A 72,089-nucleotide genomic window follows, 5' to 3' on the forward strand; every position below is an offset into this window, starting at 1 on the left:
GCAGTCCTAACTCTAACCTCATAATGCTAAGCGCCAAACGTGGCATCTGCTAGTCCATTGTTGTGAGTCCTTGGTATTACTCGTCTGGGGTTCGAACCCGCGACCTCCCGCATCCGAGGCGATCGTTCTAATCGCTTAACGATCGGTAAATGTGGTTAAAATTTAATGACCACTATTTGCTGCATGGATCGAACTTGAAGTTTATTCCTGTGCAGTATATACTTGACTTTAACTCTAATTATATGCACTGTTTACTGGAAGCGGATATAACGCGTCTTTTCATTCGTCACTTGAAGAATTTTCCAAAGAATTGGTCCTTGTTGATCTAGTAAACAAAAATCACGGCTTTACTATTATGTGACTTCAAAACTAAGTCCCTGATGTAAGAAAATAATAAATAAAAAGATGCTTTTATTCTTAGAAACTGATGCATTAATCAAAGTGCAGTTTTCAAGATGACCGATTGGTCTAAGGCCCTCGACTATTTAGGTCACTCATACATCTCACCTCTGTCGGTGTGATTTCGAGTCTCTGCTTGACCAACGTTGGTATGTGGAAAAGCTTTATTGTCAGTAGCTTCTCATGGGTCATTGTTCTTCCAGGGGTCTTCAAGGGTTCTTCCTCTAATAACATATACTGTCCACATGTATAGCCTAGCACGTGCACGAAAGTGGACAAGATCCCATTTAAAAAAAAGGAACAGGTTTTACCAGAGACAATTTAAACTTAGTCGCAACTGTAGAAGAATACATCGTATTAGGATCTATTTGGTTGGTTGATCATTGCAAGTATTTATGTCACCCTGACTGACAAGTACACCTACTTATATATATATATATATATATATATATATATATATATATATATATATATATATATATATATATATATATATATATATATATATATATATATATATATATATATATATATATATATATATATATATATATATAATATATATATATCTCAAATGCCCGTGCAACGCTGTCAATGCACCATGAGAGCGTGTAACAGCTGTAGTGGGAATTATTTTTACACATAAGACTCATAATCTGTAGAAATTGAATCCAGCATATAACACTAATTGAGTAACATCATTTTTGGAGATGTGTGCTAGTCGTGAATGAATATGGGTTCGTGTGTGCAGGCAAGGCGATGGGTGCCGTTTACCCGCGGATCTGGGTTCGAATATCAGTAGAGAACGAATTAAAAATTTGCTAACCTGTATGATATTATTATTTGTATTAAAATATTAATTCTGCCTACTATCATCAAGCATTCTTCTAAAGAATCCAGAGATGGCACTTCCCAGTCTGTCTGGTGTATATTTATCATTATCTATAATTAGTCCTATATACATTGATTTCTTTCATAGAAGTCCGGAGTGACGGTATAGATAACACGAGAATTAATTACTAGGTCGTCACGCGAGTGTCTGCTACACACGAGTGCATATAAGTAGTGAAGTGGGATACCCTAGCGACAATGGGAATTAGCATTACAGACCCCCCCCCCCCCGGGACAATCTGGCGACAAGGGAAATTAACATGGAGAAAAATCGTGGGACTGTTTAGCGACAAGGGAAATTAACATGGAGAAAAATCGTGGGACTGTTTAGCGACAAGGGAAATTGAACATGGGATTTTTTTTTTTTTGAAAAAAAAATAAAAAAATAAAAAAAGGGTAGGCAATCGAAAGTCATTCTCTTTTCGAGAAATGTGGGTGGCCCTGAAAAGGGCCTTTGGGTTTATGTTAATATTAATACTAACATGGATGGCATCTCTCACATCTTCTTCTTCTTCTTAAACTCCTTCTAACTGCAGGTCCATACACAAGTACCCTCTTGAGACATCATTGTCTTTCTATGTAAACTCTTCTCATCCATAGACTAGTATCTGTCCTATCAACAACAGTCCACTTGGACCGGACATACATGAGCATGTCCGTCCTAAACATCATTGAAGACACAAGGGTGGATGATTCAACTGTGGTCCACATCTTGAAGCGACGAGAACAGGTGAATCAATGCAGTGAACTGCGCTTATTTATAGGTAGAGGAAGGATTGAAACGGATTGAGTTCATTCACCAATCCGAACACGCGTTACAAAATTCAGTCAGCCCTCATCCAATCCGAAGAGAGCAGTTTGTGACGTCACGTGGTCTATATAGATTCGCTAGCGCCTGTGTGCAGTCAATCTATGCGACAGTGATTCAAGATGACGGAAACTCAGAAAACGATCCATTGGGATGCACCAGCAGGGGAGACCGCCCAAGGGAACCCGGACATACTTTCAGAAGAGGTAAATTGGGATTCTGTGGATTTTCTTACCTCGCAAGAATTTGTTCCGGAACCTTCGTTACCTTCTTCATTACCGCAAGTGGAGAATTTTAGACAGAGACAGAAAGAAGAATTGGAGAAATTTATACAACGACAAAAGGAAGCGGAACAAGCTTTTCTCCTACAGCAACAGCAGCAAGAAGAAGAGGTAAGAAAAAAAACACAACAACAACAAGAAGTAGCAGCAAAGAAACAAGAGGGTGAAAATCAAACGGTCACGGTACTGTTGGACATTTTAGCGGAGTTAAGAAGTCTGAAACAAATGTATCAGACTTCTTTATTACGACCGAAAAGAGTACGACCTTCCTGAGCTAAACACGTCAACCCTGTGACTAAGCCTACCGTACCACCCTTAGTGATTTCAACCCAATCATCATCATCATCAACATTACGCAGTCCAGAAGTAGGCCTTGGCCGTGGCAAAGGCTTAAGACAGTTAAAGTTGATTGCTTAAACTCACCCCTACACCAAAAAAAGGCCCTTTTCAGGGCCACCCACATTTCTCGAAAAGAGATACAATTTCATTTGCCAATAACTCAAAAAAAAACAACAAAAAAAAACATTTTACCCCTATAGTACGTGTCTTTGTATGAGTGCGTGAGTGTACGTTCTTATTTTAAAATCAAAACTCAAAGACACTTACCTTATATAATTAATTTATTCTTTTATGCATTGTTACAATCCAATTCACAATTCACAACATAACACTTTAAAAAGTTCATTGACTTCTTCTGTCTCCTTGTTTACTCTCTGTTTTTTAAATTTCTTCACCGTCTTTTCCTCTTCTTCCTCCTCACTTTCTTCCCTTCTTCTTTTCTTCTCCTGTTTCTTTTTCTTTGCCTCTTGTAAATAGAATTGTCTTCTTTCTTCCTATTCTTCCTCTGAAGAATCCTCTCTTCCTCTGAAGAATCCCTCTCTTCTTCTGAAGAATCCCTCTTTTCTTCTGACTCCTCTTGTTTCTTTTTTGGGCAATCTGGAGACCAATGTCCTTTTTCTTTACAATAATAACAGGTATCTTTACTTTTGTCTTTTCTAGCCCCTTTTTTTCTTTTTTGACGGTCTGGACACTCTGAAGACCAATGCCCTTTCTTCTGACAGATATAGCAAGCATCTTGACTTTTATCTCGAAAGGAAGGAGAGTAGTCCGTCGGCTGGTCTGAAGAGAATTTTCTAATGACCCCTCGCAAAGCTCTGATGAAACGTTCGATTTGGCTAGTCTCTTCCATCGTTGTGCTCGGTTAGAGAGTGAAATGAATAGTGAAAGGACAAGACACACACCCTTTTATATACGCTGGTCTGCCATGACTATAAATTAGTCTATGGTGTTTAAACTTGAGTCATTTGACGTTTTTTACTCAAGATGAAACGATCCTATTCATTCGAGAAGAAAGAAGAAGAAAGTAAGAGGCAGAAACGTAATCTATCGCCTCGTACCAGGGCTGAAGTCTTGGCACAAATTCATGCCAGTGATTTTGAAGAGGACATGAGTGAACCAGAATCCGAACCCTCTAAACCAAGTTCGCCACCCTTAGTCAACCCTGAAAAATACTATTCCATTCGTGAGACGGAAAAGCGCTCCTCTAGAAAATTTAGAACCACGGCTTACAAATACACAGTGAAGTTTAAAGATTTCAAGGCTGAAGTACCGTTAGAGAAAGCAGAAGTGTTCATCACTGGGGTGTGGGATTCTTTGCTCACCGCACTCAAGCGACAATGTCAACCCAAAGAAGACGATCGCTTGAGACTTTCCATACAACACGACGGTTTGAAATCCCCTGTTTGGATCGAGTTTAGCACCCCTGCAGAATTGACCGCTTCCAAAGTCATGGACAAGATTCAACACGTGCAACAATCTAATGACCAGTTTGACATCACCGATGGAAAAGCCACACTGGACATGACCCACGTCTCTCCTCCTCAAGGGACTGGACGCAAAAAGATGTTATTGGTAGACGACCTTCGCAACACCAAAACAAGTCTCGTCCGAATTAACAACCCTCAAGACCAGATGTGTTTAGCCCGTGCCATCGTGGTGGGACGAACCTATGCCAACAAGAACGACACGGTAGAATGGAAAAGAACCTGGAAAACTATTCAACGATCCGACCGAGCCAAACAACGAAATGAAGCAGAACTCCTGTTACAACAAGCCGGACTGTCCAAAGACACACCCTGTGGCATTCCTGAGATGCAAAAATTGCAAGATGCTCTAGCTCCACGATACACTTTGAAAGTGTACCCTCAAGAAATGCGCGGGCCTCTGTTGTTTCGAGGGAAAGACTTTAAGGACGGAAAATACATTCATGTCTATTATCACGATGACCATTTCGATACCATTACCAGTATCACTGGATTCCTAGGATACGGTTATTATTGTGAGAAATGTGATTATGGTTATAACAATCGAGAGCAACACAAGCATTGTGGATCGAAATGCCCAGGATGTTTGGCCTCTCCACCCTGTCTGAGCGAAGAACCAGTGCCTTGTTCAACTTGTCTGCGCACGTTTGTCAGCCCTGCCTGTTACCAGCAACATTTGAAAACACAAGGTTCACAGAAGAAATGTGCTTGTCAACTCCTGAGATTGTGCCCTACGTGTGGACAAGGCATACTTACCAACAATGCCAAGGCACACATATGTCGAGGAAAGAAAAAATGTCACATTTGTCACCACATCGTGGACTTGGAACACGAATGTTACGTGCAAAAATACCAACCCCCGCCAGAGAAAGAGGACGGTCACAAGAAGAAAGACAATTTCATCTTTTTCGATTTCGAATGCATACAAGAGACTGGCATTAACTTTCCTAATTTCTGCGTGGCTCATCGAGCGTGCGAGAAGTGCATTCAAGAACCTATTTTCAGTCATTGCCCTCACTGCAGCAAGATTCCCGGAGGGCGTGAAAAAATCTTTCGAGGACCGAACACGTTAGCCGATTTTGCCCAATGGGTTTTAGACCCCATCGACAAGACATGGAGCCAAGAGGACATCGAACGTTACGGAGATTGTCATCGTCATGCCACGGTGATGGCTCACAATTTTTCCGGATACGATGGACAGTTTCTTTTGAGATACTATACGGAACAAGGCACCGAGCGTCCTAAAGTCACTTTGAACGGAGCCAAAATTATTTTCATGCAAGTGGGACAAGTACAGTTTAAAGATTCGATGAGCTATTTGGCCATGCCTTTGAGTCGAATGCCTAAAACGTTTGGAATGACAGAAATGGCTAAAGGGTACTTTCCACACTTTTTCAATACGGAAGCCAATACGCCGTTCTACCCCATTTACCTGAGGCTCACTATTACGACCCCGACAACATGCGTACCGAACAACGAGAAGCTTTCTACGCTTGGTACCAGGCTCACGCCTCGGACCTTTTCGACTTTCAGGAAGAAATGCTAAAGTATTGTCGTTCCGACGTGGACATTTTACGGCGTTGCTGTGGAAAATTTCAAGAACTGTTCATGGAACACGGAGGGGTCGATCCTTTGAAAGAAGCTTGCACCATTGACAAAGCGTGTTCCTTAGTGTACCGGCAACGATTCATGCCTGAAAACACCGTAGCTGTCATCAGTCCTCAAACGACCCACTATGTCAAACGTCAATACTCGGTCAAAGCCCTACGTTGGTTACATTACTTGTGCGACAAGGAAGACAAGTGGATTCAGCATGCTCGCAACGGAGGGGGTGAAAAGACCATCGGAACGTATTCGGTAGATGGCTGGGACTTAGAAAACCCCAAGATCGTGTATGAGTTTAACGGTTGCTTATTTCACGGATGTCCCGTCTGTTACCCTGACCGTGGCACTAAAAATCAGTTTTTACAACGAACCATGGAAGACTTGTACCAGGACACTTGTCAGCGACGCCTAAAGTTAGAACAGCAAGGATACCAAGTGGTGGAAATGTGGGAACACGAGTACGATCACCGTATGAAAACCGATCCCGAGTTTAAACACCTCGTGGAAAGTTACCGGTTCATGGACCCACTGAACCCGAGGGACAGTTTGTACGGAGGAAGGACCAATGCCACCTGTTTGCTGTACCAAGCCGACGAAGAGAAAGGAGAAGAAATCAAATACTTGGACGTGTGTTCGTTGTATCCCTACGTGTGCAAATATTGTCGCTTTCCTACAGGGCACCCACACATGTTCACGGAACACATCGACCTGAAAAACATTCGACAATACGAAGGTCTGATCAAGTTTTGCTGCCCACGGACTTGTACCATCCCGTGTTACCTCACCATTGCCAAGGCAAACTGATGTTTCCTTTGTGCCGTACTTGTGCCGAAACGTGCAACCAAGACCAACCTTGTCAGCACACCCAGGAAGAACGGGCCTTGACGGGAACCTGGGTCAGCGTAGAATTGTTCAAAGCTCTGGACATGGGATACCAACTGTTAGAAGTGTACGAAATTTGCCACTTTCCCAGGACACAACAATACCACAAGGGTGACCCCAGTCAGAAAGGCATTTTCGCCGACTACGTGGATGCCTTTTTGAAACTGAAGCAAGAAGCCAGCGGCTATCCGTCCTGGTGTCACACTCCCGAATACCAAATACAATTCAAAGAGAAATACTATGAACAAGAAGGCATCACTTTAGACCACATCGAGAAAAACGAAGGCAGGCGATCGTTTGCCAAAGTGATGTTAAATTGCTTGTGGGGTAAAATGGCACAACGACCGTGTTTACCCAAGACGGAATATTTGACCGAACCTTCCCGCTACTTCCAGATGATTCACGACAAAACCAAATACATGAAACACGTGGACGTCGTTCGCGAGGATTTGATCTTGGTCAATTACGAAGAAGATCTGGACTTTGTACAAGACGACCCTTTTGGAAATGTCATCATTGCGGCTTACGTGACAGCTCATGCTCGCTTAAAATTGTACGAAGCTTTAGAACTGTTAGGGGAACGCGTCCTGTACTTTGACACGGACAGTTGCATTTACATCCATCACCCGAGTCAACAGCACCCTGACATCGAAGGAGACCGTTTAGGAGCCTGGACAGACGAGCATCCCGACGACAAGATTCTAAGTTTCGTCAGTGGCGGTCCCAAAAATTACGGCTACGAATACCGAGACCCACAAGGAGAAGTGCACACGACGTGCAAAGTGAAAGAACTGACTCTGAATTATCGTACCAGTCGTGTGGTCAACTTTGGGGTATTGAAAGAAGCCTTGCAATCGGGAGAGGATGCAAACTTTAAAGTGACCACCTATCAACCGAACAAGATTGTACGTTTACCCACTCACCACATCGTCAGTCGGCCCTTGGAAAAAGTCTATCAAATCGTGTACCAGAAGCGAGTTCGACTTCCCAATCATTTCACCTTACCGTATGGACACGTTGGTATTGGTCTGTATGTAAAAAGGGGCTATGGTCAACATCGATAGTTCATTGGGACTACCAAGACCGAGCGAACAAGATGAATACTTTCAGAGAAACACAAAACAAGTTGTTTAGAAAGGCAAAATTCAAGTGTGGGGCTTCTGAAGTGGAATGCGATTGTGAGCCTTGCGATGGGTACGATGCTGTACGTTGTGACCTTAGCGATGCCGTAAAGCATCATGGGAACTTTAGTGTCACTACCCCTATCATGGAAGGTGATGCTGTGCGTGTCAAACCTGAGGGATGCGAAAGTGATGCCGCTCGTCCTCTTGGACATTTTACTGGGTTTCGTTTTAAAGGGGAGTGTTCACCTTCACGTCTACCCCCCTACGGATGTCATCCAGCCCTGAGCAAACTCCTGTTCATGTCACCCAACCCTCATCGAAACGAACCTGTGAAAGACGAATATTCGTTTCCTGTGCGTTTGTCGGAATACTGCGACTTTGAAAATCGTCTTCAATCGTTCAAAGGAAAATGGCCTAAGTATCTGGGAGGACCGACCCCCGAAGAATTAGCCAGAGCCGGATTTTTCTACTTGGGCGAAGGAGATAAAGTCAAGTGCTTCAGTTGCGGTGTGTCACTTCACCACTGGGAACCGCAAGATTCGGCCTACGTAGAACATGCTTGATGGTCACCGAATTGTCATTACTTACCCTTAGTGGGACCGAGACATTGAAGTAACTTACCATAATCTGTTCATGGATACTTTACACGAGAACATTCGTGCTTTGCCTGTGGAGTTGAGAGAACGCATTTACCGAGAGCTGGTCAAAATACAAGTGAAACGTAAAGAACGATTGCATCCATTACGTCACCGGTGTTTGAACCACTGGTACCTGAATGCTATACAAGGACTGATTCAGTTGAAAGTGTTCCATTGGACGGACCTTGATCAACGATCCCCTAGTTTTAAAAAGGATTGGTTTGCTCTGGATGAATCTATCTACTACATTGTAAACTTACTGCATCGAATTCCAGAGGAAGAGTTAACGAATTACCAACATCTTGTTCACAATGTCACCTTAGTGAAAGAGGAATCTTCTGAACGAATTGTAATGTGTAAATTAGTAACTAAACGATTTAAATTCGACACTGAAGTAAAACCATGTCTGTGCAAACAATACATTTCTTGAGTCAGACAAAAGAGGATTTAGTATGACCTATTCATGGATACTTTGCTAGAGAACATTCGTGCCTTGCCTGTGGAGTTGAGAGAACGCATTTACCGAGAACTGATCAAAATACAAGTGAAACGCAAACGCAAAGTTATTCAACCGTTTTTAAATTATGCTCTGTTTCAAAGTATAAGAAGACTGATCATGAGTGGATATTACATCAGGCACAAAGGTAAACGAGGCTATTGGCCACCACGCAAGGATTCCAAGAACAGTGTATATACTTATGGATACTTTACAAGAGAACATTTTGGGCTTCCCTGAGGAGTTGAGAGAAAGGATTTACCGAGAGCTAGTGAAAATACAAGTCAAACGTAAAGAACAATTGCATCCGTTACGTCACCAGATCTTTAACCACTGGTACCTGAATTATATAAGAGGACTGATTCGTCAGAAATTCTTTCAGTGGTCAGACCTTGTTGAACACTTTCAGTTTGTGAATGATGAACTAGACGTTCGTAATTTTGGTTACTTCGAGATTCACCTACTGCAACGTATTGAGGAAGAAGAGTTAAAGGATTACCAACATTTGTTACGTGGAATTTGCTTAGCGGAAGACGAAACATCTAGACAAACTCTGACGTTTCGGTTACAGTATGTAACATTTAAATTCCCTATTGGAGAACAAATATGTCTAGTTAGAAATTACCTTTATTGCTTCCGAAACAAAGAGACTATAAAATCAGGCTGCCATGCCACGGATTATGTCACATATCATTGAACAGATTCCGTGGAAGGAACTCAATGAAAATATTCAAACCGTGGATCATTACCATCAATTATTACAAGAACTGTATCCAATCAATTTGGGACGACGCATAGTGTGTGTCTTAGTGACTTGTTTTCTGGGATTTCGTTTACCAGCCGATTCCTTGTGGACTCTTTACGATCAGTACTTACCACCCAAATGGTCTTAAATGGTCACGAAAAACTCCTTTTGCTCAAAGCCTTGCGTTTTCATCTGGATACTTCTCGACCTCTACGGGAAAAAAGATTCGTCAACTTTTAGCTACCCAAGACGTGTATGACGATGTGTGTGTAGCTTGTGACTTACATCCCCTTTGGACAGATGTCCGTGCCTGGAAAGAATGGGATTTTGAGGCTTGGACCAAAGAAGTGGCCCAGTATGCACGAGAGTTGTTTAAGGAAAAAAGTTACTTTTCAACCTGTGTTATTGACGGTGCCAGAAGAACCCGTCACCCAGGACAGGACTGTCGTGGACAGGCCTGAAAGACCCTTTCGGGAGGACACTTGTGTGACCTTACCCCCTACTATAGAACTGGTTAGAACACTACCCAAAACATGTTGTACAGACACTTGTTTTTATTCCACGTTAATGGTTATCATGTGCCTTTTATCCTTGTACTTAAGCCTTTGGCTTTTATGTATTTTTGTCTTTCGTATTCATGTTTGAAACATTCAATAAACGTGTTCTGAAAAAAGTATATAAACTCTTGTCTTGTTTGTTTTCGTGTCACAAGTGACATTTCTCACACTATGGCTACCTCTGCTGTCTCTGCTCCCTCTTCCTCTACTGTCAAAGTCATCGACGAACACTTAGATCGTGCCAGTTGGGAGGCTTTGTATCTTCGCCATCCCTTTAACATGCTCATTGCTGGACCTAGCGGTTCAGGTAAAACCGAATTCGTCAAACGTTTGATCAAACATAAACATCATTTGATCGATCGGCCACCTCAACGGATCGTGTGGTGTTACAAAGAGTGGCAATCGGAGTACAGCCTCTTGCGAGAAAGTCAAGGCGATTCCATCGTGTTTGTGGAAGGCATTCCTAAAGAAGACGACGGCATCGTCTCTGACTCCCGTCAAACCCATTTGGTCATTTTCGACGACATGTTAGGAGAAGACGAAGAAGAAATTAAACTGTGGTTCACGCTCAAAGGGCATCACCGTAATGCCAGTGTCGTTTACATCACCCAAAATTTGTTTCAACAAAGTAAAGCCCATCGCACCATCAGTCTCAATGCGCATTACGTGGTCTTGTTTAAAAGCCCTCGAGATAAATCGCAAGTGCAAGTCTTAGCCAAACAGTTAGGAACGCCTTGGCTGACTCAGGCGTACGACGATGCCACTCGAACGAAACACGCCTATTTACTCGTCGATTTGAAACCTACGACCCCCGAGGATTTGCGATTTCGTACCCACTTGTTTCACCACTGGTGTCAAGACGGAGGGCCTGTCCTGTACAGGTCTCCGTCCTCGACTTAACTTCACTCCACAAAAAAATCTATAAAAACCTCAGACCCTTTTCGTCTGTCTCACACACATTTTGAACATGACGTCCCTTCAGTCGCATCTTCCCGTCAAATTGATTCGTGCCTTGTATGGCATCAGTCGAGAAAAAAATCCACAAATACGAGCTCGTGTCTTAGAAGCTAGTCTCAAAGAAGTCTTACGATGGTTCACGGTGACGGCACGTCAATTACTCCAAGGAATCATTCAGATTCCTCATCAAACCAAACGCTTTTTCGATCGAAACAAAGTCGCTTTTGTCCAACTGGCCGATCCCCGCATCGACACTCAAACCAAAAAACAAATCATTTTGAAACCTGGAGGGAGCGGTACTCTAGGAGGGGTCATCATTCGCTCTCTCTTAAGATGGGATCCTAATGCCCCCAAACTTCTCCCCAAGAAAAAAGACCAACGAAGCCCCAAGAAGAAGAAGAAAAAGACCAGGTCCCCAAGGAGAACTTCTCCAGTGGCGGGACCCTCCTCTTACCAGACACCACCCCGGGAAAAGAAAAGAAGCCCCCAGAAAAAGAAACAGAGAATAAGACCCCAGAAAAAGAAAAGCCCACAGAAGAAAACTACTCGAAAGAGAGGCACTTCGGCCAGGACGCAACCTTACACTCGCAAACCACGACCTGCCACGGCGGTGACTGCGTCTCCGGCAGCCTCACGTTCATCCACTTCTCCGTTAATGACACCAAGAACTGAAGAGTACTTGGAGACGTTGATCACACCAAGAACTTCTCCGTTGATGACCCCAAAAAGAACTTCCCCAGTGGCAGGACCCTCCAATTTAGTGGCAGTGGCTGCTGCTCACAAAGTACCTTCTCCAAAAATCAAAGTCCAAGAAAGATCGGGCATGTTACAAAGTTTACTGGATTTGTCCAAGCAAGAACTGGCTCGATTTAGTCCGTTACGTACCCCTGCACGACGTGTCATGCCTGTCCTCAAACTGATACGACGTAAAGACAATCAGTGGCGACGCGTTCCAGTATAAAAGAGGCCTGTGACCAAGTCGGGGTATCAGTGTTTTGGTGCTCCTGAAGATGTCACCCTCCAGAAAACCCCAAGGAAAGAAAAGGAAAGGACTGCCTCCTCGTTTAGTCAAACATGGGGACATGTTATCTGTCCTGTCCAAAGCTTCTCCACCTCTACGAAAAAAAATCGGCCTCCAAAGAGGTCATCGATACCGTGTGCGAATGTTGTTTGAACGTCTTGAAAGGCACGATCCCTTTGTCCAAACACCAGAAACAATGCTTAGGCAAACATCGTCACGTTCTTCGCCAAATGGTTCAAAAGAAAATTCCCATTCGTCAAAAGAAGAAGATGTTGGTCCAACGTGGAGGCATTTTACCCCTCTTGTTAGGTCCCTTACTGAAAGGAGTCTTGGGAACCATGTTGGGAGGACTGGTGGGAGCAAGATAAAAAGTCCCTCGGAAGTCCCAAGATCTCAGATTCGACCCCTGACAACCCCATGGAAGGACGAAAACTAGCTTTAGTGCCTTACAAACGATGGATGGAATACCATCGGTGGCAAGAACAACGCACCCCGCATTTACCTCCCAATCCCCATTTGAGCGAGATGTCCCAGTTACAACACGAATTGCAGCCCTTGATGGATCGCCAAGATTTGTCCGAAACAGAAAAATCGCAAAAGTACGGTCAACTCTTGCAACGACTGCAACTCTTTCACCAGAAAGCTTTAGACGAAACAGCTCTATCCACTCTGAAAGATTTTAAGACCTTGATGAAAAGTCCAGCACCATCACCAGTACCAGTATCACCACTACCAGTGACCAAGACAGAAAAAGGAGAAGAAGAAGAAGAAGGGTTTCAAACTCCACCAGAAAAAGTACGCAAGTTAACAACACCACCTACCTCCAGAATTGGATGCATTAAAAAGATGATGGCCACCCCTTCTTCATCACAAGAGAAAAAGAAAGTGAAGCAGAAGTGAAGACAGAAGTGTCTCTCATTTGGCCAGCTACAATCGTGGCTACAAATATTTGTTTTGTGTCATCGACGTCTTTTCCAAATTTGCCTGGGTCGTACCCTTGACTTCCAAATCGATCAGCGAGTTAGTGCGAGCCCTGCTACGGGTGTTGAAACAAAGCGGTCGTCACCCGCTTCGATGGCAAACGGACAAAGGTACCGAATTTCTGAACCAAGCTTTCCAAAAAGAATTAAAGAAACGTGACATTCATTTTTTTACCACCGAGAATCCCGAAACCAAAGCCAACATCGCACTTTGAAAGAACGCATGTGGAAATATTTTACGCATCACCACACTCTGAAGTACATCGACATCCTACCACACCTGGTGCAAGCGTACAACCAATCTTACCATCGAAGCATTGGACGTGTCCCGCAAGAATTGACTCACGAGAACGAAGTGTTGGTGTTTGAGCGCCTGTTTGGTACGTCCCTGACGAGGGCTGTCCCCAAGAAAAGTGGAGAGTTGGCCGTAGGAGATTGGGTGCGCATTGGTAAAACCAAACGCACTTTCGACAAAGGTTACTTACCTAACTGGACGACCGAATTGTTTCGCGTCACTGAACGAGTGCATGGTCGTCATCCTGCCGTCTATAAATTGGAAGACATGAACGGAGAAGTGCTTAAAGGAACGTTTTATTTGCCCGAGTTACAACGTGTCACCAAAAAAAGAAGACGACGTGTACGACATCGAAAGCATTCTCGAACGCAGAACCCGTAAAGTGGGCAAACGACGTGTCAAAGAAGTCAAAGTACGTTGGAAAGGATATCCACCCAGTTCAGTTTTGATTCTTGGATCGACGCTTCGCAAGTCATCGACTATAAAAAGAAGTGACCATCATGCCCTTTCACACAGACGCAGCTACGTCCACCACTCCTTCACCCAGTTCTTCTGTGCAAGATTTACAAAAACAACCCTTGTGGGTGTGGTGCGGAGAACGTGTGCCTAAAACGCAAATCGTCTTTTTCTGCCAAATCTTCGTGGTGTATTGTGTCATCGGGGCAGCCATCGCCAATTTGAGTTTGCAACAAGGAGACAAACAATTGTGGACCATTTTATTGAGCAGTTGCATCGGTTACCTGCTTCCCAATCCCTCCCTGAAATTCACCTCGAACGGGAACCACGGGAACCTTGTGTCCAGTGCCAGTGCCAGTCACCACTCCAATAACAACCACAACCAGAACCCCATTTTAGGCGGATACACGCCTCTGACGTCCAGTAACCCGTCGGACAGCCACAGAACTCTGGAATTATGAGTCACCAAAACCAATTTTACTTAACCTTATCCAGTGACAGTTCCATGGAGGTGTTTCCCCACAACACGTTGTGCTGTTACACGGCCAAATTACCCCAGGCCATCCCCTTAGAGCAAGAAGCCCATTGGGAAGTGGCTTTAGTGGAAATCATTCACCCGACCCAAGTCCTCAATGTCCTTCCCAATCAAAATTTTTTTGACGTGGAAGTTCATGACGAGCAAGTGCAAGAGTACTTGGATAAGAATGTTCAAATATGACAAGAAAACCCGTACACAAAATCAAAAGTGGATCTACCACTTGTTCATTCCCCCAGGCTATTATTTTAGTGGTCAACATTTGGTCAGCACCATAGCCAACAGGTTTAATAGCGTGTTTCTTAAAGCTTTGGAGAGTGTCAGAAAAAGTGTCACCATGGAATACCACAAAGCAGCTCGATGAGATTTGACGGGAGTAAAATCCTGTCCATTTTATTTTGTCCTGAATTGTTTGACATGTTGGGCGGAGACATGAACATGAGAATGGTCATGATGAAGAAAAACGAATTACCAATCATTTACGACAACGAGTCTTTTATCAAGTTATTTCGTACTCCGGTAGAACTGAACCAAGGACTGAATTTGATGTTCGTGTATTCCGATGTGGTGGAGTACAACGTGGTGGGACACACCTCTGTGCCGTTACTGCGTGTCATTCCTTTCAAAGTGGATTCTGCCACGAACGCTGACGAGGAAGGTGGAAACACTTATCATGTCCACCGCGAATTTGTACATCCTCACTATTTGCCTGTCAGCAAGTCGTATTTGGACACGGTCAACATTACTATAAAAGGAGATTTGGGACAAAATATTCCATTCACCAAAGGAAAAGTCACGGTGAAACTCCATTTTCGAAAACGGTTCTCTCACGATTCGTAAGTCATGTATCCAGTGTACCGAGGGGTTGCTCGACAGCGAGGACACGGTTTAGGAGATATGTTAAAATCGGCCTTTCGTTCGGTGGCCCCGGTGTTGAAACCGATGGTGACACGCGGATTGCACGCCTTGAAAGATGCGGCACTGATGCAAGGCAAAGAATTTCTCCAAAATGTCATCATCGACAAACAAAACCCTAAAGAAGCCTTCATGAGGGCTGGCAAAAATGTCTTGCTGCAAACGGGCAAAGACATTTTGGGTCGCCGAGAAACACCTATAAATGCCCTGCACGCTACCGAGTCAGGCATTCAGTAAGGACAAGGCAGAAAGAGACGACGAAGAAAACACCCTTTTACCAGACTTCACACGTCTAAAGCGAGAAAGACAAAGAAAAGAAGAACCGTTCGAGACTTAGACGTTTTCGATTATTGAGACACAGAGAAAAAAATGATGCACCGAGAATCTTGCGCTTGTTCCAAGACGGAACTGGACCTGTTTGCCATGCTCCCCACGATGATGACGATGCAAGAATCCCAATGGGTGGAATTTCACCCCGTCTCCTATTTGACGGATTCCGCTCCCATCGAGTTTGAAATCAAAGGACAGCCCGAAGATTACATTGATCTGAATAGCAGTTACTTTTACTTGAAAGTCAAAGTTCTAGATAAGGATAATGGTGCAGTAAAAGACACTGAGAATATAGCTCCCGTCAACAATTTCATGCATTCCTTGTTCAGCTCAGTGGACTTGTACTTGAATAACAAACTGGTCAGCAGCAGCATGGATACTTACCCTTATCGTGCCTACCTGGAAAATCTCTTGACGTACGGAATAGATGCCAAGAACACTCATCTCAATGCTTGTGTGCTATGGGAACCTGACGAAGTGGACAAGTTCGACACATTAAATAAAGACAATGACGGCTTTATTTAAAGACGAAACAAAATCTTAAATAAGAAGAGTTTAGAACTGATGGATCGTTTGCATTTGGACATGTGGTTGCAAGAGAAATATTTGCTGAACGGGGTAAATATCCGCTTGAGACTGAATCGCAGCAGTGCCGCTTTCCATTTGTTGGCTGATGATGATGCTACTAAGACTGGCACTCCTAAAAGCAAAATCGAGGAGGCCAAACTCTACGTACGACGCGTGGAAGTGTTACCCAAAGTGGGAAACGACATCAGTCAGACGTTGAGCAGAACGACCGCCAAGTATCCGATACGTCGCGTGGAAGTGAAAACCTTCACCATTCCCAAGGGACAGCGATCCATGATCGAAGATCATCTGTTTCAAGGACACTTACCCAAACGTTTAATCCTTGGTATGGTCGAGAATTCAGCCTTCAACGGAGCCTTCGCTGAAAATCCTTTCCACTTTCGACACTTTGACGTGTCCAAGATCGAAGTCAGTCGCGATGGCAAGACCTTGTGTTCCCGACCTTTCGAACCTGACTTTGAGAATAAGAATTACTTGAGATCGTACTTGTCCCTGTACGAAGCCACTGGACAATTAGGAACCAACACCAGTCACGGCATTACGTACGAAGATTACGCAGGAGGTTATGCTTTGTGGGCTTTCGATTTCACTCCAGACCAAGGCAGCGACGAGGGACATTTCCACCCTATAAAATCCGGCCAGATTCGTGTGGAACTTCAGTTTACTAATGCTCTACCAGACACGGTGAACGTCATCCTGTATGCAGAATTCGATAATACCATAGAAATCAACAGTTTGAGAGAAGTCATTCTAGACCATTAGAAGCTATGGAAGACTGTTATCCCTCTTTACCTAGTGGAGAAACTTTGGAGATGAAATGTGAGGAGACCATGGAAAAAGAAGAAGTTATCATGATGAAGTCAAGATGGCCAGAACAAGAAGCCCATTTAGTCTCCTGTTTTGCCAAACACTTGGTCGAAAAAATGACGGAATTGATCAAGAAAGATTGCTATGGATGTCAAAACGATCATCCCAGTCAAATTCAACACGATAAATGCCTGATGCTGAGTCAAGAAGAAAAATTGGACGAGTATCTGGACGAGGCTTGGAGTCTCATCTCGGACGAAGTCGTGTTGCATCAGTGGTATAAAGACTTGCGTGAACATTCTTGTCCACCATTAACCACTCAAGAGATCCATCGTATCGAAGCTCTCCTGAATCAAAGTGAGGAGACGAAACGAAGAAACGGTTATTTGTCAGACATTTTCAAGCAAAAAGTCAGGATCGAATTGATGACTTATTATTATATGTGAAGAAGAAAAAAACACACAAAACATGGATACCGGGGAACTTTATTACCTTTTGAACCACAGTTCGTATACGGCTTCTTGGAATCCTGTCGTCTGTGCTAAAGATGAACTCCCTCATCGCAAACCTCAAGACCATCTAGCTTACGTGATCAACACGGACGACAGTCATCTCCCAGGAACCCACTGGGTAGCCGTTTACTTTCCTCAAGAAGGATGTGTGGAATATTTCGATTCGTACGGATTGCCCCCTTTGGAAGACGATATCATTGACTTTATGAGAAGAAATGCTCAGACCACCCGATTCAATAATGTGAAATTACAAGACACAGATTCCTTGGTGTGTGGACAATAGTGTGTGTATTTTCTGCATCATCGCAGCCTGGGCTATTCCTTAGAACATTTAGTGACTCATTTTGATCCTCGTTCTTCTTCTAGAAATGATGTGAAAGTAGATCGATGGTTTTGTGACCATTATGCTTATCTTTTGTCTCAAGCTAGGAAACGTAGTGTCCATCAATGGCCTCATGGCTTCCAACAGTGGAAATCACAATTTCATTCACAACGTTGTCAGCCCTGTTTAAAGTAGAGTGTGAATTGAAAAAAATGTTTGTGATTTGAAAAAAATGTTTGATGTTATAGGGTTGGATTATTGTTAAAAAAAATGTTAGAGTTGTCGGTTAGTGTTAAGTGATTTTTGAATAAAAAAATGTTGTGTTTTGAAAAAAAAATGCCTTTGTCGTTTGTTTGGCTATAAGAATGTTGATTCATGCTATTTAACTTCTTACTATCCCTCTCATGACACTCATTGAACGTTGCGGCTCGAAAACCGAGGAGGGATGTTTTCCTTCACGTCCGCGCTTTGACTTTAAGAACCGGGGAAGTTTCCAGTCTAACCATCCATTGTCGACTCATCCTCCTACGAAGATGTGCTCCAAACTAGCTAAGCTAAGCCTACGTGAATTTGCATAGGGTCAGACACACTCTGATACCGAAAGCTGAAGAGATAGAGAATGTGAGAATGTTAAAAGTCACTGAAGACCTGATAGAAGAGCTCTTCAGAGAAGAAGTGAACAGGGAGAAAGAAGAATGGACAGAGAAGTACAGACTTCAGAGACAGCAGCAACAGCAACAACAACAACAGCAGCAGCAGCAGCAGCAGGAACCTGAACCTGACAGAGGCTTTGTCGATTGTCGTATCGACACCAAAGAGTTCTTCTTCTCTTTCCGAAGAAGCAGACCTATCGTCAGAAAGTCTATCCTCAGAGGACGTCGCATTCTTAGAAACTAAAAGATTGCCATAGCAAACAAAAAAAAACAACAGCCCTTTTCAGGGCTACCCAATACTCTAGAAAAGAAATAACAATCGATTTGCCAATGTGTGTAGGTAGAGTAGTGTGAATATAAACACTAACTCTTTTTTATAGTGTGAGTGTATGTGTTTGTGTATAAGATTGTGAGTTTGTAAGTGCTCACGTACGTTGGTGTGGATAGTAGATTAAGATCATGTCTTTTTTTTTGCTGTTAGAGGTGTGGGGAGAGTAGATTTGGGGGTTTGATTGGATTGCTTTGCGTATGTGGATAGTATATTGAAGTGATTAATGAAAATTTTTTAGAATAGTGATGGGTAGTATAAAAAAGTGAGTGAGTGTTTTTTTTAGGTCCGCGCGTTGTTTTTGGTCATGATCTAGGTAAGATCAATTTTATGTTTTTTAGGGGTAATGTTTTCCTTCACGTCCGCGCTTTCACTATAAATTGAAACTCGTTCGGCAGTCTAGCTACCCTTGTTGATTGATCAACACCACCAGAATGAACACCAGAATTGTGAAACTGCTAGAACTCCAGATGTACCTGGAATATGCCAGGCGCCTGTTGAACGAACTGGCCGCGGAGGCCATTGTCGAAGAGGGAAGGATGAAAGAGGAGGAGGAAAGAAGAAGAAAAGAAGAGGAGGAAAAGGAGAGAAGAAATTTCAGAATCCCAGAGACAGAAAATTGGGATTCTGAAGCCACATATCCCGCCTCTGCTCTCCCAAGAAAAAAGGTGAAAGGAGACTGGGGAAGAAGATGTGTGTGTGTCGCCAGACCAGGAAGGTGCCAGCATTAGATAGGTGCATCTGGAATTAAAAAAAAAACCAACAGCCCTTTTCAGGGCTACCCAATACTCTAGAAAAGAAATAACAATCGATTTGCCAATGTGTGTAGGTAGAGTAGTGTGAATATAAACACTGACTCTTTATTGTGTGAGGGTATGTGTTTGTGTTTGTAAGCGCTCACGTACGTTTGTTTATTGTTTCTTAGCGTATGTGGAGAGTATAGTTCGGGTTTTGTAACGGCTCACGTACGATTGTGTGGATAGTAGATTATGAATTTAGTTTTAATGATTTGCGTGTGTAAATAGTAGATTTGGGGTTTGTTAAATGTTGCTTCACTTATGTGGATAGTATATTATATGACATGAGAAAGTAGGGGGATGTTTTCCTTCACGTCTGCGCGTTGTTTGGTCATGAACTAGGTAATATCAATTTTATGTCTTGGGGGATGTTTTCCATCACGTCCGCGCTTTTCGTATAAGAACCCACAGTATTCGTCGTTTAAACCATTCTACAGAGAAGATGGCTTCAAACCACCTGGATAAAATGCAAACATTACAAGACGTCCTGGACAATTTGGGCATGATGGAACAAATGCTAGTGAGACTAAATGAAGACCACTATTCGTATAGTCCCCATCGAGTAAAGATGGAGAATAATAACTTAAGAAAAGTAAAGGACATGATAAGTGGTGTGATGAAAGAAATAAAGGAGGAGAAGGAGGATGCAGAGGAAAGGATAAGGATAAGAGAATGGAATGAAAAAATTGAAAAAAGAAGAAGAAAATGAGAAGAGGAAGAAAGAAGAGGAGAAGAAGAAAGAAGAGGAGGAGAAAAAAAAGAAAGAAAAGAAGAGAAAGAGTGTAGGAGAGAAAATAAGAAGTTGAGGGAGAAATAGAAAAAAATTAGAAGCAGAAGAAACTCAAAGGCCTTTTTCAGGGCCACTCATAGGTCTCGAAAAGAGAATGACTTTCGATTGCCTACCCTTTTTTTATTTTTTATTTTTTTTTTTTTTTAAAAAATAAAAAAATCCCATGTTCAATTTCCCTTTGTCGCTAAACAGTCCCACGATTTTTCTCCATGTTAATTTCCTTTGTCGCTAAACAGTCTCACGATTTTTCTCCATGTTAATTTCCCTTGTCGCTAAACAGTCCCACGATTTTTCTCCATGTTAATTTCCCTTGTCGCCAGATTGTCCCACGATTTTTCTCCATGTTAATTTTCCATTGTCGCCAGATTGTCCCGGGGGGGGGGGTCTGTAATGCTAATTCCCATTGTCGCTAGGGTATCCCACTTCACTACTCATATAATGCCGATTAAGTAACATCATTTTTTGGTGATGTGAGCTTAGTCGTGAGAAAATATCGGCCAGTGTGTGCAGGCAAGGCGATGGGTGCCGTTTATCCGCGGACCTGGGTTCGAATCTCCGTAGAGTATGAATTAAAAATTGTCTAACCTGTATGATATTATTTGTATTAAAATATTAATTCTGCCTACTATTATCAAGCATTCTTCTATAGAATCCAGGGATAATTTATATTTATAATTCTCTCTCTCTCTCTCTCTCTCTCTCTCTCTCTCTCTCTCTCTCTCTCTCTCTCTCTCTCTCTTATAAATTATAATCCAAAAATATGGATTCAATTTCTACCGATTATGAGTCTTATGTGTAAGTTCAAATCATATATTCAAAGCAAAAAAAAAAAGGGTTGGACTTATAATAAAGAGAGCTTTGTATGCAGATAAAGGGAGAAAAAGTAAAACACGAATAACATTGTGACAAGTGACAGATAAAAAAGTACAGCTGAATACGGATTCATTTAGAAAAAAATAAATCAATAAATCAAATATTGATTAGCTAAATACCACGATGATCATTTGACCATAAAAGTTGGTCTGATTTAATTTGCCCATTATTTTTCAGTTTGTTCTTTTATTTAGATGAAAACATTTTGGAAAGGTGGAAGTATTTTGCATTTTATGAATGGTGTTAATTTCAAATTTCAATCCATGATACTATCAATTTACATGGAATATAACCTTTCTACGAAAGCGGGACTTTTCAATAGCTGATTGCATGCGTTCCATTTTAGTTATGAATTTTACGCGACGATATAGATGGACCAAAGATTACATGGATGGTGGACGATTGCATGGCTTTCATTTTGTTTATATAACTTCTTTGATTGCAAGAAGTTCTGTGTTAGAATAGGGAAATAATATTATTTTACTGTTTTAAACGATGCTTAGCATCAGCTGACGTGTATTCAATAAAACTAAACTCCTTAACCAACAACACAGTTAAGCAAATATGTCCCGATATTACAGGTATCACCATTTTCTTTACATTAATACAATATCAGATTTGCGTTATTTAATATGTAGCAATTGACTGACTACTGTGACTGGCGGCGTATCCAGTTAGATTCCATTCCTTTCCTGGTTTCAGAACTCCAGTTGGGGCTGTGAGCTGGATACGCCGCTTTAGAACATTGATGCCATGCGGTTTTAGCCAAGAAGACTTGGAAAAGACACCCATGAACAAATAAAATTATCTTTTGCAGCCGACACATTTTTTTTTAAATAATTCTTTAAATTTGCCTATAACTACCATAACAATGAAATATCCGGGATATAATTTGCGATTACTTAAATTTACATACAATAATAGATGTATTTATGACTCATCGATTTCTAGGTCAATAAAAATATTTTCCAGCATCAACAAGTTGAAATAAACCAGTTGAAACATAATACATTTAAAGATTGAATTCCCGTAGAAACAGCCATGCAAAGGTTTGCAAACACAACGGTTTTTCTGTTTTCGTTTGTGTTATCCGTGTTTTATATTTGCCTTTGAAAAAGTCGCATTAAGAGGCGAAAGTGCTAAGGCTAGTCAGATACTAGTTTTGCCCTGTTCGTTGTCAGTTCATTGCATTTATCTTAATCAATCTCTGACTTACACAATCCCTTGCTGGATCCAGTGCACTTGAAAGGACTGTTATTCGCCATATCATTTGTATTCTTATATATATATATATATATATATATATATATATATATATATATATATATATATATATATATATATATATATATATATATATATATATGAAAAACCCTGCAAGTGTAGACCTTCGTGATTAGAGCAAATTCTTGTGGTATGGTTTAATGCTTGATGACTAGAAATCAATAGTAACATGGATAATTTATTCGCATAGGTATGTCACAAATATTAATTTTTAGTGATACAAACTCATCGTAATATCGAATAATAAAATGGACTAAAAATTCGGTTTCTAAAGTAATTTTAGTATCAACTTTTTACATTTAAAATCCAGAGGAAATCAATATTAGAGAAAAAAAACCCATAGAGAATGAATCAACGTCTTTAATTATGTCACCAGCATTAAGGACCACAGGATGTGGTCTAGCTATATAGAGTTTTAATTTTTAGTTCATATTCTACTTCTAAAGACTTGTGCCTACCACATAGCATCTGTGCAACCAAATGTTACCCTCGGCTGCAGTTTGGTCAGAATAATGACGCAAAAATGCCCATTATGAATGTGTTTCTTTTTGGAGCACCGTCAGGTAATACAGCCACGATTGCAATCATCAGCTCTAACTAATGTCTTCTGGATTAAGATTTGTCAAGAAAAATGTTTCGATTCTTGATGAAACATTTAAAGCTGACCGTACTGAATTCCATTCTTTTTTCTGCCATGCAGTTTGTACATGGGTTGAATAAAGCCAGAGACCACTTACGATACCCCAGCTTGGAAAGAATTACAATGGGTAGCAACCTAATAATCCGAGTTTCCTCTGCCGTCATCATTTCAATAAAATTTATTGATTATTTTCGACAGATATATCAAGGAAGATATTGTCTAAATGTGGCCAATATCAATAGAAAAATATAGCCTCAGTGTGGCCAATATCAATAGGATGATTTAGCCTCAATATGGTGAATATCAGTAGGAATATATAACCCAAATGTGGGGAACATCAATAGGAAGATATAGCCTCAATGTGGCGAATATCAGTAGGAATATATAACCCAAGTGTGGGGAACATCAATAGGAAGATATAGCCTCAATGTGGCGAATATCAATAGGAAGATCAACGTTCAAGATGTGAGAGACACTTTTACACAAGGAGCCACACTTAACTACGTATCCACCGCATATCGTATATGATAAAAGTTGCATAGCCAGATAAACAAAAGAACAATTGTTTCAGTTGTCCCTGATTCTGCATAAATTGGTCAATTATCTCCCTTATCGTTGAAGCGATGCTTAAAAATACAGAAACATTAGGGCTTCCAGTGACCATATTTCGGAAGATAAAAAAAATTGATATTAATGCAGAGACAAACAAAGAAATGACCGGCAACTTATTCATCGTATGGCAAGAATGACATTCACGAGAATTCAATGGATAGCGACTCATGAAATATATGGCCGAATTTTAGTATTCCGTATCTGTCTCCTGGAAGAAGCAAATTCTATCAAAAGGAAAACAGAAATCACAACGCCGACCGCCAAAATGGCAGCCGATAAACTAATGATCACAGCTAGAAGGTTCCCTTTGATTAGATAATTGTTTTCTGGGGCTTGATTTTTCGAATTCTTGGAATTCACCATAAAATCCACAGTCTCATCTTTGGGTCTAGTCATTCCTGGAGCATTTACAATATCAGCCTTTTTGTCTAAATTCGAAAGGGTAAATAGTTTCTTTTGAAAAGCTTGATCTTCGAGGTTTTCATTTTTTAAGGTCGAAATGTGAATAATCTCAATACGTGATTCTTTACGATACGTTTGATTTGAGAATATGCTCAAATTTGTACTATTTGATACAGCACTGTCTGATAAGTTATATTGGTCCTCAGTTCTGTCGCCCATATCCAGTAAATTAAAAGAACTATTTCTTATTTGGTCATAAGAGAGGGGACTGGTATTGAGAATGTCTTTTCTGTAGTAATTTGGAATCGTTTCCAGAACATGATCATCAAACATATCAGAGTTGAACACTAATTGATAAAAGCGACCAAAGTGCTTGTCCAGCAAGAAAGCTGAGAAAATACGGGTTGAATTGTCTATGAAAAATGTATGGGTTCCAGCCGGCAAATCACTGTACTTGATAACATTATGGACTATCGTGTCGTTGACAGCTGAAATGTTGTAACTAAAATATGTCACATTTCCAGCATTAGATATATTTGGCACCATATTACTACTTGATACTACTGCGACAAAGCAAACATATCCATCACAGATGTCAGTTTGGAACCAACCATTAAAACCAGTAATATTTCTTACACTGGGCAAAAAGAACACATTCGTGTAGAGCTTCCCGTTGTTCGTTTTTATTGTGGAAGAGCACAAAATCTGAACTGGCTTCAAAGAGTTGACGATGCTATCGCTTTTGATGTTGAAACGCAACGTTTCCCAAGGTAATATGAAATTACGAGATAGAGTTGTCCCCGTTGACACATCGACATACCCTGACTCAGCACCTGAAGTGAGAAGAAACCAATGACAGTAGGTGGTTATAAGCAAATCCCAACTTCTAATAAACCAGCCAGTCACTATGATACATATTTAAATTAAAAAGGTGCTATAAATGTATACTTAATCTAAAGTTTGCTGACTCGTATAAAAAATATTTATACTTTAAGCTTATCTTGATATCCGTAAAACAAATTTCAGATGCATTTAAAACAAGAGCTGGAGTTAGTGATAGTACATTAAGAAAAATAAACCTAAATGGAGTCAAATTTCCAAGGACTGTATACATTACGAACTCACCAGTGACATGCAGAGTTAATTCATTATCTTGAGACGGGAGAATAAGCACAAAATGGCGGCCCCAGTGCTTCCTTGACGGCATCATCGTCCAGGTTAGCCATGGGCTTGAATGACAAGCCCTATCTTTTGCTACTTGCTCGTCCGTACTGTCGTGTTCGCTGCTGTAAATTAATCCTATTGGTTTATCACACTCTATTCGAACTCTTGAAGTGTTACTATTATAGCGGAGCAAAACTGGATCAGTGGAGGACAGATGCAAACTGCTTCCGTTCATGCTCCACTGGTAAGTTTGCAGCAGGTCAGAAACATTTTGTTCCGAAAAGAAATTGATTGTGGAATCATTATACAACTTAAAGATGTGAAAATCTTTTCTCTGTGGGCAATCATCTACATCAAAGTCCGGAGGGATGACGTAAGATGTTCCGAACCACTTCATTGGAGGAATCCATAATTGGTTCCCGAACTCCGGTCTTATATACACGTTAAGACGCGACTGGCAGTGTAAGAAAATCCCTGAAAGCGGAAAAAGTTCTTTCAGATCTTAGTGATGTTTCTATGCAGACACGAATAACTTATTAAATAACAACATCTAATAGTCTATATGCACTTCTGTCAATATGTATGTATGTATGTATGTATGTATGTATGTATGTATGACTAGGTTAAAATCTGTAGATATTGTTAAATGATTCATGGACAAATCTTTACAAAATATACGTTCCTAGATGAAATGAACCATGCAAAATTCTATAGGATAACAGTAGGGCTATTTATATTGACATGAATGGCTTTTATTTATTTAATTAAATAAGATAACAGTAAGACCGTTTATATTGACATGAAGGGCTTATATTATGTAATTAAATAAGATAACAATACGACCATTTATACTGACATGAAGGGCTTATATTTAAGTAATTAAATAAGATAACAGTAGGACCGTTTATATTTACATGAAGGGCTTATATTATGTAATTAAATAAGATAACAACATGACCATTTATATTGACATGAAGGGCTTATATTATGTAATTAAATAAGATAACAGTAGGACCGTTTATATTGACATGAAGGGCTTATATTATGTAATTAAATAAGATAACAATATGACCATTTATATTGACATGAAGGGCTTATATTTAAGTAATTAAATAAGATAACAGTAGGACCGTTTATATTTACATGAAGGGCTTATATTATGTAATTAAATAAGATAACAACATGACCATTTATATTGACATGAAGGGCTTATATTATGTAATTAAATAAGATAACAACATGACCGTTTATATTGACATGAAGGGCTTATATTATGTAATTAAATAAGAGAACAATATGACCATTTATACTGACATGAAGGGCTTATATTTAAGTAATTAAATAAGATAACAGTAGGACCGTTTATATTTACATGAAGGGCTTATATTATGTAATTAAATAAGATAACAACATGACCATTTATATTGACATGAAGGGCTTATATTATGTAATTAAATAAGATAACAATATGACCATTTATACTGACATGAAGGGCTTATATTTATGTAATTAAATAAGATAACAATATGACCATTTATATTGACATGAAGGGCTTATATTTAAGTAATTAAATAAGATAACAGTAGGACCATTTCTTAGTATATTTTTCACAGTAAACGTAGCTTAACAAGAACGAAATCACACGAAGAGAGCTTCAAATTATTCGCTGGGAAACGGTCGTAATTTAGTGATTCTTCGAAAACGTAATAATTGTCAAGTACTGCGTCATTAAGTGACACTATTCTCTGATATCTTATTGGTATGTCTAAATGGTATTTAATACAGCTTTGAGTGAGTCATTAAATCAATATTATACTTGGTTCATTGAAATATAATTTCTAGAGTTCATACCTATTGTTTGATTTCAATAAATGCACAAAGATACTTTTTAAAAGAAATGTGCAGATCTCAAGATCTTCTTGAAGAGTCGCTCTTTCGTTATTGCTCCGTTTTGCATAAATTCTCAGTATCATATAGTGTAAAGGAATTTAACAGGCGTACAAAACGACGATTGTAATTGCATTTGTAACAAAAATAAGAACAGTACCTTGTTAATTTGTTAGTTTAAGCGATCATCTATAGTTGATGCTCCTCGCTGCTTAACGTATAAAGCAAAATGGACTTTGTCCAAATTAAAAGTTTATCATTGGAATGTATCCCAAAATAACGCTCATTGTCACTCGGACGCTTGACGGCATCGATTTGTTGTTACCAAACGACTTACATAACGTCTTTTGGGGGAATCCATTTTCCAATGATTGTTCGCCTCTTGGGAAATTTTTTTTTTGTTGAGGAATTTTGTTTCTTTTGACAAATGTTTACGGTATTGAGTGAAACATTTATAATCACAATCTTATGCTTTTATTAGGGCATACAAAATATATTCATCACTTAAGCTCTCTCCAACAAACACATACAAAAATACATACATCGCTTGAGCTGTCTCCTACTTACACACACAAAAATACGTACTTCACTTGAGCTGTCTCCCACTTGCCCACACATAAATACATGCATTACTTAAACTCTGTCCCAATAAACACACAAAACATGTACAACACCTATGCTCTCTCCAACATACACACAAAAGTATGTATGTAACTTAAGCTCTCCCTCCCACATAATATACACAGACAAAAATACATACAACACTTACGCTCTTTCCCATATGCATACACACAAATACATCACAGATGAGCTCTCTCAAACACACACAACAAACGGGCACCACCCATGATTCAAAATGTATGCTTCACTTAAGTTCTCTCCAACATATTCAACGGAGCACCACATATAATTGGGGGAAAAAATGCACACATCAACTAATATTTTGATATTCAGAGTGGATAAGTTAGAAATATCTGAAACAGTTTTAGTTACCTGTAGTGAAATTCAGACCAAGTTGGTAATCGAGAATCGTTATTGGTGTAGATACGTTTATCTCATGTCGGAAATCGCCATTTTCTAGGATGACCTGTGACGAATGTTCGCTTTGCGGAATCAGAACAAGGGTCGTTGTTGCTGACGCCACCGTCGAAATGTTATGCAATGGAGGGATATAATATTCTTCTACAAATGCACAGAGAAAACCTGAAAGATATGCAGCCATATACAAGGACTAAAATACACGCTTTTGATTTGGAATTCCCCCCCCCCAAAAAAAAATTGTAAAAATAGTAAAATTCAGGAAAATAGAAGTACTATTCTTCTAATAGAAAACATTTAATGACATAACGAGTTGTGACTAATTTGGTTAAAATTGATGTACCGACATGACAGGCAACGATACATTACTGCCATATATCGTCCTCGCTGTGGAAACATTAAGATTCCATGAAAATGCCAAGAAAGTCATTAGTTCTAAAACAAAGCACACTTTATTGGTTATCCTGCTTCTGGTCAGAAATCAAGCGCAGATTAAGAAACACAAATGATGTCAAATGTTATGAGCAGATCGATGTCAATTAAATAACATGTTTGAAGAAGGATTTACAAGAGTTCTTGTTAGTATCAGATCGTGAAAAAAAGCCACCGACGAATACATCGTGAAAACAATTCTTTAACCTATTTTGATAATTGTAACATTGGCTGCAGAGAGATGTCTGGATGATATTAATGACAAGTACCATGTATCTCGGCATAAATGATCAATTATTTAACAGTGAAATCCGCATAATCTCAGAATACACACGATGACATTATAAGATGCCGTTACAAGCAGGAGGAACTGAAGAAGTTGTGACTTAAAGAAAACCAGTGCAAGTATAAGGCAAGACTAGTGATACTGGAGCCCCAGTTATTTCCTTTTATTTAAGTTATCAAGTCTTATTTTATTATGCACTCATGATTTCCTATTCAATTACTGTTCTAAATTATTGATATTATCCTCTATTGTTAAACATGTCATTCGTGCCAGATTTTGATATGATCCTCTATTGCTCAACATGTCATTCATGCTAGCGTTTGATATTATCCTCCGTTGTTAAACATATCATGCAAGTCAGCTTTTGATATGATCCTATATTGTTCAACATGGCATTTATGCTAGCGTTTGATATTATCCTCCGTTGTTAAACATGTCATGCAAGTCAGCTTTTGATATGATCGTCTATTGTTCAACATGTCATTCATGCTAGCGTTTGATATTATCCTCCGTCGTTAAACATGTCATACATGTCAGCATTTTAAGTAGGATTGCTAATTTAAATTGATGTTTATATGTACGTAGTTTGTATACATTTAAATGAGGGCCGTATCAGGTATTAGTTGTCATCATCTTAAAACAAAAACATTATTATTATTGTTATTATTATTGTCATTATTATTATTATTATTATTAGTATTATTGTTATTATTGCTAGAATGTGTTCTTTAATTATTTTGATCAATATACTTCATTGCAAAGAAAATTGTACAATACGTTTTGAGGTTTGGATCAACACGAATTATATTCTCTAACCTGTATGATAGCATTATTTGCATTATATATATATATATATATTCTCTAACCTGTATGATAGCATTATTTGCATTATATATATATATATATATATATATATATATATATATATATATATATATATATATATATATATATATATATATATATATATATTGGATGATCAAACCATGAAACTCATTCAAAGCCTTAGTCAGCTATTATAACTAACATTTTGTCCATAAATGATTCATTAAATTTGTCTGTAAATGAAACTTTGCGTTCATTTCATAAATTTCTTACTTGTATAAAAAAATCAAGCGTTTTATCTAAATGTTCGGAAATAGGACGATATCATTTTTTTAATCCTTAAAGGCAATTTTTTGTTCTTTAGAACTGGCAGTGAGAATATTGTACATTACTCGCTCATGACATAGTTTGATCTTCCTCACTTTTATGAACCATAACCTTTTCGTCTTCCAGTAAAATCGCAATGGTAGAATTCGTCTGCCGCTATCCACGTGCATGTGCAACGTTTGTATTTTTCTAAGCTGTTGGAACTTGTAGCCCAATTCCATTTTAAAACTTACGGAATAAAAAAAGATTGTTAACTGAACTAAACTTCATTAATGTAATATTATTACTGGTTTCAAGGTGTGATTGAAACAAAATGGCCCTGTTTACTATTGTTTGGTGAAGAAACTTCAGCTCGTACTTAAGTGCGTACCTTTGATCTGCAGAAGTGCAGCACAGATGAAGACCGCTGCAATGGCCATGGATTCTACTGAAAGGAGAAAATTAACATTGGGTTGAACGTATGAACATGAAAACACGAACAACATATTCTGATATCAGCTATTACATCGTACTAATTACAAATAGTTTACTAAGCATCAATTGCGCAGATATTTTTACTTGATTTCAAAGGCATGTACATGTAGTCTCATCATCAGAATTCGAATATAAGTTAGATACAAAATTAAAAAATAGCTAAAGATATTAGTAAAACCATTACGTCATGTGGTTAGAATGGAAACACAAAGGATCAGTACGTAAATATCTGGCTTACGTACTGTGAAATGACGTTAGACAAATAGATTGATTAATTTTTGCTCAGAGTAATTTGTTTCCATGACTGTAGTAAGCATTACCAACTGTTATTGAAACCAGTTAAGGAAATGTACATATGTAGTAGTTTGACTGTGCTAAGTGTGGTGACAACTTAAAGTAAAGTTCCAAAACTACAAAGATAGATTGTACAAAAATTTAGGAAGATAAACCCATATAATTAAATCTAAACATGAAGTATAACAATAAAAATATAAAACGTAAAGATATTAAAATTCTATAAAATATGTGTAAAATTAAAGATATTAAAATTCTGTAAAATATATGCAAAAATAAAGATAAAAGCAACATACATCAATCCTTCAAACATGTCGTCAAATTTGTTATGTAAATCTCTTTTCCTATATTCAGTCAAAGAAAGCAGTTTGTTGCCGTTGATTATGATGAAATTTCTATTGATTGTCTTTTCGGACTTTGATGAAAGTATAACATGACTACAACTACTGGTAAATACGTTTTTTCTTTGTGATCCATGCGCTAAGCAAACTGGGCTCTTGAACATTTGCATCAATGTTAAATTTGAACGGGAATGAACACCATTGACTCTTCAACGGAGATTACAATAAAACTGTTATTCGTATTTTGTTATTTACTTCCATAATATCAGAAAAGTCAAGCTGGGTTACCATTCTTCATATTGCCATCAGATGGTCAACCGGGTCCAACCGACCATATCTTACTCTTCATTGATCTATGTCTAATCTCAATATTGTGTTTCATTAATTCCTAATTGAACTATGTAACCAAGGGACTTCATTTTACATAATGCTTTGAACATCGAAATATATTTGTTTACTTAATACAGGTGGGAATCTTAGAAAATACCATATACATGTATTTTCTTTTTCACTAGTACGATGCTTTCAAATCATTTGTTTCTTTATCTTCTGTAAATAGACTCAATTGCCTCATTGTCTCATGGATCAATATGTGTTATCACAGGAACATATAACGAGATATAAAAAGCTGCATCGGGACCAGTCATTTTATCTAATTATTGCCATTTTATGCCATAAAGCACTCTAAGCAATGTAAAGTACTGATACGGAGACGATGCGAAGGGTCAATAGTTTATCTTATTGTTCGTTTTTCAACGAAATACAACATTTGAAGCTGATAAATATCGTTAGCAAAGTTCTTTCATATAAAAGCATCCGTTATTTATCCTGTAATTTAATGAAAATCCAGTTTCCTTTAAATACTTAATATTATGAACTCTTCTTCTATGATATCACCGTTTATTTCATGGACTATGAGAGAAACTTGTCAGCTCAGATTGTATAGGGTGACGAAAGTACAAGAACTGCAGTGCGACTTACTTGTTCAAAGGGTTGCTGTGTTAAAGAAGAGGAACTGCTTATCACTTTTGTTTTGCCATTGAAATAAAAAAAGAAAAACAATTAATTTTGCTTGATATTATTTCGATTTGTTTAATTACGTTCACCCTTATTTCCTCATGTCGACATATGGGAGTGCTACCTATTGATACTTGTAGCGAGTGAACAACTTCCGCTGTTAAAGAAAATAATTTTCATTCCTTACGTTTTGCAACATAGTCTATAGTTTACAGGAAATGAAAATAAAATAGGTCTACTTAGCAGTAGATTTTTTTCAGAGACAGAAAAGGAGTCGCCAACGTATATTGGCCTCTTCATAACACGAAATGATAAGCAAAACTTCAAAATTAAATCATTTGGTTTGATGAAAGCTGGTAGAAGTTTTTAAAAGCCGAATTGGGACGTTGTTCTGCTTGAGATTACAATCACTGAACAGTCTTTTCTGAAATAATAAATGAAGCAGTTGTTGTTTATGTTGTTTCAATCAAACACAAGTGCACTCAACAATAGCCTGTGGAAATGTGCGTTTGAGTGTATGTAATCTAACGTGTGTGTGTGTGTGTGTGTGTGAGAGAGAGAGAGAGAGAGAGAGAGAGAAGACAGACACAAAATGACTTTCTTAAACATCTGGTTAATAACTCATCAGTTGGATTCACCCAATTTATATTTTTCTTTTTTGCTGTATCAGAGTTTTTCCATTTTTTCCATATTATGAATTCCTTGGAAAAACAATTCTTATAATTCCGAACAATAGATTTATTTTCAGCCGATATCCCTCCCCACCCCACCCCCTTCCTTTACGACGACCGTCAATGACAGCTTCCACTGTTTTCAAGAGTAAGCCACGGAAAGCGACTCTTTCTGCATGGATTCACTACGAAGTAAGCTAATTCAATCTGTTATACAGTATATCTGACTAGCCAATATGTTTGAGCATACAAGAATAAACAATTTCTTGCCACGAGTCATTTAATCATGTGGGTGAAAACCTAGCAAAAAATGTGGTATCACATCACTGAGTTTTGATATGTCTATATGACGTCGTTATATAAATGACGCCACAAGTGTCTACTATATAGAGGATCCCAAATGGGTAATGATTTAATATTTAATTTATGACACGAGTTGTATAAGATCCAGCTTTTGCAAGTCTTGATGAGTAAAAGCTTGACATTATTCAACAAGTTTCATAAATTTAATATTAAGTCATTGCCCATTTGAGATTCTTTGTATCACAGTTTTTATTTCGGCGGAAATTATTTGGAGAGAAACAAGAACGAATAATTTCGTTCATTCTGACCGAGACGATGACCATTCATTTGTTGTGCATAAAAATAGTCAAAAACGATGTTGAACAAATATTAGCTTATAAAAGTAGATTATACATTTTTTTTACAAGTTAAAAATCAAAGAATAAGTGTCCTTCGGAAAAAAAACAGAACATTTTACAAAGACGAAATCTTTTTTTTTCCAAACAGAATGTCCAATGTGTGTGATATCACATTCTTTATTACTATATGCTCATTTGTTTTTCCGATAACTTAACGTTGCCAGAATCATGCTCTATTTTACGATACGGAACACCTTAATAATGCATGATAAGTGCGTTTTAAAATAGTACAGTGTATTATGAACTACTTGTAACAAACTACGTACACTCATGTAGTAGATGCTTTAGGTTTCAGTTAATTTCATTTGTTTGTGGATGAACTAAAGAAGCCGCTTCGTCCATTTGAAAATAGAGATGAGAAAGTAATCGATGTGGACGAGTTTATTGAGTAATAAATGAAGCTTTCAAACAGGCAAACGAATGAACGGGATATTCGCAATGTTCACAACAATGTGAGAGACGCAGTATTGAAAATACCATTCTGATCATTTAAGCGGTAATTTAGGAGAAATGTTCGTAACCTTTTGTAAATGGAATGGTTCAGACAATGACCAGTGCTCTCTGGGGTAGATACAAATATCAAAGAAAAGAATATTGAAGGCAAGGGCCATCGCCTATCTATCAGAAACGTACCATTTTACTAGTCAGTCAAAACAATAAATTCGAGAAAAAAATACAACTGAAGGTTTTGATAGGAAACTATGAGCCAAAGAGCCAATAATCCAATATGAGAAAAAAGTATTTTTTCCGCCGGTTAAATGGACTGTCACACAACTGCTTTTAAATTTTCCCCGTTTAACTATTTTAATACAAAGTTATACAAGATATACACTGTATGAGACAGGTTATAGCTGGCGTCCCTCCAACAGCAAACATGCTAGTGACGGGACATAAACATATGTCTTCTTTAGCTGTTACCAATGAATTTTAGTTCTGCAAGTCCAAATTACATCGCCCATATAAGGGAAAACCTGATACACCAAAATTGTACTGGAATTTTGAATTTGGACTACATTTTCAACCGAAATCACATTCTCTTATTGCACTGAATTGACGGAATAAATCCAGTCCATCATAAGCAGAAAAGCAGAATTGAGTTGGATGAATAGAAATCCATTCCAGACCAACTGCAACAGTTTTATCTATGTGCATTCATTCAAAATATGACTAAATTTCAAGTTTAATTAGTCTAAACCGATATTTTGTAAACTAATGACGAACGCGTGACGAAGTTCTAAGATCGCTGAGCCGAGCTATGTGTGCATTAATATTGTTACTGTGTAATGATGAATCTACGGTTGTGTACTTATTTTGAAATACAGCATAAATTCAAATACTTTGTTTATGGTAGTGTATTCCTGTCCTATTAAGTCTTTAGTAGGAAAATGAAATGAGTATATGATAAAAATGTTACTGCATTTGTATGGGAAAATATGTACTCGTTTTTGGGGTGTAATGCAGCACTCCCAGGGTCTTGCAGCATTACTCAGAAAAATCCTCATTATATTTTCCCATGCAAATGCAGTAATCTATAAATACAGTACCGGTTAGACTATAGTCGACGATTCATGTTTATCCTCAAGTGTCAGTTTCACAACTAAACTTTACATTGTTGCAGTAGTCATGTGAAAAGAGGACTACTAGATGCAGAAATTCAAATATTTACTGTAATTTATTTGTGACCGGATATTCGCATTATTTGATTTGGTAAAGTAGACTACAGAAGACATAAACATATTTCACTTTGAGTCGGAATTGCATCTCATTTGCCACGTAAATATGTTGTAGTTGGATGAAGTTCTGTCAGCTGGGAGACCGGTTTATGTCCACATTTTTCAGGAAATTAAGGTGAGTTCATTTACTTCTATAAGTTAATATTTAAACCGTTCTTGTATATAGGGTGGACCCCATGTTACACGTATACAAATCACACCTACACCAACACCCGCTAACAACTGAACAATACCCTTAGTTTTGGTGGTTATTGTAGTTTTTGTCTTAATGTTTTATGCCATTTTTCATATTACAATGTTTTATACTTGAAGAAACAAGCTCATATGTGCTAAATGGGTCATATTCAGACAAACGTGACCTTCCTTCCACAATTCCCTTTTGGACAGTAGATTCGAAAAGATGGCCGCCAATATGTTAGTAGTAATAGTAAAAACAATTAGTTCCTGTAAACGGCGTAATGAAATTTTCACACGATCATATCCAATAAAAAAGTGAATATTGCGCAAGAATGTCGTCGATTTATTTGGATCCTCTGGTATACATACACACATACACACCAAATCAGTGAAAGGCGACGTCAAAATTGCATAAAAACAAACTCCAAAGAACAAAAATCAGGCTTCAAGTATAAACTATTTTTTGTAATTCGTTTTCCAAATGAATCCCGCAAATCACTTATATGACCTGAAATTCCGTGCCACCCATACACTATGGTGTACATATTACACTCAACGACATGTGGTACACATTTATTTCCCGCAAAAACGTTTGGTCACATATAATAGAAATTATTTAATTAACAATTGTAACTGTCATCAAAATCATAATCATATGTAGAAATCAGGCATTGATCAGTGTCGATTGCAAACCAAAATTAAGCGAGAATCGAAATTTGGGTTCGTCATCTCTTACGGCTATATACTGAAAGCCATCCAACACAAATGCATTTAAGTATGAATGCGGAAATAAACAAAAATAGCAGCCTAAATCCTTATGAGTAAACTCACAATCAGTAAAAATATGTTGTTCAATGATTTTACGCTCGGAAGCCTGATAGAGTGTTATGTCATGTTGCTATTGTTACGACTCTATGGTCTTAAGCTAAGCAACAGAAAAGAGAGAAAACCAACAAGTCTGGTAAAATTCGATCAAATAATTTAGTTATGTAGAATACAAAGTGAAAATTTAAAAAGAATTTACAAAGATTGAAAATGAATCCCAAATGGTCGTTAATGTTCTATCACAAGTCTAATATTGAGAATCCGAATAAATTCCAGTAATGTGTCCCGAATGAATTCCAATTTTGAATGTGCTGATATTCCGATAGGCTGGAATAGTGTTGATGTACTAACAGTTTTCTGTGTCACAATGATGTAATCCAATATGTCTCTAAATGAATTTACAATAATCCCAAACTAGTGATTTATTCCGAATGTATTAATGAGAACATTGTAATTTTAATATGTAATTGAAATAAATAATGCTCTCAAATTAGAACTGAACACATCTAAAAGAATGATTCCACTTCAGCTATGAGGATAGGAATACAATAATTGTGTCTATATCAAACTTCTATTAAAATAACACACACAATAAGAGGACCAGGTTGGGGTCTAACCTTACATTTTCTTGAACATTCTAAGCTATAAACCAGGTCAGGTCTATTACTAAAACTTTATTAAACATTATGACAAACATCAGGTATATAAGAAATTCTCGAGGCTAAAGACAAAGTCCTGAATTCAATCCCAAGTAAACATATGTCTAACTACAAATTATAATTACCTTTAAATACAATCTACAATCATAGACAAAACTTAGCTATATAATACGCTGTTTACACAAAAAATCATTGGTCAAGTAGTCTCAAACTCCTAGCCTCAATCGTAGACAAAGGTCAGTCACACAATATAAATTAAATATACATAACACTATATTAAACCCATCCCAGCAATGTTGATTGTATCAATCCGCACAAGAAATGTTTTAACGAAAATAAAAATCTCTTCATTTTTGCATTTAAAAAGTTTCATTAATTTGGCGAAATACACAATTTGAAGCCTCATATGTACATTGTAAATTTGCCAAAATTTGTTGTCCATAAACTATTAGAAAATGTTTTAACTTTTTTATATCTATGTCGTAATGCAATCGTTAATCGTATTGAAACATTAAGGAGAAATAAATCCATGCTGATAAAATATTTTTGCTTTTAAATATATAATAAAAAGAATTTCTACATTTTAGTAGACATAGGGAAATATTTCATTCTTGAAGTGCAAACGTTTTGTATTGTCATTGACAATACAATGTTTCCACTTCCATCGAGAAATATTTATTGATTGATTTGTGTTGAATAATGTGCAAATGCTGTTCGATATATTAATATTGTTGCACTTACTGACTTAGGAATATTTCAAGTGCTCTCTGCCATAATAAATAGCTAAACACATCAACAACATCAGTAATAATAGTAATACTACTACTGTCACGGAATGGTGTAAATGTTGTTCATTAAATACATGTACTCGGGTTTCGTTTCTTTTCACTGTACAACGATACCCGAGGGTGATTATATATATATGGTCTATTGTATTTCGAAATCGTGAGTACGAGTTGTCCTATGCCACACGTGCAAGGTGCTTTCGATACGGCAAAACGAAAAGTCTAAAGGTATAAATACGTTATTGCATGTAAAGGGTCTTTACAATACTAATGGTTTTGTCAGCAAGCGGCCTGCTTAAAGGATTCGCACAACTCCAGCTATAGGGCTGTTTTGAGGGTAGGAATATCCGGGGTGTCCGGTGTTGTCTGAAGGTAGGAATATCCGGGGTGTCCGGTGTTGTCCTAGTGTAGAAACGTCCGTTTGTCCGGAGCGTTTAAGGTGCCGGAGTGTCTAATGTCAAGAGTGACTAAGGTGACCCAGCTGTAGAGCCGTCAAAGGACCAGGTGTCCGGAGGGTCTAATATTTGAAGTGTCCGGAGGGTCTAATGTTCCGAGTGATCATAGTATTCCGAGGGTCTATAGCAGTTGTGAAATTGATTCGTAGGAACTGTGGAGCGGATATGGTGCACGGGTGACAGAGTGTATCTTCATACATGTATTTTATTAGCTATAGGCTAATTTTGGGTTAGTAAGACCCAGTGTATCATTCAGGACTGGAAGGATAGATGGTATATCCGTTCTTGTGTTTAGTGACATAATTTCGCTACCTGAGCGAATGCATTTTTACTGTGTGTAAAAAAAACTTACATCGTTTACTATCTGAGTGAACTATATTCATCTTTCCATTATTGAATCATTTGTGAAATCATTTATCCTGTGTTTTAGTATTACTGAACTAATTTGTTTGTTTTTTTTTCCATCTTTGAAACTGTGCGTTTTTATGTTAAATAAATCCAATATATGGATTATAAATACGCACACATCTTCATAATCTACTGCTCATATAAATCACCACATTAAACCATATATCTGTGTCGTCAAAACGTGTTCTGTTGTCAATCCGAAATATCCCACCCGGTTATCTTGTTACTACTACTACTACTAATAATAATAATAATAATAATAATACTACTACTAATAATAATAATGATAATGATAATAATAGTTGTTATTGCTAGTGATGTGCTGGTATGGTTGTTGAGGTATCATTGATATCATTTTAGCAGCTGATGCTAGTGATGTGCTGGTATGGTTGTTGAGGTATCATTGATATCATTTAGTAGCTGTTGCTAGTGATGTGCTGGTATGGTTGTTGAGGTGTCATTGATATCATTTTAGCAGCTGTTGCTAGTGATGTGCTGGTATGGTTGTTGAGGTATCATTGATATCATTTAGTAGCTGTTGCTAGTGATGTGCTGGTATGGTTGTTGAGGTATCATTGATATCATTTAGTAGCTGTTGCTAGTGATGTGCTGGTATGGTTGTTGAGGTGTCATTGATATCATTTTAGCAGCTGTTGCTAGTGATGTGCTGGTATGGTTGTTGAGGTATCATTGATATCATTTAGTAGCTGTTGCTAGTGATGTGCTGGTATGGTTGTTGAGGTATCATTGATATCATTTAGTAGCTGTTGCTAGTGATGTGCTGGTATGGTTGTTGAGGTATCATTGATATCATTTTAGCAGCTGATGCTAGTGATGTGCTGGTATGGTTGTTGAGGTATCATTGATATCATTTTAGCAGCTGATGCTAGTGATGTGCTGGTATGGTTGTTGAGGTATCATTGATATCATTTTAGCAGCTGATGCTAGTGATGTGCAGGTATGATTGTTGGGACGTCATTGATATCACTGAGAAAATAATGGACTTGCAAAGATAAAATTCAACGAAATTGGTTTACAAACATCTTTTGAAACGGGGAAAATGGCAACATATTACTGAACAAGGGTGCGAGTACTAAGTACATAATTTACGAGGGGTGGTCAGAACTGTGTTCTTGGACGAAAATAAGATCATGATATTAGAATGAAAAGTTGACCTTTTCAATTTTAATTTAATGAATGCAAAGCATAATTGTAACTAGTATTTGTTTAAAAAGAATCAACATATTAGAACACGACAAATGTACATTCTGCAAGAGTGATAACTAAATTATTGAACATCTCTTCCGTGACTGCGATATTACTGAAATTTATAGTACTGTTTTATTATATATTTTGCACCTTGTTGCCCTGAAGTCTTGGGATGCCAAAACCCCTTTTGGCCTTCATCGGCGAACCATTTGCCCTTAGTACACAACTGCGCATCATATCTTAAGAAAGAAAGAATTCATAATTTCATTTCTTTCTATAGGAAGTAGATGAAACAGAAATATAAATACTGAGTCAGCTTTCTTTAACTTTTTTTTTCTGAGACACATTTGTTTTTATATACACTTGATGAAACATTTTCTGTGCGGATTTGCAAGGGATCAAAATGCATTGACTAAATGGATGAATCATCCATTTAGTAAACATGAGAACTTATTCAATTTGTAGACTTTTCTTGACAAGCTAATATAAAGTTATTTCAGATTTGTTCCGATTCGGTGAGATTTTATCATTATATCAGTACTTCGGGTCGATTTAGCATCGTACATATAAAGAAAAAGTTACAAAACTGCTCACATACGATTAGCACTATCACTCGCAGGGGAAACTACGTTCATCAGCAAACGAAGACCCAGTCAAAATATATAATTTCACTGTTAGTCAATCAAAACTGAGCTTTTTAAAGATAATATCATTTTTGATTGATTGAAATAAAATTTCAAGTTCAAGTATAGGGCAATGCAAGAGCCTGATTATGTAAGTTCAATTCCAGAAAACTAATAAATTAAAGTGGACATAATGCTAAAAGTTCGCTTCAGAAGGCTGAGATGACTGTGGCATCTAACCAGAAAAATGAAAGAGGACATCTGTAGAGAAGCTATAGACAGGACACCACATATGAAAAAGAAGTAGCAGAAGGGGAGACTTCAGATCTCGTGGCAGAGATAAATAGTGATACATTGACGAGACGTTAAAATAAGAAAGAAAAATGCATAGACGATGACCCAGATGAGGTTTGGTAGAGAGCTTCATGTGTGCCAGATGACACGAAGACAATGAAGTAAAAGAGACATTAATTTGAATCAAAAATATTAGAAGACGAACAAATTACGTGTATAAAATTATCAGCAAATACTTTTATCACAGAACCGAAACCAGACAACAAAAAAAGCGAAACGAATAGACAACAAAAAATGTATATATTGAAGGGTTGTTTTCAGAAAATATCCAGTTCCCCCAACCCAAAAAAGATTAGCTTTCCTTCAAGTGAAACAATGTATCTTTTCGTACCTTTTATTTCCGTCAAACCGGATCTTTTAGACAGAATCAGCAATGTATCACCCTCCCACTGGCACAAGAAGAGATAATGCCAAACATAACTGCCAAGTTGATTAGTACAGACATTATCAAGCATTTCTCGAGCTCATTCTTCCGCCTCTAAGATACCACAGTCAACATCCACCGCAGCTGCTGCCGCTTTATCTGTTTGGTGGTAAAATCTCCGTAGTACAACAGTCTATTGATCTCAACAGGCGTCACGAGGTTCTGAGACATAGGCTACTTATTGTCATTATCGTCACACTGCATCATGGTGATGGAAATGCGATATTACGTTTTCCCTTTGAAAGACTTCGAGAACAATTGCTTATGCCGTCGTCTCAAACGAGTTTGATAAATTCATTTGGATAAATCTTTATATCAAAAACACAATCATGATTCCATTAAATACGTCTACACAAGCACGACCTTTATATAAAAATAAATTAAGGACTTTCACTGAACATATGAGGCAGGCATAGATCAAGTTTGAAAAAACCTTTGATACATTTTATGATGGCATGATCTTTTAAATATCGAATTCCTGGATGACCGTAGATGCAATTATCAAGACGCGTAAATATTTATAACGTCTGTATTGAAGTGCAAGGCTAAGAACACTGAGGTCGACAATAATTCTCGGAAGAATTTCGTACCGTGTAGACCTTTAATCATCTCCAATGCTTCAAATAAAATCCATTTAGAAATGAAGAAAGTCAATTAGATGCACATTGCCAGTGGTGTACTGAGAGTAAATGGCACCCGAGGCGACGATAATGGTCCAAAGTGGTTTTGGCTCCCGAAGACGTCTGGCGCCCGTGTCACCCCCACCCTTAGTACGCAACTGCACATTGGGTTTAGAAATAAAAATCGTATTTTTATAGATTACTGCATTTGTATGGGAAAATATGAAGGAGTTTTTCGGATGGAAATACTGCAGGAGTTCATATTTTCCCATAAAATGCAGTAACCTTTATATTATATGCCCATTTTCTTATTCTACCTAAGGCTTAATTACATAAAGAAAAATACACTACAAGAAACAAGGTATTTGAATTTATGCCGTAATCTAAACAAAATACACAAGCCCATATTCATCAGTACACAACATAAACGTTATTAATGCGCACATAACTTCGCCCAGATAAATTTGAACTTAGTCGCGCGCTAGACATAACTTTCGAAAGAAAACGGCGTTTTGGTCTACTTAAAATTGAAATTTAGATTCTTTTTGCGAATGAATGCACATTGCAAAAACTTTTCCATTTAGTCTGGAATGAATAGATTTTTGTATTTTTGTCGATTCTGCTAACTTTTGTTATAATGACTAGATTTATCTGTGTAAATTCTACATGAAGTACATTTGATTTCAGCAGCGAGGGAGCAGCGTGTTGACATCTGCAAGTGTGTTTATGTACTGTCATTTAATGTTTGAAATCATAATGTGGGGAAAATATGAATTATTTCAATAGCAAGTATCAAAAGGACGCTATTAAATATACTGTTTTTTTTTATTTTGAGTGCTGTAAGGAGGATGTACTTGCACTTTTAATATAGTCGAAATTACAGTACAATTTAGAAATGTGTAATCAAGGTTGAAAGCCCATGACATGGCTCATGTAATTCGGATTTGCAGAACTACGAAAGTACATTTTGAGCAAATTCACGATCTAAAACAATAAGCATATTTTTTGTCATTCTTATTACAAGCTAAAGAAGACAGTTTATGTATTTTCACTTGCATGTTATTTGTAGGGACCCAGACCTGTCTAGAGTCTATCTCTATTCTAAATCCGAAACATTGTATAAAAAAGTTAACGCGGAATGTGACAAAGCAGCTGGTATGTGGCCGTCCACGAAACATCTGCTTTAATTCATTCAAAAGCAAATTTAATCAGCCTAAACCTAAATCGTTTACTACGTGAGTGTACATGATTTGTTTGCAAAGTAGTTCCTAACATACTATTGGTCACACTTGAGTGCAATATGAAGTGCACGTGAGTGCAGTATCGTAAAATACTGAATGATTCTGACAATGTAAAGTTAATGGAGAAAAAAATGAGCATATAATAAATATATTTATAGAACGGATGACGCTTACAATCCCCAGGAATACTGAATTCTCAGTCATGTAGATTTCGATGTAAAACTTCATGTCAGTATAAATGATCAGTTCATATTATATTAGTGTTGTGATAGACCAACTATAAATAACTCTTACTTTACTTCAATTGATGGATACAAAAATGTAAACGCCAATTTACTTTAATAGAAGTCAAATTCAAATACAGCAGAGGCTCATATTGAACAAACACATTAGGAGAAAATCAGAGAAGTGGAGAAGTTCATATATGTATATAACACAGGAGAAATTTCACCAGTTTGTACGCCTGTACGAACTTTACAAATGGCGGAGTATACTAATTACTGTTTTTTTTAACAAAAATTTTGGTATCGTGATTTTGCTATCGTTTTTAATAACAAGCCAGTGGTTCCCAATGGTTTGATTTTATGTATGGAGTACGATAAAAGCCATATGAAAATATTTAAAATACTTTAACCAAATCTGATGTATGGAACAACAGAAATTGATTTTGCTTTATCCTTATTCAGTCACTTCCATCAAAGCTAGCCTTGTGAATACGAGCTTGCCAGTAAGTGCATATAGTATTTCCGAATGATTAACCGAAGCACGTGTGTCATATATACTATTATACATTTTGTTTTTAAATCAATACAAAATAACGGTAACCAGTTCAATGTGGACGGTATAAAGGTTACATTGCAATGACGAATGTACAGAGTCGCAGACAGGATTTATGCGGCTTAGGAAAAATTCTCCAGTAGGCCCCTATGACTTAGTTGTCCTAGTTATGATACCCTGTTCGCGGCCCTGCATATATATTGATTTTATTAAGCATCGTATTTCAATAAATTGACGAGTTTGGTTTTTCTATTATATTTCTTCATACAAGTTAATAGTTTGGTTCTTCGAATCATATAGTTAATGGAAAAGAGGATGTTACTTTAATAATATATGTACTAAATTAACATAAAAGAGCGTTCAAGTCTCTCCAAAATATGCTTCGCACAACTACACTGACTTAATCTTAACTTAAATTTAAACTTAACTCTTCCTACGTGGAATTCGTCTTAATTACAAATTTTATGAATAGGTGAACTTTGAAGACACTTGGCTTAATCTATATTAGGTGTATGTCCTTCAAATCTCCACTCCATCCGTATATTATATTTATCTTTTTCGCATTATTTTTAAGTTTACAAACTTGCATACAACCGTCTTGCAAAATCTGCATGGACCACTCAGTGGATATTACATGGCGGTCTGTGGGAACGTGCCATACTGTGATATGTGGACCGTGCTGTGGATCTTACACGCTGATATATAGTATCACGCTATATATATTACACAGTAATTTGCTTTACCACGCTATAGATATTACACGGTGAATTGTGGGACTGCACTTTGGATACTACATTGTTATATGTGTACCCTAGCTTTGGAGATTACGTGCGGATACGTGGGGCCGTACTGTTGATATTACATGGTATTATGCGGGGCCGCATTGTGCATATTACCTGGTAATACTTGAGAACGTGAAAATATTCAAACAATTTTCAAATCTTGAAACAATTCATGATAATTCTACAACAGTGTCTTAGCCCTATATCAATGAACACTTCGTAATTCCAATGAATAATTTTAATAAATAAGTTAAATCATCTCCGTTGAACACATATAAAACTGATTCCACTAAAACTGATGTTAAGACATGGAATGAGTAATTCTGAAATAAACAGCATTTATATAAAAAACCACGACACAATAACGAAACCAGGATTAGGGTCATTTACCCATCGAATTCGTAACAACTTACTCTTATAACATTCTTCATTTCTAAAACAAACTATAACCCGAATCTCTAAACATATGTACCACAAATAATAAATTCTAAACATATAACCTAAAATCATGGACAATAATTTGCTGCGTAACATGTTGTTTATAACATCATTTAAAAAATGACATTAGTCAGATAGACACAACTCCTACCCTCATTTATAGACAAAGGTCAATTGCACAATACTTATTAAATATGCACAGCATATATTCATGGATAAACGCCAGCAAAAAAACACAAATTAAATATTCTCTATTACCCTTGACCCTTAGATTACGAGTCCGACTCTCTACCAACAAAACTATCGCAGCACAGCGAATACCTATTTTGATTATTATCATTTGGGTACAATCGTGTATTTTCAACATACAATAAGATGATGATATTTCTTAAATATATTTCTTTACAAATAATTCTTAACTATCGCACATTAAAAATTGTGCAATACATAAAATTATTTTTGATTCCTTCAGATATGGACATATTATCACTAATGACCAAGCAAAACCACTTTCATTGACGGCAATAGGTCTGCTCGATGAGTCTGCTCTTTAATGCTGTCGTTCTGATTTGCTTTAGTTTTTAATGATCTAAGACAATCCACATGGACGAAATGGACTGCTTGAAAAATGGAATAATGATTTGTCACTGTATATCTTATATCAGAACGTTTTCGCAAAAATGCCAGCACTGCGCCTGATTCTCTTGGATGATAAAGGTGAAGAACTATCGGACAAAAATGAAACTGGTTGGAAAATCTAAGACAAATAATCAAAATATATGTGGATGATTTTAGTGTATGTATACCTCAAGCAATACAAAATATGCAAATTTGTTTCTAAACTTTATACAAGCGGCGGAGTAGAGTTCAAAATTCTTTCGCTTCTTATCTCCCTTGAATATTCTCTTTCTCGGCTGAATAACATCAACTTCTTTTCTGTATTAGACTTAACTGTTTTCAACAGGTATACAAACGAAATTGAAAATTAAAATTAAGTACAAATTAAACCTCATCAAAGAAGAAGTTTAGTTATTTTAATACATACTTCATCAAAAAAGACATTCTCAACCATGTTAGGGAAATTCAAAATAATTATTTTAAATTTTGTTTATAAAAGATAAATAAAAAATATCAAGCTAGAAACAAGAGATAAGGCAGTCATATGTACATTGTATGAACTTAATATTTAAAATATTTTGCCGAGAGATTAAATGGACAGTGAATATGCAGGCGAAGGTTACTGAAGTCAATCCGGTGCAACAGGCTATAGTATACCCCCAGTCCGGAGTATACCTGGGGTTAAAGCGGCCTAGGCTAGATTATACCCGGGTATATTATGGCCTGGGCCAATTTATACCCATGGAGTATATTATGACCTAGGCCAGTTCATACCCCTCAGGCCAAATTATACCTCCATGATATCAATAGTGTTGAGCGATATACACAAGAATTACTTAATTTTTCAACATTTTATTGAGGATTCAGCTTTGTCAGGTAAGTTAAGTGACATGTTTCAGTCGTACTCGTAGTCAGTCAAGGTATATACATACAAGATAAGGTTATATCGTGGTAGTGTCAATGCACAACAATTTGAGCTTTTTGTGGAAAACTTGAAGAAGGAGTCAAGAATCATGATACAGTATATACCTCACATTCTTCCAGTCCAATTGTATTGATTAACTATTATATTTCCAACACTCCCATCAATATGTTCTAGCTTTTAAATCACAATGGTATTCTTATTTCTTTAAGCTGAAGCTAAAATATACCTCAGTAAACTCAGAAAAGGCGGTGATGATTGTTGTTCGTGTTTTCCTGCTACAAGTAAAGACCAGAACGATAAATATACAAGTGGGGCATATTCTGGCCTGAAGGGGTATGGTCTGGCCCAGGCTATTTTACACCCCCGGGCATAGTTTAGCCTAGGACACTTTATCCCCCGGAGTATACTCTGGCCTGAGCCAAACTATACTCGGGTTTAATCTGGGCAGGGGTTAATTTGGCCTACTACACCGGTATTAGCAATGACTTGCTTTAAATACACTGGACAACAAATTTTTACAAAAGTCATGTTACTGAAATAAAATTAGTCAATTCTTATCAATTTTTATGTGCTGAACACGAATATGACAGTCAAATTGCAAAATTGGCTCTAGTTTTTTTGTAATCTGCAAGAAATTAATGTTTACATAACGAAATGCATTCCAATAGTAAAAGGTCAACTGTAATAGCCTACCTATAAAAAATCAAGTCATTGACTACATCTTAGATTTCTTCGCCTGTCTCTTGTACAGCTGTTCGGGAGCATCTCTGAGGAGTGTCCAGCAGTAGTCAGCCAGCATTGTAGTGGACCATTTTCCCTGGTATCTTTGTTCCATTGTTGCGATATCTTGATGAAAACGTTCGCCGTGTTCATCACTAACAATACCACAGTTGCTAGGAAAGAAATCCAAATGGGAATGAAGGAAGTGAATCTTTAGAGACATATTGCAGCCAAGTTTCTTATACTTCATCAACATGTCTTCTACTAGTTCCTTATAGTTTTCTGCCCTAACATTTCCGAGGAAGTTTGTAGAAACTAGGCGAAAAGCATTCCATGCTTGTTTCGCGTCACCTTCCAGCAAGTTGTTGAACCGGTCATCTTTGAAAAGCTCTCGAATCTGAGGACCCACAAAAACTCCCTCTTTAATCTTTGCTTCGCTGAGTCGAGGGAATTTTTCATGCAGGTATCGGAATGCTGGCAAAGTCCGGTCAATGGCTTTCACGAAGTTCTTCATCAAACCTAGTTTGATGTGAAGGGGTGGTAGCAAGATTTTCTGAGCCTCAACCAGAGCTGGGTGTTGGATATTCTTCTCTCCAATGGCTACATTCTGCCTGTGAGTCCATTCCTTCCTCATGTAGTGCATTTCCCTTGCTCGGCTATCCCACTCGCATAAGAAACACATGTATTTTGTATATCCTTGCTGCAGTCCCATTAAAAGGGCAACTACCTTCAAATCACCACAGAGGTGCCAGCTGTACTTGTTATACTCAATGGAATTCAGTAGCTGCCTTACGTTATCGTATGTCTCTTTCATGTGGACAGCATACGCTACTGGAATAGATGGAAGAATGTTTCCATTGTGCAAAAGCACAGCCTTGAGACTCAGTTTCGAAGAGTCCACAAATAGTCTCCATTCTTGTGGGTCATGAGTGATTTTTAAAGCATTCATGAGGCCCTCAATATCGGAACAGAATATCAGATTACTTTCCTTTCTGAAGAAAGGCTCCAATTGCTGGTGGCGCTTTCGATATGCAGTAATTGTGACATCTTCTTCTAGAAGATTCCATTGTTGGAGTCTTGATCCTAGCAATTCTGCCTTGTTCTTTGATAAGTCCAAATCACGAATCAGGTCATTTAGTTCTTCCTGTGTTATTCTGTGTGGGGTTGATGATGCACCACAGTGAAAATCTGGATCACTGCATGCTGATGGACCAGGAGAAGAACAGGTCGACTCACCTTTGTCTTCGTCAGATGAATCAAGAGAATATTCTGCTGGAGGTTCTGGAATAGGAAGTCCCTCACCATGTGGAACTGGTCTCAATGCAGACGGAATGTTTGGGTAGACTATTCTCGACTTCTTTCGCTTCGTTATTCCGCCGGAAAGAGGAGGAACCAAGCAGAAGTAACAGTCATTTAGGTGGTTGCTTGGCTCTCTCCACACCATTGGGACTGCAAACGGCATTGATGCCCTTTTGCAATTCAACCACTGTGAAAGCTGTGTTGTACATGTAGCACAGCATATATGCGGAGCCCAAGGCTTGTCTTGGTCACCAACCTTGCATCCGAAGTAAAGATGATATGCCTTCTTCACTTGAGAATTGATACTTTTCTTCTGGTTGGCAAATGTCACTTCCCCACAAATATAGCAAAAATTGTCCGCGGTATTAACACACTTTCGAGGCAATACTGTTCTTTATTGTACGTAAATGAATAAAATAATAAGTTTTATGTAACAGTAGCTTGAACTGTCTCGCACAACGTCTAAAATATTTTAAATGCTGAACCTATCTGATTGGGCTTTATATAGTACACTGCTTACGTCAGCTTCAGCAGCCGCCTGGCATTAGTATAATAGGCCTACACATGTATAGTACACTGCTGACGTCAACTTACTTCAGCAGCCGCATGGCATTAGTATTGCATTGCATCAGAAAATGATGCAATCAACTGTGGATGATGTGAGCATGATGGTATTATGCAATGTTACATCATTATTCCGGATGTTGCTGCAGTCCTACTGGAGAAATTTACACAGTGAAACATAGAAAATGAGGTATATGAATATCTTCAAAACGAGAGCCAATACAAATTTTTCACGGTTATATTCGTGTTCGGCACACCAAAATACTACAGATTAGGGCCTTTTCAAGTCAGTAATGATTTCACTGTTGACCAGTGATATCATTGTGATGGGTAGCTGAGACTGAGACAGACAGACAAACTGACAGAGTGAACACAGTGATATCCACGTCGTATCCTGGTTACAAATAGTTCGTGATCATCGATTCTGGTTAGATGGAAATAAAAGTGCAATGATCTTCCGTTAAAATGAGAAATTCCATAAATTTTCATCATTGTGTGAGAAAGAAGCTGCTAAACCTAAAATTTAAAAAGCTATAATTATATTCCATTCCCAGAAGCGTGATTAAAAACAAGGAGGTGTCAATATCAGAATTAATTTCTACCTTAAAACAGTGTAATTGATCACCAATGTCAGGCAATAAATACGTCCTGATGAGAAAGGAAATGACAAGGGAAAACAGCATCATTTGTCAAACAGTGGAAAATATTTATAATGGTGGAACGCGTGTTAAACACCATAAATTTCTGAATATTAGAAGATGGAAGATGACTTAAGGAAAATATTACAATCAAACAAAAGGCGAACTAATTTTACACGTGCGAAGGAAAGAAAACTTGCACGAAATAAAATTGTTTATTAGAACACAGTCTTTACTTCTGATCCTGCAGCTAAAGACTGTGGCTGTAAAAGACGTTTAAGTTATGAAGCACATGTCGTAAGCTGTAGGAACATCGTTTCTCCTTTTCTGCCTACTCGCAAGATACTTGGATAGTGTTGGGCGAATGATTTACTTCAAATCGATGGAAAATTTTGCCAGAAGTAAAGGAATCTTTCATAAAAAAAGTAGACAGCATGTATTAGCGAAAGAGCAGGAAAACACATTTATGATTCCTATCAATATTTCTAGATATGACTGACGTTTCCTGGCTTCAAACGCAAATGGCATCAGAAACAAGTCCATATAAAATACCGGCAACTGGGACTGCTCTGACGCTGGCTTTATCACGAGAATGAATCTCTTTCGCTTGACTTTGCGACTTCAAATGTAATTTAGGCTTCATTCCACTGACAGTAAATACAATAAAAATGATTTTGTTATCATTAAAACGTCTAATTGCCTGAGTGTTTTAATAATTCAAAATTGGAGAAATGGGGATCTTTGATGTATTTAAACATAAATATTCTACTATATCGAATAAATCTCTGGAAGAAACTTTTTCATGAAAAGAAGGTGCTGATAGTCTTGACAATGAGTTCAAAGTTAGAACTCAGTTAAATGCATAAAGGTGTTAATAGTGTGGACAATAATTTCAGAGTTAGAGCAGAACTGGATTAAAGAAATTTTAATAGCCTTGGCAACGAGTTAATCTCAACTGAATGAAAAGGTGTTAATAGTCTTGAAAATGGTTTCAAAAGTAGATCTCAACTGAGATTGTCTTTTAATGATTTCAAAAGTAGATCTCAACTGAGATTGTCTTTTAATGATTTCAAAGTTAGAGCTCAATTGAATGGAAAGGTGTTATGTCTTGACAATGAGTGCAAAGTTATATATCAACTGCATGAAAAGAACTTGTGAATGGTCTTGACAATGATTTCAAAATTCGATCTGAATTGAATGAAAAGAAGGTATTGATAGTATTGACAATGATTTCAAAGTTAGAGTTCAACTGAATGAAAACATGGTGTTAAGTCCTTAAATTAAACAAAATGTATGGTAATGAAATGTAAACTAAGACGTCGGGATAGTTTTTATTTTGTCTCAAATTTCAGCGGACCACGGGTTGAAAACCACTTGTCTAAATATAACAACTTATGGCGTCAACGTGACAAGTTATGGTCTTAAAATGAGGAGTCATGGACTCAATATGTGCCATTTAAACAAACTGATATTTATCGTGATCATCCATAACTAAAATGACAAATGTCAGTTAATGATTTATAATTTTATAATTTTCATAGTATAAGGTAGCAAGTTTTAACATTACACATTTTGCATCCACGTTGTATGTTTTGCTTTAATTTTTGCGCCTCTCATAATGTAGGCAGACCTTTTAATAGCTTCCAAGAATGAAATTCAGTCATATCTATCTTAAAATGTATTCATGATTCCCAATAATTAAAAAAACAAAATAAAAATGAAATATATTTTCATGTCATGTTTGTCATTTTATTAGTGGTAATTGTCGTGTATTTGATAACTTACATGTCACAATAAAAAGAATGACACTTCTGAACCACACACTAATTTGGAATGTAAAACAATAAAAAAATACGCATAGTTATCGGCTGGTCTATTTGCAATCTGTATAAAAAAAGTGGAAAAAACCACCAACAAATCTTCGAGTAGATTAAGGAGACAACAATGGAACCCAAAATGGCCTTTAGAATGTATGTGAGTGATTTAACTGGAAACCTACTGGAAAACACATATTCTTTTTGAGAAATACTTAAACCCGCAAATTTTGCTAAGTAGGCATAACACCAACAAACAAACCCTCAGACCTTAAAATGTAGTTATACCACAAATGTTATATACGTTCACTTTATATTGTGTACTTGATCTTTGTCAGTGACTGAGGAAATATAGTTTTGCCTTACCCGACTATTGCCATGAAATATCGACCTGCTTTTTGTCATGATTCTAAGTGGAAAACACGATGTTTACTAAAATTTAAGTTCAAGTTATAACCTTGTTTAAGGACTCACGGGACTAATTCAACTCCAATAGTAAACATATGGAAACACTATCATATTAAAAAGTCAATAACTTAAAATTTCTGGTTGCTGATGATGAGACCTATAATTCTCCATGCACATTTAACCTTGGTGCAAGCTTATGTGTGGAGAACACTATATGAGCCGCGGCATTTTGTTTATTTACATGTCCATGAAACACATGTTATTGATTCTGCACCAAATGAATCAGGTGCTACTTTCATTATTGAGTACTCCTGAATCAAGCCTGTAAAAATACTAAAATTGCATCAGTAGAAATTTGTCTATATTTTTTTAAAATTACATATAGGATAAGCTCTCAAAAGATATTTTTACTAAAATTTTAATTTTCATTGTTAACCAATTATGGACCACCAAACCCGTAAATACCAACAGTAATACTACTAGTACTACTACTACTACTATTACTGCTACTACTACTACTACTACTACTACTAATAATAATAATAGTACATTGCTGTGGATAATTAAAGTTGAAGTTACAAAGAAACTGCAGCCACATTTTGTAGTGCTTGTGTACTTATATTATAGATAGTGGAGTGAGTAATTTCCCTTTAATGACGTTGTACAAGGCAGATAACAGGTTCACATTGAGAGATATTACAGTGTAATAGACAAACGTGTTTGGAACATTTCACATAGTGGACCACATCCTAAAAATTGAAGCACACACACAATATTTTGTTTATTAAAAATACTTATAGTTTGGGTAGCGATCTACATTAATTATTATTTCATACTAATAATTCATAGAAATTCAAAGCTAAATTAATTTTGAAACATTAACTAACAATCTATGAAAAGTAAAGGAATACTCTGATCACAGATACGTCACTCTTTTTTTAAATTTTAATTAATAGATACTTTATAGGAAACTTGCTACCAACATTGCTTCTTTAGTGATAGTACTTCTTGTCGAAAGAGACTGCTTTAATAAGCTTTGTTGCATGCCTTGTAAGAGACTGCTTTAATCACCTTTGTTGCATACCCAATGGCATGAAAAGTTTTGAATGAGTAATGCGGGCGCACAACACGGAAATATGTGTCAATGTGTTTAAAAAATTGAAACACACACATATTTCATTTGTAGAAATCCATCCAATGGGAAGAACGTTTTGAATACACAATCACTTGCAACAATGATAAATGAATGAAAGCCTGGCAACAACACAAGCCATGACATGATTACATAATTAAAAACCGCATTTCCTTCCTTAATATATTAACTATATTACAGTGCGGTTTTTGTACATACCTTTAAATCCCATCGATATAGGTCTTCATATGAAACTAGTGCACATGATATTTATTCCCTCTAAATGTCGACTTTGTTATCGTCATGTTTCGAATCGTTTAAAAAACACTAAACATAGCATGTCTATTATGCGTTTTCACTCGGATTATCACTCAACCTTTCACGTATGCTTTTGTAGACATCACAGAGATTATATGACCATCATCCGCGGTAGCAGCAGTCGCATTATCTGCGTCTCAGATAGTATCCCCGTCATATTAGTGTTATTGATCTCAACAGGCGTCGTGCGGTCCTGAAACACTGGCTACATATTACGACTACTGCTGTTCCGCATCGTGACCATGAAAATTTGATATATAATTTTGCTAATTAGGAAACAAGAAAGCATCTCTTGATGGCGACTACAGCCAACTGTTTAGGTTTACACGGCCATGTATGAACATTAAAATTACAAAAACGATTATATAAAATACGACTAAATCAAACGTAGAGTGTGGGAAAATACTTAATTCCATTGTTTTGAATAGGTTTCCGTCTATCGAAAATTAAACACTGATAAAGGTGGTAAATTTTATTAAAAGTGGACATAAGTCCATGAATAGTAAATTGAAGCTCATGTAAAAAATTATCATCGTTTCATATGCGCCACTGCGTATCTAATTGAAACGTTTTAAAGCATCGATGACGTTAGCAAACATGCTTTTAAGCTTAGTTTCGGCATGGATTGTGTGAACAGTATCACATACGCCTTTTTAAAGTTTTCAAGTTGTACAAAACACAAACACTTAATTAGAAACAAAACAGACTGGAGAGACATCATCTGTTACATTTTGAAAAGTTTGGAGGAAGAGAGCTGCTTTCCGTGATACGACATGCAAGCCGGTGTTTATTCAGCACAATCAGGAGAGAGAAAAACCCGACAATATGTTGCCATATCTGAGAATGACCGATAGTTATAATCTTTTCGTTAATATAAATTCGAAGAACTTGTAATGAAATAACTAGAAAGCCGATGTTCTAAACGAAGACTACAATGAAGTAGACAGGCAAAATACGTCATCACGCTTTTTGCTATCAGGCAGTCACACAGATGGTGTTGTATAAGGGAAAGAAAGACATTTATTGTATTTTTCCGTGTTATGATCTAATAACCATATTAACAAAAGCGGAACCTGCAATATTGTAAATGTAAACAGGGATATCACATGCAAGTCGAATATCCATTTGATTGTATTGTATTATTGTAGCAACACATGAGAGTTATAACAACAATATACGAGCGCTATGCGAAGTTAAATAAATACCAAATTACAAAGGTGTCATCTTTGATTCTTAAGTTAGCAGATAGATCCGGGTAGTAAATAGTTTCATTGAGATGATACCCACGATTAATTTTTTACAAAACAAACCCCACATATGTATCGCAAAATTAAATCCAGAAAAATAATTGTTCTCTTTTTACTTCAAAGTTTTGATGTGTCTAATCAATTCTGTCTTTTCATCAATAAATCAGATGCAGTTAACGTTGAACCTGATATAATCGACTTACTAATGGTTTATCTTCTCTCTAGGCATCATCTTGCAGATGTTTGTGTTATTCCCTAAATAGTTTCCTATTCAATAAATTATTTATGTTTTGAATATTAAAGACATGTCTTTGCATTAATAAAGTAGTCAAACAACATGGACCGAAAAATACTTGATATCGTATCTATGTTGTGTTAGAGCCTAAATTGCTTAGGTCGATCGAAATATAATTTGTCTGTTACAAACTTAACGACTTTCGGAAATGCCGTCATTGAATATACACAATATATAAAACTGGCATCGGCTAAAACACCTGGATGCAACCATAAGATATTTTGGATAACTCCTCGGTACGAGCTAAATTGGAAAAGAGTCAGACGGGTTCTGAAGAGCAACTCCGGTAGCAAGAAATTCTTCATCTGATCCAAAAATACATAAGAATTTTTTATTATTTCATCAATGGTTTTACTGAAAGAGGATAGTGTTTATATAAATATCAATCTGGCTTCTTGCGGTTTAACTCTTGATTTTATGTAGTGACAGAGATTTACGATTATCTATGTCTAGCAAGAGAAGGAACGAATATATTTGTATGGTGTTCCTTGACCTATTGAAGACATTCAGCAGAGTGTGTCATCCAGGAATGACTTCAAACTTAGGGAACATAGACAAACTTATAATAGGTGTCTGGTTTGAAAACTAATCTTTTCGATCGTGTGCAGAGAGCTTTTATTTAAGATTTGTTACCTGGTGTCAGGAAAATAAATACAGCAGTACCACAAGGTCCAGTATTAGGCCTTTTGCTATTTTTGGTTTAGGTAAACGGCATTTTTGAATCAATTAATTCGCTTACTCGTATATTTATTGACGATTCATCATTATATATTCGTCTCCTAACAATGCTAAAAGCGAACAGTGATAGAACATGATTTAGAAAAAAAATCTGATTTAAGCATATGTAATTTGCTAAAAGGGGCCGGCAGGAAATGTTCTAACAACATTAAATAAGCCCTTCGTCTTAAAAATATAATAGTACAAATTAAACAAAAGAGACAGCAGACAAAAAAGCCAACCATGATAAATTTAGGTGTGCTGACATTAAAAGGTTAAAGCTACACGACAACGAAAAAGCGAAGACGAAGGGAGATATCCAAGTCTTGCAAACAATGATGAATCAAACTTCGGAAGAAATTGCATTTAGTATGTAATGTACCTTCATCAACATCATTTGGTTATTATTCAGTCTGAGGAAGAGTAATATTAATAATAACAAGAATCCCTGTATAATTCGAATCTAACGAAGAAAGATTAATTAAAACGCTTCGTATCCTTAATATACCATTTGAACAGCTTAAATATATTCACATTTTGCTCAGTTTCAAGTTCAAATGTGCTAATGTAGAGATTGGGACGGGTATGTCGAAAAATCTAAGTATTAGATTTGCGTTTGAACGATGTATTGAGTGCATATGGACATATACTGATATACACTTTCTGCTTCTTCATAACAGTGGCACAAGAGATTGTCTATCAGATGATTGTCGTACTGATCTGTTTGAAGTCGCTACATTGATTTCTGATCCTATGATGAACAACATAGTATTTGCGTTCACCAGCAAGATAATAAAAAGGAACGTTGTTGCTTATCGGGGGAAATAAACTTTATACATTTTAAGAAATCTCTTTCCGATTCGACATTATCAAGTAGCGTATTCCATATGAGAATGGAAGAGTTAAGGAACAATGTTTTTGTTATTTCAAGTCTGGCATTTAATATAGAGAACTTATGTTGTCTGCGTAAATTGCATCTTGACTTTTCTTCCACCAATGCAGGAAACAATTCGTTTAATCTGGCGAATTATTATGAATAATTCTATAAAAAGAGTTGATTGAGATTTTCTTTTTCTGAGAGCTGGGGCCAGCCACATTCCTCAAATATTGCGAGCGTGGGCACTTCCAGTGAGACCCACGTTCATCGTTAAGTGTTGCATGCATGGGCATTTCTGATTGGACAATTGACTATCCTACTAGTCTATTACTGAACTGTCTGTGATCTACGTCAACCTTTGAAAATCCATCAAACATGACAGCTGCATGTTCTAATACAGGCCTTATAATTCACAAGTAAAAAGCCATGAGACATGACAGTGCATGTTCTAATACAGGCCTTATAATTCATAAGTAATTATATATAAGTATTTTCCACTGAGTTTGTGTTTGAGGAATCTTAAAATAGTAATTTAGATGCGTTGTAAAACTACTTTTTCAATATGTATACTCCAAATGCATGTATTACTAAGTGTGTGTGTGTGTGTGTGTGTGTGTGTAACGTAGCTTTAACAATTTTTCAGTCATATCGCTACGATGTCTGCAGTGTGGCAGTGAAAGAGTGAAAACATCAATCTTTGAAAAATATAATAATTTATTTTCCTGGAAAAATTCTGCGAAAATGAAAATGAATAACCCACGAATAAAACTTGAGTAGTCCTAATAACAAAGTGTTCTACTGATTTCAAGTTCGAGTCCCGACGAGGAATCCAAGATGGAATACGAGGACATATGCTGTAATCTGTAGTGTTGAAGTCTACAGTCCATTGGAGAATAATCTGAATACTTTTTTTTATAAGAACTTTCTTTGATTAAGAATCTCACATGAACACACTTATTTTCCAGGAACATAGAATGAATCCTTTTGAATCCAAATAATTTGAAATAACTCCAAACAGCACAACATACAACTGCCAGTGTAACAGCCCAACTAACACTGATAATATCTCTCCAACACAAAGGTTATACCATATTCTAAAACGCAAAAGAGGGTTATGCGATCATGTTTCAGAACCTCGTCGAAATTATGTACTTGTTAAAGATGAGGTACACCCAGTGTGGCCCTGAGGAAAACAAATCATTATACTCTAAGAAATAAAAAAATAAAAAGAATTGCTTAGATCTTAAACACGTAGTCCCATCATGACATCGACAACAATCAATCATTTCCAAATGAATAAAGAACTTATTTACGTGGTTGCTACTAATTTTGAATCAAGGTCAGGATCTAGATCAACACCTGGTGTTTACTAAAACAGTTAAGGTCAAACTATTTTCTGGTAAAAGTATCATCTCTAGTGAATAATTTTACATTACAATAGCATATACGGAAAAATAAAAAACTGACAAACAAACAATTAAATTGAAATAAATATATATTAAATCAGACATAATTAAATCAAATATACATAACATTATAATCATTAAGCAATTGTGTACCTGTTTGAAAATAACTACTTTCACATTACAGCTAAATGTGTGTGTGTGTGTGTGATTCGGATTTTTAACGTAGCTTTAACAATATTTTCAGTCATATCGCTACGATGTCTGCAGTGCGACAGTGTATAGTGATGTCTAGCACTGGTACATCATGCCGCAGACAAAAAGCATCATGTCCTACCCAGTCATATTATCTTGACACCAGGTTCACCAGTCCTAACAATAACCTCTTAATGCTGAGCGCCAAGCGCCATTTGTATGTAGTCCGAGGCGGACGGTCGAACCACTTAGGCTACACAGCTAAGTAAAGAAATGGGTCTGTAATTGGTGGGTGCGTTATTGCTATCTGTACTGTCGCTATCTTGCAGAGAACAGAAATTGTTCTCATTACAAGATCTGTTGAATATAATAATTGTTGGTGCTGCAGCCTTTAGCAGATTGTGACTTATCTTGTCCGAGCTACATGATTTATTTGGAGGATTTGTTCATATGATGTCAATAATTTCCTGTTCACTTATTACAATCCTTGTCAATTTGTTAATTGTGCGAAGTGGTAGTCCCGGAAGAGCTACACCGGTATAGTTGATTTCAGAGGCAGATATGAAAAACGAACATAAACACTCGGTATTCTCAAAATCGTAGAATGCAGTATTCAATGTGCCCTCATACAGAGTACATGTAAGTTGCAGCGGTTGTACATTGCATAATAATTTATCGATCAACTAAGCGTCGGGTGAACCTCCAAATTTATTTCTTTATTCAGTTCTGAGTGTTCCACTTTTCATAATATTTAAAATAATTTACCTTTTCAGATATTTTTTGACTGTTTATTTCAGAATTGTGTATATTCATCCCAGTCTCTTGGGTTGTTTGTTCTGATCGTTTTCTTTCTCGACCCATGTGTTTTTAGTGTTCCTTCGTTAAACACTCTCATACCAAGCTTTATCGTAAGGTCGAAAAGCTGTAGGGAGGCATCTGTCTGCCACATCTAATAAGGTGGATGTAAGTAGATTTGTTGCATCATTGATATCAACCAACTGGCTAAAATTTTGTATCAGGTAAAATTTGATTATTAAAGTATTAAGTATCTGTTTTTATAAAGCAACATAATTTCCTATAAAGCAAGACTTTGCTTTGCAATATAATTTGGTTATTAAATAAGACCGCTGATGGTCACTTATTGATATATCAGTAGAAATAACTCCCAAATGAAGAATTTCCATATTAGATGATACAATAACAGGGTAGAGCAAGGATGCTGAGTGAGTGGTTACTCTGGTAAGTTTATGTATCAATTTAATTTTTTTAAAAATAATTGTTTAGTACCATAATTTCAATAAGGCTTTTAAGATTGGAATTTAGCAAGTTCTCGTTTTGGTCACCAAGAATATTAGGTTTCAGAGATACTGAGGGCTCGTTCTTTACAGATATATGGAATGTATCCCAGAAATAATCTCATGCGACGGATATCGATACACAACTGCAAGTAAATAGCATCTATTCTTTTTCAAAACCTTGAACCCAGTGTACTTTAATAATTTGTATAGGTATCTCTGAGTACTAGATTTTCCATTGGATTATCAACCATATTTCTCCACCATTTTTACAATCGATTTCCTCTTATGCAAGCAAGATAAGCCGATACCCACTGCGTATTAGGTCTGACAGTGTTTCAGTCTCATGCAGGCGTACTCTTTTAATGACATTTAAGCTATCTAGTGTTATGGTTTTCAATAAGCTTTCATATGATATGGGTCAGAATATGTCACTAGGGGAGTTCAAACGATCTCTGGTGACAGAATATGGTTATATACAATTAGCGATTATACACTGTTACGATTCTGTGTATGATACTAACAGAAAAGAACGAAAACCAAGTTTTGAAAATTAAACAAATAGCGTATTTCTCGTGAATATAAGGAGAAAATTTAAAATGAACTTGAAGTATTGAGAATTAAATCACAAATTGTACTAAACGTTCTAGTACAAGTCCAAAGGTATAAAGTTTAATCGAATTTCAGTGGTGATCCTAATAAGTTCCACTTCTGATGTGTTGATGTGTTTATGGTCTCGAACATGCTAATGTGCCAAATGGTCTAGAATGTGGCGATGTTCATTTGTAATAGCTCTTTGTTTATTTTGTTGTTTATTTTTCCATCTGTAGCAATCACAACTAACGTGTCCTGTCGTCATGCAATAGGTACACATAGGAAGAGACGAGAAGGACCTTTGATCAGTCTCATAAAAAAATTGATCAAAAGATTGATCGCTAAAAGTTGTGCCATATTGAGATTTGGAACTGCATGCGACAATATATTTACTATTCAGGCTTTAGCTCAAAATTATATATCCAAAAGAAAAGGTAGATTTTATTAGTCCTTTTGTCGATTTTAAAAACGCTTTCGCTAACAGAGTAAAGATACTTCAGAAGCAAATAACTGTTATCAAACGTTGTGTGATAAAACTGGTATGTTGATCAATCTCGATTAAACTAAAATCATTGTTTTCAAAAATGGGTGATATCTCAAGCAAAAGGATGTTAGGTATTTCAAAAAAGTCGAATTGAATGTGTGCCTTATTACAAGTACATATTTGTATTTTTCACCCCAAAGTTGGTTTGAATGAAAGCAAAGCAGATACTAGCAGCTCAGGGAAAGAAAGCAACTTCAAATGTTTTGAATTATCAAAAACGATTCAGCTGATTTAGTGTCGAGGATGCATTTAAAATGTTTGATTCCGTAATAAAACCAATCGCTTGCTATGGGTCAGAAGTTTGTAAATATGAATTTAGTAGTGATACTGAAATTGTGCAAAACAATTTTTGCAAACATAATATAGGTGTTCCTAAATCTACCAATAATGTGATTGTGTTAGGGGAGCGCGGAAGATACCCACTTTGTACCTCGTATTTGTTACGATGCATTAAATACTGGTTGAATGTCGAAAGAATGCCTTCAGCTCGATACCCACACCAATGTTATTTAATGTTGAAAAGATTCGATGAAACTAACCGTATCACCTGGGCTACCAAAGCTAAGACATTATTTCGTTTCGGTTTTGGGAATGTTTGGCGAAATCAAGATGTTGGAGACGAAAAACTATTTTTCGCACTATTTTTACAACGACTTAAGGATTCAACACTACAAAAATGGCAAAGAGATATTAACAACTCACGTAAAGGTGGGCATTATAGCACATATAAAATCAAATTAGGACCGGAAAAATACCTCTCATGTGGATCATCGTGTTTTCTTTGGAAATTACTTGCTAAATTTAGATGCTCAGTGCATACGATGAAAATAGAGACAGGTAGGCATAGCAGGTGGAGAGAAATAATAGGTATTGTGAACTATGCTGGAAAAATAATGTTTATTTGGTAGAAGATGAATTCCACTTTTATTTGTGTTTGTCCAGCTTACGACCATATAATAAAGAAATAATTCAATGAAGTTTATTATCTCTTTCCGTCTGTAGAAAAATTTGTATAACTCACAAGTCATGGTAATATATTAATTATAATTAATCTTTCTTACTACATCAATTATACCTTTCGTCTTGGGCAATCTTTCATAACTCAAACGAATGGTGAATAATATTCTTAGAGGAAGTAACATCTTTAAAAAATAATGTACCGATTATTGGAAATTATGTATCTATACTCATGATGAACACCATATTTAACTTCTTTAAACCATGATGCACAAAATATTTACTTGTATTTTGTAATCTGGGCCGGTGTCCTAAATTACTGAATAAATATTCTTCTTCTTCTTCTTCTTCTTCTTCTTCTCCTTCTTCTTCTTCTTATTATTATTATTATTACTATTATTATCATAATTATTATTTTAATTACAATTCTGTAACTTTCATTGCAGAGCCAGATAAACTTTTTCATCAACCTCAAGTACTTTTATCCCCCAAATTATTCCCCACTAAATGTTAGACCAACATACTTTTTATTTCTTGCTTCGTTAAAGAAGCCTTCGCTTAAGAAAGAAAATATGCCAGACAAGCTGGAGCAGTTCAACATTTTTTCAAGGACTCTAACTCTTAACCCTTCTTGGATAGGATTTAAAATAACGTTCTCCAATTTAGATGACGTTATGAAATCTTGTTGGTTCTACTAAAGATTTCTGAAATATGTGAAATTAAAATATCTGGGACTTAGAAAATTCCAAAACAAGGTGAATTTAAATTTCAAAAACAAAGTTTTCTGAAAGAGTGTAAAGAAATTCGTATCCTGGGAAGAACACCAATTTTCTGTTACGACTCTATTGTCGTAAACTAAGTAACAGAAAACCAACAAGTTTGTAAACTTCAACAAATAATTTATTTTCCTAGATTACAAAGTAAAAATTAAGAAGAACTTACAGTATTGTGAAACAGATCCCAAATTGTCCTAAACGTGCTATCGTAAGTCAAAATGTATGAAGTTGCAAATGACTTCAAGTGGTATTACAAATAAGTTCCAAAACTGAATGTGTTGATGTGTCTCTATTCTTAGTCGTGGTAATGTTCCAACGGCCTAGAATGTGGTGATGTGCTAGGAGTCTTTTGATGTATCACAATAATATAATTCAAAATTTCCTTGACTGAATTCACTATAATTCTAAATTATTGTTTTAGTCCAAGCACTTTGTAAATCCAGTGAATAATAATTTGAATAAATAAATCCACACAAATTAAAAACTGAACACAGCAATAGGACTGATTCTGCCTCTGAATGAGTAGTGTTTAAAGTAAACAAAATTGATATAAAAAGCTAAGACGATATTAGAACCAGGATGTAGTCAATCACCTCTCTAAAACATTCAAAGTTGTCAACAAGTTTATAAATTTCAAAGTTGAAAACTGATGTCCTAAACTCAAATTTGAATAAACCTGTTTACCTCCATTAATAATCATCAGAATATTTCTTCTATAATGATAAAGAAATTTTAGCTATGTTTAATGTTGTTTACAAAATAAATGTCGCTGGTTAGGTACACCATTAAGTTGATTTTCGACAAAGGAGAAGTACAAAATACAGATATACAGTATAGCCTATAAACATTGAAAAAGGTAACAAACAAGATATATATATATATATATATATATATATATATATATATATATATATATATATATATATATATATATATATATATATATATATATCTTAAGTAGTGTCTGTATCTCTATAGAGTAGGCTTAAGTGTCAGTTCAGTATGTTTATTTGGAGAAGGCGCCGAAACTAATACTTTTCTTTTCATATCGCATACATGTTTGCAAAGACGTATATTACCCAAAATAAAACAAACAATTTTTTTAAAATAACAAAATGATATTTATTATTTAGAGGAAATCCCAAGCTAATCAAATAGGAAATTGAAACTATATATTTGGCAAAAATCTTTTTCTGAATTTTCATTTTGCACACTCAGTGTCTTTCAAATATTATAAATCGTCATCCGGTGTCCGACAATTGCATATTGATGACACTCAAATACACAATACTAACCACAAGCTAAATTTGATGGTACCTATCGGAACGTAGAAGAGTGCATTAGTAGGTAATGGATGACATGTAACAAGCAGCAAAAACTGATGGTAAAACATTAGTCTTTCTGATCACAGCACAAAGACTTTCTTATTCCCATCTTTTACCACAAACGTTATCAGTGACACCAATATTAAAAATTTCACGCAATGACTACGAATCATAGGTTACTCTTGACACTCTCATTGCATCTCTAGGTCATGAAAACATGCATGTCTGCATGTGATGGACTGAGACCATCAACTGCATTCTTAACTTTCTGTTGATGCCACTAAAACACTTTAATATTCTTTAGTATTTTCATAATTCTCTTTGTATCAGGATGAAGCCGGACTGGGATTGTATGACGCTGAAAGCAATTTCGTGAACAAGAGGTTAAATCTGACACAATACTCGTGCGCAAAATATCTAATATTTGATTTAACAATGATGCTCACCGAGTTCAACAACTGATATAACAGAATGATACGATACGAAAATGGAACTAGTCAGAACTTGTAACTTCAAGGAGTAATGAAACAAGAATCAACGTATCGAACTTAAATATAATATATGATCTATCACCATGGATGATAAATGTAAAGACTTCAATACACAAATACGAACAACGTACGATTCATCATCAATGGTTATCAAAGTGTAGGATTTAAGCACAAATTTAAGCAATAAATGATTCTATCATTAAGGGTGATCAATGTATAGAATTCGTACAAAAATGTGAATAATGTATGGTTTATCCACAAGTAGACGCATGTATTATTGATTTCACTCGTATATAGATACTGATTCATTGATTTCTTTCCTAAATTGATATGGAATAATAATGAATTAAAAATGGAATATATGTTTATCTCGTAAAGTACAATTGACGATGAGAATGAATGTACCGTTCCACAGCTCTTGTCTAATGGTCAAAGAGCTACAATACATGGTACGCCACTCCTAGTCTGATGAATAATCCATCTAGAGCACCCTTATTCCCTGTAGACCCGTTGGTACCCCGAAGTTTTGGTCCCTCACTGGAGTGAACTATTACAGTCACCCGAGTCTATATCACCTTGAACAGCAGCATCTTTTATGACATGCAACGTATAATTGAAATCCATTTATCTGTTACGTTTCAAAAATGGCTAACGTGAAACATACTAAGGTCTATCTGATAGCTTAACGTTATGTGACATACGTCTATCTGTAAAATTTATAATGAATTATAGAACTTCCTATATGTATGTATGTATGTATGTATATATATATATATATATATATATATATATATATATATATATATATATATATATATATATATATATATATATATATATATAAGAATTCTATCACATAAAACGAATAGCAAGAAAACATTCAGTTTTATATTTCACATACTTCTATAGTGAAAGATTGTTCCTATAAATTTGAATTTCCTGACAAAATTCGTTGTACTGTAATTATACAACGACGTTGTATTGAAATTATACAAAGAACATTTGCTCCAGAAGTAATCTGACTGTGGTGAAATTCCACAGCAAAGGAGCTCGAGGTGATAAGGTTTCTTACTGCAAGCTCTTTGCATGTTCAGCAATGGATGAACTGAACTCGGTATTTTGAAATAAGCACGGCTGAAAATAAGCCAACATCGGGCAACGCTGTACGCGGCACGAAATCGGAGAAATTTACGCTCATATATAATGCATAAACATTTTACTACACAACTCCGTGACACTTCTATCTGGTTCGTTTAAATACCTACGCCAGACACTTCAAAACATTCAAAGCACTACTACTCGGATCGTCCTCAGAGTATAAAGATCCGAGAACTTATTCCTATGCTGGGTACACTTCATTGGCTGCCATTTCACTATAGAATCAAACATAAAATATGATTTATATGTTACATTTTGTTGGTTGCCAACAGTGTGAAACAGCTATCTGACCCCGCTAATGTATAACCCCCTTCTAGAAACCTACGATCCTCTTCTGACCCTCGTATTCTCCTTATTTCCGCTGTTAAAACCAATTTCAGTAGCAAATAGGGTCGGTATGGGACATAGCGGAGTTGACATTACGCATCATGTTTACATTGCTGGCCTCTATAAGGCATAAAGGGAATTTAATTTTTAATGATTCGCTATGAGGCATAAGGGTAATTTAACATGATCGGTTACTGTGAGGTATAACGGGAATTTTACATTGTTGAGACATTTATGGCATAGGTGAATATGACGTGATGGGTTGATATAGTGCATAATAGTAATTTAACATTACGTCTAGATGCCGAAAAATGTTTGGAACATAAGGAGAACTTAATATTATGGATCAATATGAGGCATAAGAGAATTTAACCTTACGCTTCTGTGTTGAAAAATATATGGGGAGTAAAGAAAAATGTAATGTTAATACTACCTAACCAGCGGCTTCAAGTGACCAACACTTAGTAATCTATTATCAAATACCCACTTATCTTCTATTCAACACCCACATTTACTACACAACACCCAACGCCTACTATCCAACACCCTATAATTGCAATCCAACACGTCGTCTTAGTGATCGTTACTTGGGTGTTTACAATACAACAACCGAAACCTACTATCCAACATGCCGTTTTAGTCAAAAATATATAGGTATCTACTATTCAGCACGAGAAACCTACTATCCAATACGCCGTTGTAGTAATCAATACTTTGTTATGTTCCAAACGTCGTTTAGAGTGACGAACATACAGCCATGTATTATCCATAATCCCCACATTTACCGTCCAACATCAGACACTTACTATCCAACACACCGTTTTGGGTCACTAACATCCAGTCAGCTACTATGTATCACCCCAAATATACTACCCAAATTCCCATATTTGCTATCCATCACCCAGTTATTTACTAACCAATGGTTAGTAGTGCTCATACATAGTTAAACATATTCCACTTCTATCATGCATGGAGTGAAAGAAGACAAAATGGCAGAAGTGCTTACACACATTCGGAAACATAGCCTTGTGTGTTGTTTTTTTACAACCGAAAATGTGTGTCAAAGCATATCATTTGTCAAATATTAGGTTAAAAATTTTGTAATACTGTTTTCGTTTTTTCTAGCCTAGGTTGAATCCTATCACTATATGGACCGTTTTGTTGTTAACATATCCAGGTTTGGATAATATGACTGAGGTGATGGATATTCGATGACTGGGGTGTTGTGTACTCCTAATGGCGTGTTAGAGAGTAAATGTAGAGTGTTGGATGGTAAGTCTGTAGGCGATGGATATTTTATTACTGGGCTGTCACTCCAAACGAAGTATTGGAATATAACTCAGTATTGACCACTACAACGACTTGCTGGATGGTTTGCGTTGGGTGTTGAGTAAAAGATTACTGGTTGCTGGGTGGTAGATATTTGGAAGGTAGATATTTGGAAGGTAGAAAACGAGTTGCTGATCACACAAAACGGCTTTTTGGATACTATGTGTCATTTTAACATTGCATTTCCTCTTGCGCCCAATAAATATTTCAGATTAGCGGCACAATGTTAAATTCTCTTATGCCCCATATCAACCCATAATGTTAATTCCTCTTATGCCCCATATCAACCCATAATGTTAATTCCTCTCATGCCCCATATCAACCCATAATGTTAATTCCTCTTATGCCCCATATCAACCCATAATGTTAATTCCTCTCATGCCCCATATCAACCCATAATGTTAATTCCTCTTATGCCCCATATCAACCCATAATGTTAATTCCTCTTATGCCCCATATCAACACATAATGTTAATTCCTCTCATGCCCCATATCAACCCATAATGTTAATTCCTCTTATGACCCCTAAATGCTTAAACACGGAGACGAAATGATAAATTCCTGTTATGACCCACGGTGACTCATAATGGTAAAATCCATTTATGTACCACAGATATCCATAATGTAAACATACGGCGTGATATTAATTCCGTCATGCCCCATGAAAGTCCACATTTTTAGTTTCTAGTATTCCGTCTTTTTTGCATGAGAACGTTTTGTTTGTGTGAGAAAGGTTGTTGTTGTTGTTGTGGGGTTTAACGCCATTTTTCAGCACGATAGGCTATACATGGCGGCCAGTATTAATGGTGGAGGAAGAACCCGGAAAACCCCGGAAAGAACCACCGACCCACGAGAAGCTACTGGCAGGCTTTCTCACATGCCCACATTGGCTGAATCTTAGACTCGAACCGCCGCAGACAGAGGTGAGATGGCAGTGATCCGTAACGAAGAGCGCTTTAGACCACTCGGCCACTCGGGGCCCCTGTGAGAAAGGTAATGATAAGTTATTTCAACTTTTTGCCGACCCAAATTGCATCCTTTTTTTTGCAGCAGAAATCATTCCTACAACACTGAATACTAATGAATTAGATGTCAAAGATCGCAATATATATATATATATATATATATATATATATATATATATATATATATATATATATATATATATATATATATATATATATATATATATATATATATATATATATATATATATATATATATATATATATATATTCACATACATACATTCGTGATTTGGTGAGGCTAATGTTCTGTGTATAACCTTCGTGACATTTCTAGATGGATATATTTGCCATTTTATTCCGAAAAAATGAAAGTTTTATACATGGTCTATTTAATTCATCTTTACATGGAAAGAAAACCATACAAACCCGTGATTTGTTTCAAGTCCACACAATCAAAGCAAAATCAGGACTATATTTTCCTTCAGTGACTCTCTTCCCCTTCTTTGTGAACTGCAGTAGACGGTATCGCCTTGATAAAGATTTTCTGAACTTTTAGCAAATACACGTAATAATAATAGATTGGTCCCAAACCACAATAATATATTGGTCCCAAACCACGTCTCTACCACCTTTTGTATATATTCAAACCATCAGAAATAATGACTAATAACTAATGAATAATCGGAAAGAATGACTATTGAAAGTACCTTTGTAAACAAAGCCAGGTAAAAGAAATTCCCGAGTTGACATAGGAGCACATAACGCAGTAGCATGGTTGAATATTCCTCTAAAACATGCTACACATGGCATCATGGCGACCAATACTTAAACTTAACGTGCAAAATAATTGGATAATATAGAGGGATCAAACGAAGTCTGAGAAAGATAGATACTCGTGTTCTTACGTATTGCGACGTAAGTATTCAGTCTACTTCAGCATTAAGTCTCAATTCGAAACACATTCCCATTACTTTACTCAATATAACATCTTTTTCACTCTGACAATACCTGAAATTTGGAAGAACCTTACTAATTTTTGTTCATTTGCCTTTTTACTCTTTTAATTTACAGGCGGCCTGTCTTTGACATTTCGATCTATTACAAGCGTTTTAATTACTTTACAATCTGAGTAAATGGAATCCAAAGTGTTTATGCCTTTTCTTCCTACCCCGACACCTAAACTCAATTACCCCCAGTGCGACCAATTAAAATGACAGATTTTGTTTACACACTGTTGATTTCCTTGCAATTTATAACTTTAGGAGCCCTGTGCTCGCATTGATTCTCTTGTTGACGTCATTGCATAAAGCTCGCTGCTGGTATTGGGGAAAGGAGGCTATGCGAGTGATATCAGATGCATTTTAAGAAGTAATAACTTAATCTGTTCAGCCTAAAGTTGACATTTCATCAATTCGGCACTGGTTTTCTATTTCTCATGGGATTAAAAAAAGTACGATGTAACCACACTCGTAGTAAAGTGCCTCTAGTCTGGATATCTTAAGTGATTATTTGTTTTTCTCTAATTAGCTTCGCACTTCATTCAGCATAAAACTGGTGTAAGATCTCGTTCGCTGTGTTTGCACTGTTCCGTTCCCGCCGCTTTGTTCGGCTGACAATACTGGAGATTGTCTTGATTGGCTAGTTGCATTATTTGTTTCTCATGGCGTTATTTTGATGGATATTCCCATGAGAACGAGTCTATCAGTCACAGTTGTCTAATTTGTTTAGGCTTCAATGGGGTCTCTGATCTACTATTAGAGTTTGTTTTTTTAAATCGCTTATGTCGTACAACGAAGTTGTTGTTGGCATGGTTTGGTAGCACAACTACACGGTCGTCTCTGTCTGATAAAAGTCCAATAATTTCGACTCTATGGAATATACTCAGCAAACTTCCAAATAGTGATAACCAGTCGATAATTTTCGATTTTAGCCATCTCTATAACTGTTAATTTTTCATAGTTATAAGCTAAACTTCAAATCAAACATGTTTGAAAATGACAACTCAAAACAAGGCTTTAACCCCAGGGTCAAAAGCAATCGGAACATATATTAGTTGTCTCCATCAGGTCGTGAAATTAGCTCTTGAAGTAGTTGCAGGAATACACATCAATTTATGTGATCGGTGATTCGCCTGTACTGAAGCGCACCAATAATGTTACAACAGCTAAGGTCGAGACTGTTCTTGTTATGGTTTTGTCTTCCGTCACATTGTTGCATGTGAACGAAATCGTCCAAAATATAGTTCTCAGTGGCGACGAATTACATTCGAGGTTTCTTCACGACTTCACGGAAAGGGCCTGTGATGCCCCGACTGAGTCAAATAGTTTGTGTAGCATTAGATTGGTATGTGAACGTCGCGAACGCAGTTTGGAGACTCATAGCAATAGGAACACCTCTTGACTTTTTCACCAAAATCCATATCGGTAATACTTCTATGTAGTGAAACAGTAAATAAAAGAGGAAACCGTCGGGAAATGGCGTACAACAAGGCAGAATAGTACCATATAAAAACATTCTGATACCTTTATATTTGTTCACGCTCAGAAAAACGTTCATACGTGTAAAAAATAAAATGTTGGGAATCCTTCTACCAAGAACAAGTCATCTCCGTCAATATAATTGACGCTATGATACGTGCACATCACGTCATTTGGTAGACATGTCATTTGGTATATATAAAGCAACCTGAATAAATAAAATGTAGACAAAATGACACCGTTTTTTTTTTCAACTACTATCGGCTTGTGTAACCGACGATTTGGATCTTGCAAAAAATAGTGTTTGCTATTATGTTGCTCATAAAAAGTTTTATGACAGTTAACATTTAAAAGTAGATTGTTTTTCTTTACAAATTTTAAATCAGAAAGCAACTGTCCTCCAAATAAATAGAACAGTTGGCACCTAAAAAATACCACAGAACGTCCAACGGAAATTCCATGTGTTGTCACAGTTTGACTCGTATTAGGGAAGACCATCAATGTTCGTACCTAACGTTGGTCAGCTTCACCACTAAGCGTTCCATTTGTTCGATATTCTAGCGAAAAGATGATTAGTAATGAAGAGATTCCAGATTTACTGTAATATATTTGTAACCAGATATTTGCATTATTTTATTTGGAATAATAGACTACATATAACTATACAAATTATTTTTGCTCGGAATTGCATCAAATATTTTATCGCGTAAAAATGTTGTGGTTGGGTTTACTCCTGTAAGTTTACATTTAAAGTAATCTTGGAATTCCATGTTACACATATACCACCTACCCCTCCCGCCACGCCCGCTATCATTTGACCAACTCCTTTAGTTTTATTTCTTGTTCTTCTTGTTAATAGGTTAGTCTTATAAATGGTCGGCATGGTGTCAGGATAATGTAAATGGGTGGGACATGATGCTACATGTCTATGGCATGATGCCCAAGTGCTAGACATCACTATAAACTACCACACTGCAGACATCGTAGCAATATGACTGAAAAATTGTTAAACCTACGTTAAAAATCCAAATCACACACACACACACACTCTCTCTCTCTCTCTCTCTCTTGTTTGGGTTTAACGCCATTTTTCAGCGAATGATATAGACCGCTCCGATGACGTCCCGGATGCGGAAGGTCGTGTGTTGGAACCCCGGCCTAGTCATACCAAAGACTTCGAAAAATGGTACTAAAAGCTGCCTCGCTATGCGCTCATCATTAAGAGGTTAGTGTTAGGACTCTTCGGACTGGTGTCAGGATAATGTGACTTGGTGGGACATCATGCTACATGTCTGCGGCATGATGCTCCAGTGCTATAGACATCACTTTAAACTGAAACACTGCAAAAATCGTAACGATATGATT

At 36.8% G+C, this 72,089-nt stretch overlaps 1 protein-coding gene across 2 annotated transcripts; it reads right to left on the minus strand.

Moving 5' to 3' along the window:
- Positions 1–22,857: 22,857 nt before the first annotated feature.
- Positions 22,858–53,840, minus strand: LOC149785797 (uncharacterized). 2 transcript variants are annotated; one of them, XM_089931241.1, is made up of 5 exons: positions 53,651–53,840; positions 30,676–30,732; positions 28,391–28,600; positions 25,472–25,984; positions 22,858–25,179 (listed from the first exon to the last, which is right to left on the minus strand). In XM_089931241.1, exons 1-5 carry the CDS (start codon positions 53,661–53,663, stop codon positions 24,110–24,112), a joined length of 1,863 nt encoding a protein of 620 aa, XP_089787367.1. In that variant the 5' UTR covers positions 53,664–53,840; the 3' UTR covers positions 22,858–24,109. The 2 variants fall into 2 exon arrangements, with proteins under 2 accessions (XP_089787367.1, XP_089787366.1); XM_089931240.1 differs by lacking the exon at positions 53,651–53,840 and adding an exon at positions 41,363–41,508.
- Between the last annotated feature and the right edge of the window lie 18,249 nt (positions 53,841–72,089).

The sequence above is a fragment of the Sinohyriopsis cumingii genome, chromosome 13 (assembly GCF_028554795.1).
Source record: "Sinohyriopsis cumingii isolate HCF-2022 chromosome 13, ASM2855479v2, whole genome shotgun sequence".
Lineage (NCBI taxonomy): Eukaryota > Metazoa > Mollusca > Bivalvia > Unionida > Unionidae > Sinohyriopsis > Sinohyriopsis cumingii.

Excerpts from the sequence above, each read along its gene's own strand:
- LOC149785797 (XM_089931240.1), bottom strand. The coding sequence starts at position 41,486 with ATGCTTGATAATGTCTGTACTAATCAACTTGGCAGTTATGTTTGGCAT. Across the intron at positions 30,733-41,362 it reads CGGTTTGACGGAAATAAAAG|TAGAATCCATGGCCATTGCA; the intron begins GTACGAAAAGAT and ends TTCTCCTTTCAG. Across the intron at positions 25,180-25,471 it reads ATTAACTCTGCATGTCACTG|GTGCTGAGTCAGGGTATGTC; the intron begins GTGAGTTCGTAA and ends TTCTCACTTCAG.